Source organism: Electrophorus electricus, unplaced genomic scaffold (genome assembly GCF_041902795.1).
Source record: "Electrophorus electricus isolate QZ-2024a unplaced genomic scaffold, ASM4190279v1 Scaffold50, whole genome shotgun sequence".
NCBI classification, from domain to species: domain Eukaryota; kingdom Metazoa; phylum Chordata; class Actinopteri; order Gymnotiformes; family Gymnotidae; genus Electrophorus; species Electrophorus electricus.
The window spans coordinates 971,429-1,043,517 of NW_027658768.1; the positions used below are offsets into that span (position 1 = coordinate 971,429).

Below are 72,089 nucleotides of genomic sequence, written 5' to 3' on the forward strand. Positions count from 1 at the left end.
GAGTAGGCTTAGTTAAAATAACAGCTTTAGTGAGCAAGGCTCCGATGAAAAACGCAAGTTATGATGGCCATTCACACTCCAGACACATTTTTTCGTAACTCAACAACGACTCCTAAGTTCTTTCAAACTTCTCAGTAAGGAATTCAAATCTGAAAAAGTACGTTCAAGAATAGTTTTGAGATGTCATTCACCATCAGGTGTTGGAGCAGACCCTGGTGACCCTGCCAGACCCCGGCAGAGCAGACCTCGGTGCCGCTGCCTTTTTACCTCCCCGAGACTTAGGCATAGGTCCTCGCCCTAGGGGGAGGAATGTCCTCCTCTGTTGATGATGCCATCTCTCCACCAGTCACCCAGGGCTGCTTGCTGACTCCAGAGCGCCTAGATTCCCCTGAGGTACCTCCTCCACCTCCATCGACGGGTCCTCCTCATGATCCGACCCCAAGTCTGACTCTAGGGTGACGTTACGGCACTCCCCTCGCTCGCCATACTCCGCATATCCCTCTGTAAGGTCCATGTAGGACTCTGCGGATTCCACCTCCAAGTACCTGTCCTCATAAATAGGTAGGTCTCCGTAGTACCCAGCAGGTCCCTGCTCTGTTGTGATCCCATGGAGCGAAGACAGGATGAGTGATGGCCTCACCCTGGTACAGGAAAAGTCCGCGGTGTCCGACTCCGAGGACTGGAAATAGTTATACCAGTCATTATGGTCAGACGTAATCCCGTGTGACTCCTCCACCTCTGCCCCCAGACCACGCTCTTCTGCAGCAGGAGTCAGGAGGGTACCCAAGAGCACGGAGGGATTGCAGGCACTATTTGGGGAAGTGCGTCTTTTCCCCTTCTTCCCCTTCTTCTTGCCCTTCCCAGGCATCCTTCTTTGGTTGGTGTTTCTGTGATGATTCGAGGCTAACAGTATGTGGAGTAGGGGCACGTTCAAACACACATTTTTATTTAACACAGACGACACATCTAACACCGCACACCTCACTAAACACCGTTCAAACACCAACAACACGTACTACAACACAAGAGACATATATACACACACACGAGGATTACACATAATACAGAACAGGTGGACGACACGAAAGGGCGCGGCGACATGGACGAACACACACACGTACACACCAAGACGTTTGAGGAGGGGCGGGGCTGCAACGTGACATAACCAAATCTAATAAGGCACCCTATGCATAGTTTTTTTTTTCTTTCTTTAATCACTGTTGTCATCTTTTAAAGGTTAAACAACATTAATAATTTTTACACCATTTAATTGATTAGATACAAAACAATATACCTGCAAGTGCATCAGTGACGTCAAAGTGAACAGGAACTTCTAGACCTCCAGTGGAGCACCAGTACCAGCCAGCATCAGTCTTCTTCAGTCCAGTCATCAACACCGTGAAGGTGCCTTTCCCATCATCACTGATCTGCACTGCTGAATTCTGGGATGTGTTGGTCCTCCCCACTGTGTAGCAGGTCCAGTCTATAGATCTGCACCACTTCTTCGCCTCTTTCTTATATGCAGCGCTGTAGAGACACTGGACACTGACGCTGCTCCCCTCCTCTCCACTCACTCTGCTCTTGGTCACAGACACAGCAGGAGCTGGAAACAAAGAAAGGCACTTTTGTATGAATATGTATGGATGAAATATATGCAATATGAGAAATGTCACTAAACTGAATATTCAATATTCATAAAGAATTTGTAATACCTGATTTCACAGTGATATATAGCTGTGTTTTGACATCTGGTTGAAATATTCCTGAAATCTCCACTGCACACCAATATGCTCCAGTGTTTCTCTCCTGTAGATCCCTCACAGTGACAGTAAAGAGACTCTGAGCTGGGTTATCAGTTACTGTCACTTTCTTGTTTGTATTGTTGGCATATGCCATAATCGTGCAGTAATTGAATGCTGTTACACGCTCACAGCACCAGTATTTCTTATGTTGTTTATATTTCAGATGTTGACAGATGCTCCACTCTGAAGACTTAACTGCTTCTGTGACCAATTCCATTTCTCAGTGCCTGCATATACAACCCAGCACCACTGTTACTGGAACACAAGAATTCTTGTTTCTGCTAAGGAATTAAAAAATGCTACATATGAAAAAAAAAACAAAAAAAACTAACAATGTATATATTGTAGTATTGCATAGAAAATAACTTACATCAAATGATGAAAACGAAAATGAAATGCCAATTCATGTTGAAAAAAGTGAGAAGCTTATTTGAGAAGCCTCCTCACATATCTTTAGTCTTGTTGCCACTGTGGTTGAAGCAATCCAAACAGTTCCTGTTTGCTAAGTTTAAAGTCATGCTGTCACAGTGCGCTGGGCGCCCAGCAAGAGGGACAGGCCCACTGTAGTGGTTTGACACACTAATCAGTCCCATTAAATCATCTCAAATATTGAAATCACAATCTTTCATTTTTAACAAAGAAAGTAACATTAATGATTTGATCCCTGAAAGATTTAAATTACAGTCATTTGTTTGAGGATATTGGCAACAAGCACAATCTGAATGATATCAAGACAGACAACTTGGTGAGAATAAATGATACATTTATTAACGCAACTACTCTAAATCACAAACAATAGCATAAACAATCTGTATATTTACAGAAAAACAAGCTAAAATATAGCGAGCATGTGTTTATGTGTGTGAGTATGTAAAAGGAGAGGAGAGCGAATGCTTTCATGCAGGTCAGTACACGCTCGCGAGAGCGAGAAGGAGGCGGACATGCTATTGTGCCAGCAATAAAATGGTGCAGAATTTAAACAGCAATGTGACTGTATGTTAATGAGCTCAGCTGGCTTGTTCTCACATGATGTTAGAACAAAGGGTAATGGCAGGTTTACTAACTGAACAATAAGGTCAATGTGTCTGTGCCTATTGAAGTGACATGATGATACCTATGTTTGCTAGTAAAAAGCAAGACATAGAGAGATTGTATGCAAAGAGGAAAAAGAACTTCCAGTCTGTACAAATATTACTTAAGATTATCCAAACAAAATGGTATGTACACCAAGCCCAAATACTTTCAAGAAAGTACTAGGATCTTGATTAAACTTTACTGTTTAATTCAAGCAGTGGCAGCTGTTACTTGAGTTACTTGAGTTATAATCAGAAGGTTGTTGGATCAAGGTCCACTGTTGGGCATCGGAGCAAGGCCCTCAATTGCTCAAGTTGTACTCAGTTGCTTTGGATAAAAGCATCAGCTAAATGTAACCTATATACTTTTGCCCAGATATGCCCGACTATAAACTATGCCCAGATGTAAAAGTCTCACATGTTGATGATTTTTGGTGATTATCTCAGTTGGTCATCCTCACTCAGTTTGTCTACAATTAGGAGGGAATTTCCACCCCTGGTTTCTTGTTGATAAAATGTGACGTCGTCAAGGTATGCTGGGAATATGAGTTCCATCCGCAGTTTAACAGGAGGGAACTGACCGCATTTGCAAGCTTGCTTGAAGAAATTTGGTGAACCTGTTGCTGTGGTAATGTTGATCAGATTTCTGTCTGTAAGCGTGTGTGTATGTGTTTCCTTTCTCTAGGTGTATCTCAGAATCCAGATCCGGTGCCAGGTTTCCTCACCTTTTCTGAACTTGACTCTGCTCTGTTCCTCCCCAGGTCTACCTGCCTGCTGGCCACTCCTGGCCACTCCTATATAAAGGCCCCTCCCGAAGGCAGAAGAGGAGGGAGGCAGTGGGGCTGTTGGAGGCAGTGAGGCAGCGGCGGCAGCGGGGGTGGCGGCAGTGGCAGCTAGTTCAGCAGTCGGTTTTGGCTTGTTTGTAATTGTATCATTTGTGTGTATGACCTTCTTTTCCCTGCTTGGACCTCAATTTTCTTTCGCTGGTGTGTGTCTTATTTATTGTTTTGGCCTGGGTCACTTCAGAAGAAATTGCACCAGTGTGTTTATTTGTAACTTCTGTATTATACAACAATACACTAAAAAGAGTCTACCATTTGTGCTTATGTTTCTTTCTGTTACTCTTTAACAGTTGCATGTTCCATTCCTTTAGCCGTTTATCATTCTTTTTCCTTGGTACGGTGCCATAGCCTAGACGGGGTGGTAACAAGACGTTAGTCTAGATTCCACCATCTCTTGGATCAATTAAATGGAGAAATATGATTCTCAGCTGTTTGCTGTTAACTGTCCACATGGTGCTGAGTGAAGAAAGTATCTGAGAGAGAGATGACAAAGCCCCTCTTTTAGGTCTAACCTTGATGGAGGAAAAACCAGGGAGAGAGTAAAGGTCTGTTGATCAGGGTATTTAAGACACCTGAATTCCACCTGCTTTTAGGCACACCCTCTTTCTTCCATTTGATGCAAGTTTGCTCAATGCGGTGATGATGGTGCTGCTATCTGCTGGATTGGCATGGTACCTAAATTTCCCCCCTTGGTCTTCAGGCTGGGGCTGATGTCATAGTCCTGAAGAGCACAAACGGTTATCCATGCAGTCCAGGTTTACTGTAATATCCACTTGCAGGTGATCAATTCCACAAGTCAACTTGTCCATCCGGTTCATAGTGTAATCCTTGAGATGTCCTGACATCATGATTACATATGTGCAGCTCTTTGGTAGTAACCAAGGCTGATTAACCAAACTACCTAAAGCAATGTAAGTGTACTATTGTAAGTCTTAGATTTTCACTTGATTTTAAAATGATGATACAAAGAAAACAAACTGGGTATCACAAATCATTGACAGGATTAAACGGCCTTTTGTTAGAAAGGAGGAAGTACACCAGGCCTGAGAAAAGAGGACATTAGCAAGTGTTAGCATTAGCTTGTGTAGCTGGAGTAAACCCATCATCAGTGTTTAAGATGCTAGATTAAAGGAATGACATTATGTGAAGTAATGTCCCTCCAGAAAGTTGTCCCTTGTGAGATGTAGGAAGATGTGCAATTACAAGGGTTGGTTGAGCCCAGTAAATTTTACTAGGTATGGTGGTTTCGAATACAATTGTCAAACATGGTGTCTCAATCTAAGTCTACCCTGTGATAGACAAGCATTTAAAATTGTACCAAATTACAATTTCTAATGTGGCTATTTGAGGATCTGGATTTCTTATATGCTACTGAAGATTATAAATAGGGTTATTCAATCTATACCAAATTTGCACCATGGAGGAAGCAGAATTGCTTACCTACATTCTATACACATTTGAGATATCTTATATGGATATGGCAAAAAACAGTTTTAATAGTTTTGTAAGAGAGTGCTGGAATGCCTTGCAGGATTCCACCAATATCCTGCCCCTGCTGTGCAGCTAACAAAGATGATAAAGGGTAGAAACCGAAAGGTATGAGAAGGGATGAAAAGTAGTAATGAAGTTTGGAAAGTAATGTCGTTCCTAAATACCCAGTCAGTTAGTTTTAAAGTTAAACATTCAAACATAACATGAAGAGTCAGCCTTCAGAATTAGTTAAAGAGAATAGCTGGTCCCATCCTTTATTGCCGGTTAACCTTAACAAGCATTATTGAGGCACCCTTCGTGAAGGTCTAACTGTCAAACAGAGAACCCATATTTTTATACACTTTTCAGAAGTGGTTATGTATTCACCCCACCTTCCTTTACATATTAGTGTTTGCATTCACCACCATTACATCTGAACCACACAGTAGTCAATATATGCAAACTGCTATTCAATACCCACACCAGTTGGAAGCCATTACCACTACATTCCAAGAGAAGATTTGTATTAGCCTTGTCCTAAAGAAGATTGTTTTTCTATATGGTCCTGAGCCTGGTGGAGAGTTCATATATCTTACCCTGAGGTCCACCAAAAGCCTACGCAGGATCCTTTACTGAAGCCTGAAGCCCTGTATGCAAGTCATTCTGAAAGGACACAGAATCTCTAAACTCCCTTATGTTTTATGTTATTAATCTGTCCAATGCACTGTTAGGCCTCTTTTCCCTGTAAACACGCATGTTATTACCTCAGTAATAACAGGGACCACCTCTTGTAAAGAATTTATTGCATTTGAAAGTATGGAAATGTGGTCAAAGGTGATGCTAGAAACATCTCCCTTTAAAGGTTAGAAAAGGATATGGAAAGGTGGCTACATGCTTAAAAGCTAAAATGTTACATGTAACTAAACTGTGAGAGATGCCTTTATAAAGAACAGTGTGTGAATCTACAGGGGATGCAGTGGCTGATGTGATCGTGCGTCTGCTATGATAGCGAGGCGAGGTTATTATATTGTGGCTTGTATGTAGTTCAAATGAAATTAAGGAATGGTCTGAGATGGCATCCGACTGGGGTAGTCTGACTATGTTCTCCGTGTCCACCGTATGTCAATAGTAAGTCAAGCGCATGTCCATCAGAGTGTGTGGCTTCTCTTATACATTGGATGAAACCAATTGATTCTGATATACAGCTAAAGGCCAATCTCAAAGGGTCTTGGGCATTATCAAGGTGAATATTGAAATCACAAAAAATAATGGCTCTTTCTACAAAAGTGACTAGATTAGAAAGGAAATCTGAAAATTCCTTAATAAATTCTGAGTAGGGCCGTGGTGGCCTATAGATACCAAATAGTGAAACAGGCTGGGTGGGCTTCATATCGCTGGCTACATCATTCATTTTAGAAAAAAAAACAAAATTTCCCCTTTTTTCCTCAATTATCCTGTTATCTTCAATTCCCTGCTCTAGAGCGATTACTCACGTAATACTAGTCAGAGTTTTAGGGTGCCCCAAAAGGGTGCATTAGGTGCATTAAAGTTACTAATAAAGACATCAGAATATTCCCTGTCTTTCAAGTAGAAAATAAATCAGAATACCACAGAAATGTATTTGCTATTAAGGAACCTAGAGCCTTAAAGATTATTTTGGACTTCAGTGGACGTAAGAACAATAGCAGGTAAATAAACTTTATTTATTTATTTATTCCTTAATATGGCATTCTCTAAAATGATGTAAATACATTGAAAATATGCAGTACAAGTGCAGTAAAATAATTCAATGTTGTACTTCTTCTTCTTCAAAGCAGAGCATTGGGTACTTAATACAGTAATGTAAATAATGTGATACAAAAAGTTAATGAAGTACAAATTCATGAAACTCATGCTGCTAGTATGTTAAAAGTTATAAATGTAAATGACAATTAATTATTCATACTGTTGTTGGTGGGGAATTCAGTAGATTGACTGATTTAAACTACTCCCAAAGTATTTGCATAACCTGAAACACACATTCGAGTCATGTGGTTTGGCCTGCCACGTTCAGTGGGAGGGCTGTGTTTGCAACCACACCTGCACCTTGTTCGTCTCAATGTATATAAACCCGTGTTAAAGTGTACAGGGTGTTGGTCATTGTCGGTGTAATGTCTGAATGTAACGTGTTTATGTTAGATGTATTCTTGTGTATTATGTTTGTTTAACTTCATTTGTTTCAGGTCCATGTTTATTGTTTCTAATACGTGAGTGCCGCTGTCATTTATGTTAATAAATGTTCGTCCCAGTCGGTGGAGTCTGTGCGTCCTGCCCCTCGCCCTACGGCACTCGGGCCGCCACACGTAATCACAGTGCATTATTTCTTTATTATATTAAACTTTTGTACTGGTGTTAAAGCAGTCCAAATATTATACATTGATTCATATACTAAGTACTAAAAGTGTTATACATTGATTGATGTACTATACATCAACTTTTTTATGGCTACTAAATAAAGGTACAACACTGAGCCTGATAAGTATAAACATTTTAAACAGCTTTTTATCATTTAGGTTTTTTTTTTCCTTTTGTGCAAGTCTAAATTAGTCCACTGGGACAATGACACACAAACACTAACACCAACACATCAATGGTCCCTCAATTTAGAGTATTTTTTATTTGAAATGGAGCCCAACTGAGCATGACAACACTGGGATGGAGCAGCGGGTAGGAGAGCCTCATCTTCAGCGTTGCTTGGAGGTGCTCTCCATGGAAGTGATGGCCCAGGGGTGGAAGAATGCCATTCTGGTGGAGAAGGCGGGGTGCCAATGAGACAGGTGTGTCATGCCTGCAGAAGACACTGTCAGAGGCAGATAAGCAGAAGGACAAGGTGAAGTAACATAGCTCAAGGTCCCTACTTAACTGCACCATTTAGAAAGCATGCATAACTTAAAGATAGTTGTGAAAGCCTGAAGGTCTACAACAGGCAGTAATGAACTTTTCTAAACTGGATTTATGGGTTTTACATTGCGCAGAGGCTGAACGATTTTTAATTTCGACCTTTTGACAGTGTGTTTACAGTATTTACTTACTGTAGCCCAGTCCTTGAATGAAGTATTTCAAGGCTTCTGCCAGCTTGCCAGGCTATAAGGTAAGAACAGGACACAATAGATTACACAGTGCATCACTCAGTTTGAATGCAAGAGCATTATTTTAATGGGTAACGACAGACCTGATCAAGCTGTGGTAGACCTCCACAGTCAGCCATCTTCATGAGGGACAACATGAAGGACAATGTTATTCACCACAAGTTCATCACAACGTTCATGATTTATAAGCCCCCAGTGACATATAATGACTTCTGCATTTATAATGAGAGTCAAATAAAAAAAGCAAAACATAACATTTTAAGTATTGCTTTGCTGAGGTTTGAAGGTCACTAACTTTGAGGAGGGTTGTCTTTGAGGGATTCATTTTGGAATTGCAGTCAACCTACGACAGAAAACACAAACATTTGCACGCAGGCTCCCAGGTACATATAGAAGTTTGATTTGAATGCTGGGTTGGATTTTGAATGTTGTTTTTAAACTTCTGCATGTAAAACAAGCTGTACATACCACAGCATCCACCACAGGAGAGTCATCTCCTACCACCAGAAGAGTGTGACACCTACAGCAACAAAACCTTTCAGCCATGTGGTGGCACAGGGGCATTTTACATCAAAAAATAACATGGAATAAGGATAAAAGAGAAACAGTTTCTCACTTACTTTAGAGTCTTTCTACCCAGAGAAGTTCTCTTAATGTTCAGTTTACTTCGGCTGAAAATTGATCAGATCTAATAAGACTGGGAGCTGTTCATATGACAAACAAGTCTAGAAGCAGAGAGCTCAGAAGATTCCATAGAATGCAGATGTCAGTCATACCTGTTGTAGGACTTCATAAAATGCAGAAGGTTGGTCTGGTTAATCCTTTTGCTGATGTTGTGATGGAAGGTCTTTACAAATTCTGCCTTCTTCTTAATCTCCTCCTGCCACGGTGCCATAAAGGAGTCAGTCCAAGACGCAATCAGTCACAAAACATCAAAACTTGATGTGAATATGAATTTAAATGTCTCTTCCTCTATATGCACAGTCTGCACAGGCACTCGAGACAGAAATGTATAATAAAAAGAATATGTAAAAAAAAAAAAAAACATTGTTGACCTTTTGATGGACAATAATGTAGGCATCTGGTTCTTTAGTTACGAAAAGGACACAGTCTAAATTCAGGACAGCTCATTTGGAACACTCATCTTTAGTAATAAGGCATTTAACTTTTAAATATTCTAGTTCAGTGTTTAGTGACCCAGTCCACAGTACACATGAAATGGCCCACATGTTTATTCTAACCCAGCCCAGTACACCTGTACCAGGTGTTCATTTTCCTAATGGCTTGGTTTAGGAGCTAGGATGATGTTGTCAGGAGCTGGGATAGAGGGAAAATGTGGGATGTCAGATGTATCACAAGGACTGGGTTGACAAGTACTGCTCAATAATACATACAATATACATTTCATTTTAGGCGTTATTTCGTACCTGACCGAACAGGTGGGAGATGACAACACTGGGGGGACCAAGGGCCCAGCTGGAAATCTGTGGAAAGTGTGGGTTGATCTTTAGTGGCTGGAGTACACATAAGCTTTGATCAAATACATTACTTTATTAAAAGAGGCTTGACACTTTTCTAAGGATCCCAAAAGAATAAAAATATAGGGTCGATTGTCACCATATGATTGGCATGAAAGGTTAACTGGAAACTGCAGAAAACTAAGAGTAATATGCTGAGAACTATTTGTTATCACATTGAAAGTTATATGGATTCAGTGAACAGCCAAGACACAGGGAACAAGACGGTTTAAATACATGAATTAATAAGAGTTAAACAAGACAGGTGCAAATAATAAGGAGCAAAGAAAATGAAACTAAGCAACGGAACCACAACAAGGAAGTAAAGCAAAACAAAAGACATGAGACAGGGAAACCATAGACATGGACGCTAGGTGGGACCAGCTAAATGACATAATTGTAGAGATACAGGGATCGTGATGTTTAAGCAGGGTGTTAACAGAATGATAATTACTATTGCATTAGACTGTGATACCTTGGATGCTGCCCGGTCTGCCCAGCCCTCTGCCTGAGCATTAATGTTCATCAGGACAAGGCCCTCAACCAAGTCTGGGTACTTCAACTGCAAGACATTTATGCATGAGCAGTCAAAGGGAGATGAACCTTCAGGGCAAAATTACTTACTATATGTCAAACTGTTGTAGTTAAATGAGCAATTAAGAGTCTCCATATTTGGCATTCTTGCACTTTACATTGCACTTAGAAAAAGGTTTGTTTACATGTGCAAGCAGAGGAACAATAGTGAAGCGTCAGTATTCTGGAGAGTTGATGTCTAGCTAGCTTGACAGTGTAATGATTAGGATTATGCTGCAAGTATCAACACTTTGTTACAAAGCAAGAATTTCACCAAGGAGTAATCCTTGTTTGATCATTGTGTTAAAATCTATTGGGAAGAAAGACAGTGCTACAACTCACAGCGAACCGTGTGAGGATGTTTGCTCCTGCTCCAACACCCATTCCAATAACACTCTTAATTCTGTGGAGAGAAAAAAATGTACATAACTTTAAACCATTAAAGCGCAAGGTTTCAGATTAGAACAAGGATTGACAGTTTAATCTCAGAGTAAATGGCTAATCTGGTTCACTCACTTAAAATGCTTGAGCACAATTGGGAGGGTCTCGGAGAGCTTGTCCATTGAGGGATATGTGAATCTACAGGAAAAAATTGCCCTGAGTGAGTTATAATTCTAAGGGACGCCACTGATTCTTCAGGATTTGAACCTGCTAAACCTAGCTATGATGTACTGGGAGCCACAGCCATCAATGTAGCATATGAACGCTAAGAAAAAAGTTCATGAAAGAAACCCTGGTGCATGACAAGCCGGTGCCAGCTAGACATGCTGACAGTCAGGGCCTCCAGATGTTAGTTTAGGTGGGCACCAACACCATGGCATAGAGTCGTCCTGTCTGACTGCCAGGAAGGAGTGGTCTGAGGGCAGACGGAGGGCTATGGAGTAGGTTCTGATAAATATACATTCTGGAAAAAATTGTATGGGGTAGCTGAAGGTCACATTTTAGATTAGATTTAACCTTGGAATGTCTTTCAGCCCCTGAAAGAACATTGTGGCATATGGTGCACTCACGCTCACCCTGCAGGGAAGGTGCTGGCACCCTCATGTTGCCCAGGAGCGTTGACCTGACACACGGCAAAGTGTCGCATGATTTCCTGCATGTCCTCATCATAGAAAAGAACGTCGAAGCAAGTTTTGTCTGCAGACATGCATTCCAGGGTCATTACAACACAATAAATGACGCTTATGCTAAGTTTTAGACTTTAGAGCAATCAGCTACGTGCCACAAGCAACAGTATCAGAGTCTTACGGTTCATTCCGATGTCATGGTAGGTGAGGATGACCGGTCGGTTATCCCTGGGGATACCTGCCATGGTGCAGCATACAGTGCCAAAGGGGGTCTCCACATTGTCCTCCTATAAGACCCAGGTGGAGTATAAAGGTCTAGGTCTAGATGTATAAGAAAAACCTCTAAAAAGAGGTCTGATTCCACTGCAGTGGTTTTGTGTGTCAGGACATTACTCTGTCACACTTAGAACTACTTCTGTGGAATGAGCCTCTTATCATGAGGAATGTCAATCATTTATTTATTATTTATCATTAACCAAGTTAATTTGTTTACAAAAGATCATGTTTGACTCAGAAGACACATGACAGTGCTTGAAAACATGCTTTATGGGTAAAAGCTTTAGCCTATTGAAACATCTGTGAAAAGGTAGTGCTACTTACCACAACTTGACCCCAAAATGCCCCCTTAAAATCCTTCAGACAAAACACAGAGAAAAATAGATTTTGGAGTGGTAACATTTCATTCTGGATGTGAAAAGATCCATCCCATAGACTTTATTCTATTAACAGTACTCAATGTCTGAAAATACAGCCTTATCTTACCGGACACAATGGGTCCATACAAAAGGCATCATCAGATGTTTCTTCATCATCCTCCAATAGAGGGTTATAGAGGGCCTGGGGGTTAAGAAGCAAAAATTCTCAGTACAAAGTTAGATAAAACTTGGTTGTAAGGTAGTATTAAACAAGTATTCTCTTTTTAAAACATTTGCCCAACCTACCCTTTTTGCCATTATCCCAAAAGTTGACGAGCAAATATTCCTCGCTAAATCGATTCCCTGTCTGAATACCGTCTGCATTGCTGGTGCCACTGTAAGGGTCGTTTCCTTTTGGTCACAGAGATTCAGTACAGACTTATTTGGATATTAGGCTGTGCAGTTCCAATTTAGAATATTTGCAGCTCTCCTGTAATAGTAATATTATGACATCACTAAAATACTTTTGAGCAGTTTAATGACAGATTCCCTAAAATCTATATGACAAGAACACCATGCCACTTTTTAATGCTTGATGAAGTATGTTTTGGATGTTACAGCTGTTTTTCTGACAGACCTTCTCTGTTTGAAATGCATCAAAATGATCCCTAAGAGACTAAACATTCCACTGTACCTTGTTCTGTAAAATTCAGTAGTAATCCACCACCTATGGTTAGGTTTAATTCACCCTATTGTCTCCCAACCTTTGAACTGCTGAAGTGTGTCAAGTGAAATAACATATAGATGCTTGCGCTCACCTTTAAAATAGATGTAGTGATGTCATAGCCATTGTGACGTCATAGACATTGTGATGTTACTACAGGGTTGCGCTGACATTTTGGTCATTGGGAAAATAAGTCAAAAGTTTAAAAAATATGTGAAATCCCTATTTTTAGCGGCAGCTGAGTACGTAGCTGAAAGATGGGTACAGTTATATAGACATTTATTACAGTTTTCCAATACAACACGAAGTCCCTCCATGCAGGCACTACATGGGTTTTTGATAAAGATCAAGACATTAACTGTAATACAGAGAGAGGTCGGTAGAGTAGGCAAAACTGTCATCAAGTAAAATTACTGTTACTTTAAAATAATAACTACTGAAGTAGAAGTAAAAGTAGTCATTTAAATTATTACTTAAGTAAAAGTAAGAAAGTATCTGTTACAAGAATACTCAAGTAGCAAGTTACTTCACTGGAACTCATTTAATAGCAGTTTAATGCCATTGAACTGTGTCAAATCAATGTGCCCTATTACCATTGAATTTTTACTATTACTATTACAACAGTAATGTAAATAATGTGATACAAATAGTTAATGAAGTACAAATTCATGAAACTCACATGCTACTAGTATGTTAAAAGTTATAAATGTAAATGACAATTAATTATTCATACTGTTGTTGGTGGGGAATTCAGTAGATTGACTGATTTAAACAACTCCCAAAGTATTTGCATAACCTGAAACACACATTATGAAGACTTCCATTAAAATTAAATTTATTTCAAGATTAGACTAGGAATGGAAAGAAGTACAATGTAAGAAAGAATTAAATAGGTCCTCTGAAAAAGCTGAAATTGTCAGTCATGTAAAGCTTTTACAAGATGAAGCATAATGTCATGGAATGTTAGCCTCCCCCGAGTCATGTGGTTTGGCCTGCCACGTTCAGTGGGAGGGCTGTGTTTGTAACCACACCTGCACCTTGTTCGTCTCAATGTATATAAACCCGTGTTAAAGTGTACAGGGTGTTGGTCATTGTCGGTGTAATGTCTGAATGTAACGTGTTTATGTTAGATGTATTCTTGTGTATTATGTTTGTTTAACTTCATTTGTTTCAGGTCCATGTTTATTGTTTCTAATACATGAGTGCCGCTGTCATTTATGTTAATAAATGTTCGTCCCAGTCAGTGGAGTCTGTGCGTCCTGCCCCTCGCCCTACGGCACTCGTGCCGCCACACGTAATCACAGTGCATTATTTCTTTATTATATTAAACTTTTGTACTGGTGTTAAAGCAGTCCAAATATTATACATTGATTCATATACTAAGTACTAAAAGTGTTATACATTGATTGATGTACTATACATATATGAACTGTTTTCTGTATCCTTATGTCTATAAATTAAAAGAATTAAAACATTTAAATGATAAATAAATTACAATAAATGTATAAATGTTCACAAATAAGAAACTACATTGGTCTGCACTTTTCTCCACAGATTCAAGGAACTCATGAAAGTTGGAAGCTATAGAAACACAGAATTATAGACTGACTGATGTGTGAGCAGAAAGATCACTGTGATGTTCTCATATCTAAAGCACTCAAAGCATTGATGTTATGTAAATGAACTGTGATCTCATTGGTTTAAGGAAATAGATTCACCTACTTTGAAGTTCAAGTTTTTATCAAAAGGTTAGAACTGGTTGACTATACTTTGTCTGTTCTGAAACAGGAAATTTAAACATTTATATCCGAAGTATTACGCGATAGAAATCAGTTCAAGACTACCCGTTATTGACCGCTAGATGGGGGAAGATACGAAGAAATAAATGAGTCCAGATCCTCCTGCCCGACTTTACGGTGAGACTCTGCTTTTACGTCATTAAAACGCTAAAGAAAAAAGGCCGCCATATTTGTAGTTCCAAAACGTGAAAAGGTGTCATTTTGTATGCCAAAGAATGAATAAACACCATGCCATGCCTTGAAGACGACGAAATTGCAATCAATTTAGCTAGCCATAAGAATAAGAATAGCTGTTTGATTTACATAATCACAAATATATTGCATGTACATACATCTACATTTCAGTCGATCAAAATGTTTCACGTACTTATAACCGCAACTTTATGTTACAGCGGTCATATCAGATATTTACCAATATAAAACGCAACAGGTGTCGTGTTCTGTAATAGAACATTTTAACATTTATATCCATATTACACTGCATAAATCAATTCAAGACTGTAGAGTCGTCGTACCAAATGACGTAAACTCAATATAAACCGCTGACTTAATTTAATGAACAGTATTAAGATAATGAGTGAGTACAGCGAGTCTTGTCTTACTGATGCCTGTTCTAACTGAACATAGGCAGACTCCTGCATGCTGACTGGTCTAGTCACCAAACACCTGCAGCTATGGCAGCTCGTAGCAGGCAAACAGAACAGTCATTTATTCAAATGATCTACACTGACAACAGTTCTGGAATGTTACCCCTGCCATAGAATTAAAAAGATTCAAGTTCAGCAAATGTTAGCGCATTTGACAATGGGACAGAGACAGAGCAGGACGAAAATCCACCCTCTGCCGACTGAACAAGAGCGGCGGAGGATGAGCAATGACTGGCCCATTAGACCAATCTTGAAGCGGATAGATTTCTGGGCAGAACGTGACCAAAGCTGGAGGTTCCCTGCTCGAAGATCAGGCACTAGCAGGCAAACCGAGCATTGCACAGGCCATATTTGAAATTCCCACAATGCTTTTCTCACCGGGCGTATGTCGGGGCAATAACGTTGTCAGTTGGTCCTACCAGACAATTATCAGCATGACGAGAGCCTTTCATATCAATAAATTCTGACAACACTTTGAAAGTGATAAGCAGTGGTTAGCTCGAAAGTTATTCATAAACAAGCACGTTGAAAATTACGAAGCAAGAGACTTAGATCAGCTGTTGTCTCTATCGATGGTCTGAGTGAACCATGTGTTCTTAGCATGCAGGTATGGTCTAACGCCTTATGTGCTGAGTTGCTGTTTCCATATTTTAAAAATAGAACATTGTTAAACGGCATCTGTAATAGTTAAGGAAAGTGTGTTATAAGTATAAAGTGTTACAGTAAGTGTTTTGGCCCCTGACTGCCATTAGGACAAGCCAAGACAACCGCTCACTACGTTAGCTTATCTACTTGTTAAATCAGCCTGAAATTAAGATACAGATAAAAGTGTTGATTTTTATACTAAGATTTTAACAACTTGAGCCAAAGTATTCAGAATGTAAATGTTTGGTCTAGCAGGTATGGCCCACAACTGATGCAGAGAGTGCATGACATGGCAGAGGGGATTCATGTTGGCAAAATGCCCTCCTACGAATTAGTCCCAAATACTGAAGCAAAAAAGAGGCCGAATTCATCTGATGGAAGTAAGTCTAAAAGGGCTTCTTGATGATGTTACCCTGGTGACTTGCATTCTTTCCAGATGCTCAACAACCACTAAAAGTAGTGCATTGCTAAAAACTACTACTTGTGCTGGAGGTGTTGAAAATATGGTTTCCTTGTCATTGTCAGTTTGATTTTATAAGGTTCTACGTGGGCATCGATAGGAGCTGAAACTGTGCATGTGTTGCCCCTCTGAGGAGATGAGCCAATGAGGAAGATGCCCGTGTTGAAATTTGGCTCTAGACCACGCTTTGAGCTGGTGCACTTTGTCAGCGGTTGAAGTTGCAGCAGCATTGGCGGAGTGGGACGCAATGGGGAGAAGGAGAACGAGAAGGATCTCAGGAGTGAGAAGCTGAACAGCGGCAAGCAGCGGGAGGCTGGAGACAAAGCCTCTCCTCTCCCTTCTCTGACACAAACACAGTCACGCGTTATATACTCACATAATCCAAAATCCAGCATCTTTTATTTGCTGTTAGCTGGCAAAGAGTAATCAGTATAGTCAGATTCCTTTAATGTAAACACTTGGGAAAATTCCTGCCATGATATCACTTTGGACACAGGGAAAATCTGATAGTAAATATTCTGGCAGGGACAGGCCATGACGACTAAGGAAAGTTTATAATGAAGGTTAATTACACCATTCCATAAAATATAGATTCAGTTAAAATGATCAAACTTTTAAGTCATTCACTTTTATTTTTATGTAGTTAACCCTTTCTTACCGACTTAGTACAATGACAGGAGTTCATCAGAAACACTCTCAGTGGCATTTCTGCTTGAATTGGCTTGACTTAGAAATGGTTGGCTAGAAAATTCCTGCCATGAGATCACTTTGGACACAGGGAAGATATGATAGTAAATATTATGACAGGGTGAGGTCATGACTGCTTAGAAAAGTTTATAATGAAGGTCATGAAAGGTCAGTTTTGACTAATTGCAAAAAACGCCATGTAAACATTAGAATGGGAAAGTCAAGTGGTCTGAGCGAAGCGAACTGCGAACGAGGCATGGACCAGACTAACCAGGACCAATATTTTGAAAGGGATCAAAGGAGGATGACATCAAGAATAATTCTGATGATCAAGTGGTGCACGGTCAAGCAAATTGCAGCCAGATACAATGCTGTTGCTCCAACTAACATGTCTGAATGCACAGGTCATCACCTTAGCACATTTGGATGACCTGTTCAGATGATCTGTTCGAGTGTCATTGCTGTCTGAGGCAAACAGAACGGCAAGACTCCAGTGGGCAGAAGAGCAGAAAACTAAACAGTGGAACATCATCTTGTCAGATGTATCCAAAATTCTGTTGCACTATGATGATGGGAGGGTAAGAATTTGGCATAAGCAGCATGAATTAAAGAGTCCTTCCTGTCAGGTGTCAACAGTTCAAGCTGGTAGAGGTGGCATAAAGGTGTGAGGAATGTTTTCTTGGCACACCATGGGTCCTCTGAAATCAGTAGATGTTTGAACAGAAGGGCTTACCTATGTATTGCGACCGAGTGCATCCCTTCATGCAGCTGCTTAAACTATGGCAGAAGGACACTTTCAACAAGACAAGAAACCCTGCCGCAAGGGTTGTATAATCACGGATTTGTTCCAGTATCAAGACAGCAAATTTTCAATGTTTTCCTGGCCTTCACAGTCCCCAGATCTTAATCCTATAGAACATCCCTGGGTAAAGGTATAACAGGCAGTTTAGAACATGTCAGTCCCTCTATGTAATTTGAGAGAAAATATCCTATGAAGATTGGACCAAGATTCCTGCAGAGTATTTTCAGCATATAGTGGAAACTATGCCAGAAAGAATTGCTGCAGTTCTGGAGGCCAAAGAAGGTCCAACATGCTATTAAATGGGTGTACTTAAGCCAGATACACTGTGTCCTATAATAGGATGTTGCTGGAATGTATGTGGATGTTGTTGGAATGGCCGCAGAGTTGCAGCAGCAGTACAGGTAGTCTGTGATCCTTTCCCCGATCCGAGTGAGTTTGCCCTATTACACGGTGTCGAGTTATGATGTGAATGTTTAATTACACAGGATGGATTGTGGGCGACGGAACCGAACAGCCTTCAGGATTCAAATAGAGAAAGGTGAAACTTCTCCAGCCTTTGAGTTAATCACAGGACTATTGCATAGCAATTAGGGATAACAGAACAGCTTTCGGGGGTTTGGGTGGGGTGCCTTATCCGCCCCTTTAACAGAGTAGTCACAGTTCAAATTTCCCTTCTTCCATTGTTTACAAGGCATTATACATGTGGTTTATTTATAGTGCACAGAGTAATATGCAGCGAGTCTGGTCTGTCTGCTTTGGAAGAGAAACATTTGGCCAAAAGAGCAAGACACAGCCAGGAGGATGATTGGTAAGAGCACATCATAATATGCACCTTAAAGCTGTGCTCTACAGCTAGGTCCTGTTCCATGACTGCATATATAAATTTACTACTGACATTGCCATTTATATCTGGCCATTTACAGTGCACTCTTGCTCAATGCAGCACTTGAAGCTGATTTTCCATTGTGTAGTTATTATGTTCAAGAGATGTTTGACCCGGTCAGGTTGACACACTTTAGTGAGGGCAGAAGTATCCTAGAGGACACTACAGACAGTGACGAAGACATCTCAGAGCGCGAGGTGAGAGGTTGAGTTTTTTGTTACTCTTTCTACGACATACTTTTCATGCCAGGTACTATTGTCCAGTTCAGCCAAATTTAATTTACTGCCTTGTATTATCATATATAAATTGCTGAACATCTTATCACTCAGTTTCAAACATCCCCTCAGCTGTTTTAAGCCATTTCGGTTATTCAGAAGTACTGCTAAATGGATGTGGTGGGAAAATGAGAGCACATCAAACACAGACAGCTTTATGCATTGAGTAGTAAAGAGTAAAAGTTTATTGAGTTCTGTCCCCTGTATAACAGAGTAAGAGGACTGACCCGCAGTACGGTCCCCCTCCCCTTATACACAGAACAGAAGAAAGAGAAAAAAAGAAAAACGACTCCTACAGAGTATCTGCTAATTCATGTTTTGGTTAGCCTGAGCGCTGAAGGCTTCTTCTATCTCTATGGTTAGAACGGTATGTGAGCAGCTGGAGTCCCTGACTCACACGCTTATCTGCAGACTGTTATGCTGTGACTATAGAAACATAAAGCAAAGTAAAATAAAGCAAAGTAAATTTCCACAAAATGAAGCAAAGTAAATTTCCACAACATTTCCCCCTTTTATTCTATATCACACATTATCACACATTTATTCAGCAAATAGCACTACGATGTCTTCATGTGGATCACCGGCACCGCCCATCTTGGGGAGCGGAATGTCTTCACAGAGCTGGGGTTGGTCATTGGCATGACTGCTGAGCGCTGGCATGGTGAACACACTAGAAAGACGTCTGACACGCAATGACAAAAAAGGAGGTAAACACAGAAGAAGAAGAAGAATGGGTAGCAGAATGGGCAACGCTACAGCTGCTAGGTTCACTGCCCAACTGCCCAACCAGGCCGTCAGCCAGTCCCAGAATCCACCTGGAACTGTAGGCTGCGGAGTGAAGGCAGATAACACATGATTCATATAATCAGCAATATTAGCGCTGAGATCTGGAATGTAAAAACAGCAGGAAGTGTTAATCATTTTGCACACTCCTCCTTCCTTCATGGTTAGGAGATCTAATACCAATCTATGTTGAAGCACTGCTGCCCTTATCACTTGTTGTTCTATCTTTAAGGCACCTATTGCTGCTAAGGTGTCATTAACTACTTGCAGTAACTGATAAGCTAAGCCATTGATCTTTTGCAGGGCTGCTACTGTGCCACCGCCCAGGAAAAGGGACCAACCAATGGTTTCACCCGGAGTGGTCCATGGGTCCCTCAGAATTCTACCACAATAGTCTGTGCTGGTTATGTCTCTCCTCACCCTGTGCTGCTTGGCATGGGGAAGTGTATACACCTGTGTCCTTGGGCGCACTACAGCTGGATAACAACAACCAATCCGGTTCTGTGGCAATTCACCATAGGCCACCGAACCACAGACCCACATTACATTCCAATATCCCTGCAGGGTTGTCATGGAACAATTCCAGAGGGAACTGCTATTGGAGTCACTGCAAGTGCCGTTGCTGTGCACCTGCACATAGTCGACGCATCTGGACCAGCCTTCCGGCACCTGCTGCTTCATCTGCTATACAAATATCTCACCCTTACTAGCTGCCACATGCAGCATCATTTTCGGTGGTGCAGGGTTAGTGGGACTGGGACAGTTTGAGGTCTGGTTAATAACCTGGCACATAGAGATTGTCATATTCACTTCTCCTACGTCTGCGTTTTTCAGAGGGATTACAGTCCATGGAACACTGGTATGCTGGCACACCAGGCACTCTTGCTCGATATGTTGGGCATGCACAATGACTGACATACACGCTGTATTTTGCTGGCATTTAGCTGCTAATCGTTCTGCCTCAGTGGCATTGGGACCCTGAAATGGTAACAAGTTTTCTGATAAGTCGTGGGATTCTTCATCCATGTTAATATGCAGTCTATGTTCTGACTGTGTTAGCTGTGTCTGATTTTCTCTATGTGGCAGTGCTACATGTGTCAGTGGCACACAAATGTCAGCCCCCACCCTTTCTATACAGCACAGATAGCTACCATTGGGATTGTTCCAGTTTCCTCGTAACTTTACCTGAATGGCATTTCCATCCCCGGGCGCACTGGCAATAGTAAGATTGACTGTTTAACTTCACTATCAGTTCTGATGTCCCATACATATTTTCTGTTTGCAGAATAATCATAAGAACCAGACGGAACCCTAATGATTTGACTCTGCTTTGTGGTGTTTTCTCTTAGGTGACCTGTAATTGTCTGCTGCACTGGCTTATTGAAGGCTTGATACCATGGGATTTGTTCCTTGTTAGAGGTGCTAAAATAGCCGTTGTTTAACCTGGTCCAATAAGCGGAGGAGGAGGTATCCCAGGTTATACGTTCGGATGTACTCAAGTGGACACTATGCCAGACCCCAAGTATCACAAGCACCAACACACCCATCTTATGGGTTTCTTGACGGTTCCGAGTGTCGAAAGGGTAGGCCTTGCCTTTAACACCCTACTCAACACAGTTCCAACTCAACCAGTACTTTAATATGCTGTCCACGATTCCCCCTTTGCTCACATGGCTACGCCCATGAGCAATTCTGATTAGGCCCTGCACGTATGATTTGGGTAGGCAAGGTTTGCCCGTAGGTGTGTGTGTCCAAGCACCATTGTACACTGTGCAGTCTAGTTATCTCCACCTGGTGCGCTCGGTGGCGGTAGCCCCTGACTGAATCTCCCGTAATGTGGCCTGCGGGGTAGCAGCGGTTTCCTGTATTGCTTGCACAGCGGTTTTAGTTGCAGCTGCCTTTGCTACTCTATCTGCAAAATTATTCCCCTTGCTGATTTGGTCTTCTGTAGTCTTGTGAGCTGCACACTTAACAACTGCAATTGTCTTTGGCAGCAAAATGGCTTCTAGCAAGATGGCGATGTCTAATATATTTACCCGAGCTTGTCAGGAATTGCCTATGTTTCCATATGGCTCCAAAATCATTAACAGTTTTGTCTGCAGCTAGTTTGCATGCTTCCGTCAGTGCTATTAGTTCAGCAGCCTGTGCTGAATAGGAGGATGGTAATACTTCTGTTTTAAGTATTTCATGATCTGTTACTACCGCGTATGCTTCCCAATTGACCCCTGTGTCGTCCCTGCTTGCTGACCCATCCACATAGAGGCATAGGTCTGGGTTACTTATGGCTTCTTCAAAGAGATCAACCCGCGGTATATATACTTCAGCTAAGATTGCTGTGCAGTCTTGTGGATCTCCATCCTCCTCCGTAGGAAGGAGTGTAGCTGGGTTCAGTGTTATACACCTTTTGACAGTTATATTAGGCATATCTAAGAGGGTGGTGTGGTATCTCAGCTACCACTGGGCTGAGAAGTGTGACACTCTTTGGTCCTGCAGTATTCGGTGTACTGCGTGTGGGACTAAAAGAGTAAGATGGGAGTATGCCACTATGGTTTAGGTAGCGAAATTATGGCTTGTGGTCGGTTTTGAGACAGCTTGTGTGTATTTCCCTTAATGATATGCCCCAAGAACGTCACTTCCTCCTTAAAATTCTGTAATTTTGCTCTACTAGGTCAGTTACATGTATGTTACATCTGAAATATTTCCATGAGCTTTTACGCAACATACTAAACAAAGGTTAGGAACAGGCTAAATCAAATCAGGCTAACTCTCAGCAGGTCAAAAGTACTTCAGACTGCAAACTATGATCTTGTATTTTATCAAATTTTATCATAATTGTAACGCAGGGAGGATTGGCAGGATACAAAAGAGGAGCCATGATGCATACAACGATGTTTATTTAGAGACATGGAAGACAACGTAGCAATAAGGCTATCGTGGGATCAAACACTGACAACGTTAACGTTTACACAAAGAACTTATATACGCAAACAATAACAACATAACGAAGGGCAGGCGTGAAACACAAGGGAGCGTGGCCACACGGATGAACACACACACACACACACACAAGCAAACGCACACGGGGAGACGTTTGGGGGGAGGGGCCGTACCGTGACAAGAATATGTTCACACATGCTCTCTCTCTCTCTCTCTCTCTCTCTCTCTCTCTCTCTCTCTCTCTCTCTCTCTCTCTCTCTCTCTCTCCCCATCCTTTCAGCCTTTGGGTTTCAATAATACCCCCAGGGCAGACAGAGCCACTATTCAAGCAATGTAATATTCTGTAATATTCTGCTCTGGCTCCTCCTACCTCTGCAATGACATCCTCAGCTTTTATTTCAGTGGGTGTTGCATAGCCACTCATAAATATAAGTATGCCCCTGCCTGAGCTCCTGAAATTACTACAGCCTATTAAAAAAAAAACCTAATGAGTGAGCTTTTACGTAACATACTAAACAAAGGTTAAGAACAAGCTAAATCAAATCAGGCTAACTCTCAGCAGGTCAGAAGTACTTCAGACTGCAAACCATGACCTAGTATTTTGTCAAACATGTTTGTTATTACATTATCAGTGACTTAGCCTTGTTAAAGTAGATGAGGGCTTGTGGTCGTGAGAGAGTGACAATAAGCAGCAGCATAACCTTGTAGAGCAGCACCTGCTCCGAGTTACGCATACGCACCAACGGGTCCGTGCATCTCTGACTACAGGTGAACAAACCGGTACAGTGCGCTGGCGTAAGTGCCATTAACCACTCTAAACTGGAGTTTTCAGTGTATATACGTGGAGGAAGGACAAGTAGTTAAAGAGCATTTCGTCTCCACATGTGTTGTGGTTGCTGGCGGTACTGGTCAGCGCAGGGCACGTGTGTCAAAGCTGGACATACTCCTGTCCATTGATCTGGCAATGCAAAACAGAGAGACTGAGCTGCAACAGAGTTCCAGAGTTTTAACAAGAATTTTGACTTATTGACAACTCGCATATAAGAACAAAGTGAAAGATTTAAGATCATGCTTTTATGTTTCCAGAAGATTAACTCACCTGCCTTTCAGAGACGTGCAGAGCGGAACTTTCAAAAAGCTTATCAACGTGACGAGAATGCGAGGTTTAGGTTCATCTATAGTGTTACAGTAACAATGTGAAATATGGATATTGAGGTCAGCATCACTTAAGAGTGTATGTGTGAAACATCCTTGTCACCATAAATGTTGTGTTGTTACAAAATTAAGCAGTCCATCCAGTTTCATTTACCTGATTTATTAGCAGCCTGTGCCCACGGTCTGACTCAAGTATTTTTATTTTAATTTCCTCCATGTTGTTTATAATAGGCCTACAGTAAGAAATCCTTTTAAAGGTGATCGCCATTTCTCCCATTGTATACTGTTGAAGCATACGAGTTTTTATTCACTGAGAGATATGTCATTTATGGGGATTAGGTACAGCGCGTTTTATTCAGGACATTCACGACGATATATGGGCTAAATGGGATTGTAAAATAACTAGCTAGCTAGCCATGTATTTAGACAGAACCTGAATTGTGTTACATGGGGATTTTTATCCCATGTTTTTAAGGCTGCGTTATGTACAGCCTAGCATAAATAAATATGCAAGAATGCAGAGCACAAATAGTCCATAGTTTATTTTCCCTTCTATATAAGCCCGCAGGTTCATAGGTGACTAGCTTTTATAATTTCATTTGTAATTTGTGCATAATGGTGGAAACTTCAAAGAACAATATGGAAAAAAAGGAGGGTTGTTTACATAATTGCCCTTGAAAAAGTTTATAAGAATTAAACTCTTGTGTACCCCTCCGACATTCTCCGGAGGGTCCCTCAAAAGCATGTTTATATTTAAGTTGCAATAAAGGACGGGACCAGAAATTCTCTTCAACTAATTCTGATATCAAGTGGAAACAAGTTGTCAGGTTCTGGTCCGCACCGAACCAGGAACGCAGACACAGACACGTACACACATATCCGCACAAATCACCCACGACGACCACTGCTCGGTTCACAATCACACACTTATCAACCATCACGATCACCTGCTTCTAATTAACTCTCTCCCTATTTAAACCCCTCATGTACCATCCTCCAGTGTTTCCCATTTAACATACTGTGGACTAAAGCTGAGCCTGTCTTCATGAGCTTCCACACAGCTGTTTTTAAAACTTTTTGGCAGTGCTTTGTGTGACTAATATCCTGCCTTTTTATCCCTCACTCATGTCTTGCTCAGGTGTCAATATGTCACATAACTAAATTAGTGTTCTATTATTTTCTTAGTTTGTACAAGAAGTACAAATATGTAGCTATCTAACATTTATAATGTGTATTGTTTCTTATTTTGTTAACATTAAAATGTAAAACCAAGTGAAAACATTTAAATGTAAAAACAGGTTTGACACTGCTTTGGATCTAGTGAAAATACTAGAAGCTGTCAACACCATGACCTGAGCAGTCTGCATTTAACACAGAGAGAGCCAGAGACGATGTACGACAACAATCAAAGGTATTCAGATCTTAAGGGAATCCTTTTACTTAGTCTTCAATTATGCACTCCATAGATGTCATGAGGGACAGCCTCACAAGAAAGGAGGCCTGGTGCATGGCATGCAGTGGTGCCTATCATGCGAACACAGAGAGAGACAGAGACAAGGTAGCAGACAACAACCAATGGTGTTCAACTGCTGTCAGGTCTTTCTCAGTAAACTTCAGAGAATGAAGTACAGGGCAAGCACTTGAACATGCACATGTTCTTCCCTGGATACAGACACTTTGCTTCAAAGACAGTTGCCTCACAGGTTTGTTCCAAAATGACTTCCCTTGTCACTTATTCCCTTATGCAACAGGAATCGAAAAGAAAGGTGTGAGCAAGTACACCCTCCACTGACAAGCTCCTGTTGTTTAAGTGTAAATGGATTTGGTGACTTGAACAAGTCTGCTCCTTCTCTCATCCAATATAGAAATTGCTCACCGAACTACAATGAGTGAACAAGGTCTAATGAACTTGCTGTGAGAATGATCTCAGTAATTAACTCAAAAAGGATAGGCTCAGAAGTGATGATTTTTTTTTAAAGTAGGAAGGATTTTGATATTTCAAGCTTGCCAGCAGAACTAGCTAGCCTAACCTGGGGTGACAGCCAATGCACAGCATCACAGCTGGGGGAAACGGATGTGAAATGTCAATTTAATCGGCAAGGCTCAAGGCAACAGGGTCCTGTCCCTTGACTTAGGTTGATCTAGAGGTATTTCAAGAAACTTCTCAAGCGCACTTTAGTGGCAAAGAACAATATTTTCACTTGAACAGGGACCACAGATTAAAAGTCTGATGCTCTACTGACTGAGCTATTCAGGAGAGAAGCAATATCAGAAACATTACAAGTGCAATGTACATGTATGCAAAGAAAATTGAGTTCATGTGTATCGCATTAAGATGTCAATCTGCCTATGGAACATAACACCTCTTACGAGGCTCGATTTTTGCTCTCAAGCTGCTATGGTTTTGTCATGTTGTCTAAGAGAAGAGGCTTTGGTCGGTGGAGTGAGTCTTTGATAACTAAGATTGTAACTAAGATTGAAACTGCTCACCGCACTACATCGAGTACACAAGGTGTAATGAACTTGCTATGAGAATGATCTCAGTAAGTAACTCAAAAAGGATAGGCTCATCATGATGCATTAGCTAACAGTCGGCACTCATACACAAGTGTGAATGTTCAACATTCATTCAAGCATCTCGAGGTCACAGTCTGTAGTGTGTACAAAAGGAATCTAAAGAAAAGGTTTGAGCAAGTGCATCCTCCACTGATAAGAGATATAACTTTAGACTCCAATTGTAACATTAGAAAAAAGATGTACATACAGTCCATTTGTTTAAAATGTTCTTTGATGTGAAGCTCATATTATTTTGCCCCCACTTACGCAGAACTTGATTGTTGGAAGAATACAACAGGGGAACTTTCAGTTGTACTTCACATGACTGACACTGTGTAGACTTTAACTAATGTACAGTTGTGTAGCTTTAGAGTTGTGTACAATTAGAGCAAGTGACCTAAGCAACATGTATTGCATACACAGTTTGCCTTAACAAATCTATCACTTCATCATGGTCAGAATATTTGTTATAGATACATGTAATGCTTCAGCATTGCTACTAGTTCTAATACACTCAAACTAGTGCACCAGAGTGGGTGATGGTAATGGTACTGTTAGAAGCAAACCTATATGACTGCGGTTGGGCTTCCACACACTGTCCCTTTCTCCCAATTCACAGAGCGGAAACGACGTCATTTTTTTTTTTTTACAGAACCAATTTCCAACCTCTATATATATATATCGCTTGGAATTCAACAGGCACCTGTTGCTACTGCACCTTTAAGACGGATGTAAGATAAATGAGCTCCTTTATGATTGGCTGCCCTGTATTGTGCTTCATTCAAAAGGTACTCAGAGCTGAAATGCCTGAGAAAGGCAATTTAAGTGGGTGTGCTAAACCTCTATAGGCTGAATAGGCAGAGATAGGTAAATAAAGTGTTCTTGTGACATTAGAAATACAAATTTCAAAAGGGGCATTTTTGGCATCTTAACTGACATAGTTAAGAATTTTAACATTTAAAATATATATATTAAAAGGAGAATGTTACTTATTTCACTCTGACTGTAAAACAGTGCATATTGTGTTAAATGGGATTTCCATCCCATGTTTTTAAGGCTGCCTTATGTATAAATAAATATGCAAGAATGCAGAGCATGAATAGGTCGGTCTTCCATTCTGTATCACATACCTACCCTTGATAACACCGTGGTAACTGGAAAAAAAAACAACCCTTTTTACTCAGTTGTCACTACTTCCAATAGACTTCACGCTAATCTCATAGAAGTCCACCCCTTTCCATGTCCTCCGGAAACAGCACTTCCGTTGTGTTGTGACAGGATTTGTTCCTGAAGTTGTATGCGTTTTCTAAATTTGCACCGCATTTCTAAAGTGTGTTACCACTTTGATGAATATGCTTTGTGTATTTGCAGCACGATGGGTTTTCCAGGACACCGTAATTTATGCATGTTTAATTCCATCTTTTATTCATGTACTAAGCCCAACTCTATAGGCTAATATTTATAAAACCGAGATAACCATAGAAACGTCTTCATCTGTGCTTGATACTTTCACGGAAAAACGGAACTGCTGCTTGTCAAGCTTGTTTCATCAGGTTTTATATCATCGTCATGACGTGTTTGAATTGATCCCAGGCATATGCAGTCCTCATCAAAATCCATTCAAGTCCTAGGCTGTGAGTAAGGTAGCTAGCTATGTTCTCTCTCTGGTCACAGTTGGCAAATAAATTATGCATATAGATTGTGGGGAAAACACTTTAGCACGTGTCCTCCAAAGAAGTGTCTTAATATGAGTTATCTAGCTAGTTCCAATGTCAACTGTAATCATAACACTGGGTTTCTCTCTGTGCTCAGGTGTCTTATTCGCATGCCAGTAACATGTTAGCGATATTGCAGTAGTGTGAATTTTTATGTTGCCCGTGATGAAAGGTGACAGGAAACAAAAATCCAAACATTTTTTTTGTTCAGGTCTTTTTAACGGTCATAACCGACACATATTTATCTAACAAAAAAATCAGGTTCCTCTAAATGTGTGGAAGAACTACTGTGTATATTTTTGTTTCCAGTGGCCTGAGTACCTAAAATATGTCACCATTTTAGGAAGCAGGAAAGCAGGGCTGCTTACAAACATGACATTAGTAAATTATTTTTGGGATATTTTCATTTATGATTTTCCCCTTTTTGTTGTTTGTTTGCTTTTTTACTTTCATTTTTTGTAGGGACTGTGATATATATTTTGTTATTTGAATGCATAATATAGCTTTGGGGCTCCCACAGACACTTGTGTATATAAACATATTAGGGGAGATTTTTTCATTGATTTGTATATGTTTGTGAAGGAATGCACATAGTTCTCATGTTTGACCCACTTTAAAGATATTTTTTGACTTGTATCAGAAAGGAATACAAGCATTTATTCATATCAACATTTTCCTTGCAGCGTCATTTCAAAGATGATGCAACAGAATAGTTTTGCTTATCTATTCTGTACTTTGTTTATTGACAGGTAATTCCACCCTCAACTTTTTAGGGTGCCTCCCCATAATTGCTCAGCTCTTCTGTGAAATAAAAGCAGGATTGGTTTGTATATCACATTGGTGTAGGTCATTTTCACCTGTTATATGAAGAACATTCTAATGGCTTTGGGGGAGACAAACCAAATTAGTCCTTTATAATTGTAATTATATATTACTTTGATTCATTAGAAGTTTGTGATTATTCCTGTTATTCATCAACTTAGGTACCGTGATTTACTGGGGTAGGTCAAATTAAAAGATAATTGCCTGCTTATATTAGGTAAAGAAAGTTTTTTATGTCATAGTTTTCACTTACTATGATTGGGACAATACATCTTTTACATGAGGATGGATTTTATCAAAGCTTATATGGATCTGTATGCCATGCATAGGACGCTTATGCTTTATTTAGTTCACTAAATACAAGCAGTTCATTTTTGTTTTAAATGTTGATGTTCCACCTGCTCCATCAGACCCTCTGCTTTGACACTATGTCCACCTGATGTACATCAGTAAGCACAGCCTATAACAAGGTATGTCTTAGCCACTTGTAATCTTCTAAGCATTAACTTTCACAACATTTTTATGACAATGTTAGTCTTTATAGTTTCCATAACTAGGTGCTTAACTGAAATCAGCTCCAGTGTTTCATGTTGATGTCTTTCATTTTTCATACATAGTCATGTATATATTTGTGACATGCTACATTTGTTACTGTTTTCACTTGAACAAGGAAAATCATACTCAAAACAGATATATAAGTGGACAGTCAGGGTGAAATAAGTAACATTCTCCTTTTAATGTTATATTTAAAAAAAATATTAAAGGTCTTAAGTGTGTCAGTGTTTTAGTTAGTCTTTTGGCCAATGTTTTTTTTAAAAAGAGATAAGAAGATACCAGAACAAAATAGAAAAGCAAATAATAGAGGGAGATGGCATGGGATGGAGGGATGGAGGGATGATAAAAGACAGGGGTAGTAACGGATAATTTATTCTATTCTCTCAGCTATTCTCTTTAACTAATTCTGAAGTCTGCATCTTTATTTTCTATTTGAATGTTAACTTTACGACTAGCTGATTGGGGTTTAGGAACGACACTAGCGTTGATTTTGATTCTCGCCACAGTTCTAGTAATAAGCAGTGTTACAACTCTACATGCAAAGTCACTGAACAGTTGACTGTTAATTCTGTAGTAAGCATAATGCAAAAAATACAACAACATATTTTGTTGTGATTGAAAAAATTACGTCCTAAATACATGCGTTGTAAATACATTGACATTAGTATTTTTAATTAATTTCTAACGTTCAGAGACATTCAGAGGTGTTTCTATTAGGCCCAGAGTCAGCTAGGTCTCCACTCTCTAATTACTCAATGAACCTCAATGGTTTCCCAATCACATCTTCTCTAACAGTTAAAGATCTTGGAGTTATGGATCCCAGTCTCTCGTTCGAAGCTCACGTAAATAAATAATGTTTCTAGGACCCCCTTTCTCCACCTTAGAAACATTTCAAAGATTAGGAACATGCTCTCCACACATAATGCAGAAAAGGTAGTCCATGCATTTATTACTTCAATATTGGACTACTGTAATCCCTTACTATCTAGCTGTGCTATTAAGTGCCTAAAGTGCCTAGCGAGTTCAAAATGCAGCAGCCATAGTTCTTAATAGAGCTAGAAAATTTGATCACATCAATCATATCTTAGCTACTTTACTTTGGCTCCCAGTAAAATTTCGTATTGATTATAAACTACTTTTAATAATTCCAAATGTGCATTAGACTTTACAGTAACCTAAGACAACCCTTTTGCATGAAGGGAACTGGTAACTATGCTCACACTCCATAATGTGCAAAAGATATTTAAAGTGTAGGACAGTCGAAGCATTATGTGTGCGTGATGTTATTAACGTGACAGTAAAAGCTTACCATTTTTAAATGGGGGCTGATCGACTTTCCACTTATGCAAGACTTATGTCAAGAGTACATGTCAAAAATTAGAGACGAAATGAGGTGCTAAATGCCGCAATTAGGCATACAGCAGTCAAAGGCAATTTGGAAACACACTTAGAAAACAAAGATCATGATCTTTGATCATGATCAAACTTTCAAAAAGCTTATCAACGTGACGAGAATGTGAGGTTTAGGTTCATCTATAGTGTTACAGTATCAATGTGAAATATGGATATCGAGGTCAGCATCACGTAAGAATGTATATGTCTGAAACATCTTCGTCGCCATAAATGTTGTGTTGTTACATAATTAAGCAGTCCATCCAGTTTCATTTACTTGATTTATTAGCAACCTGTGTCCACTGTCTAACTCAAGTATTTTTATTTTTATTTCCTCCATGTTGTTTATAATAGGCCTACAGTAAGAAATCATTTTAAAGGTGATCGCCATTTCTCCCACTGTACACTGTTGAAGCATACAAGTTTTTATTCAGTGAGAGATATGTCCTTTATGGGTGACATGCTACATTTGTTACTGTTTTCACTTGAACAAGGAAAATCATACTCAAAACAGATATATAAGTGGACAGTCAGGGTGAAATAAGTAACATTCTCCTTTTAATGTTATATTTTTAAAAAATATTAAAGGTCCTAAGTATGTCAGTGTTTTAGTTAGTCTTTTGGCCAATGTTTTTTTTAAAAAGAGATAAGAAGATACCAGAAAAAAATAGAAAAGCAAATAATAGAGGGAGATGGCATGGGATGGAGGGATGGAGGGATGATAAAAGACAGGGGTAGTAACGGATAATTTATTCTATTCTCTCAGCTATTCTCTTTAACTAATTCTGAAGTCTGTATCTTTATTTTCTATTTGAATGTTAACTTTACGACTAGCTGATTGGGGATTTAGGAACGACACTAGCGTTGATTTTGATTCTAGCCACAGTTCTAGTAATAAGCAGTGTTACAACTCTGCATGCAAAGTCACTGAACAGTTGACTGTTAATTCTGTAGTAAGCATAATGCAAAAAATACCTAGCATAAATAAATACGCAAGAATGCAGAGCACGAATAGTCGTTGCTTACAATCACTAGACAATCACTAGCAACTACATTTGCTAATCATTTTCTCTTTAAGGTTGGTATAAATTGAAAACTATTGCAGAGGTGACGTGTGATGTCATAATGCAGCCGCATCAATTATGCAATTATGATGTAGTCAAAGAACAGATTTTTCAAATGAACAATTTCTGTGAACCATTTTTAGTCTACAGATCACAGATAACGGTTACACTTGGATTTTCAAAACTAAATTTATTATGGGTCAGTCCGGTAGTTACGACTGCAATCCAAGACGCAAGGAACCTGTTCTTTCTGACAAGTATGAAAAGGAAAAGCATGGGATATTTGGTAAATATAGGAAAAAGAAGAACGAAAAGACACGAGCCCAGATCCCTGCCAGAATATTCACGCAGCTTGTGCTATTGTTCACTTGCTGTTGTCGGAAGGGTGTTAAGAGAAGGAACACTACCTCAGTGGATGACTTCTTTAAGGGTAAGTTCTGACCACAGCCACCACTTGGATGAACTGTGTGTGTGTGTGTGTGTGTCTGAGAGAGAGAGATCTACGTAGAAGTGTTCTAAGTATCTATACAACGCTAATAAGACATTTTCTGTTACTTTTTAAACAGATACTAGACCAAAGTATTTACTGAAGAATGACTTGCCTACTGAGAGAACTGAATCAGCCATGGTAAGTAAAGTAGAACCAAGACAAATGATTTAAAGCCATACTGAGGCAAGGGACAAAAGCCACAAAAAATGGAAAAATAGCTATGGTGAAGAAGTGATGCTAATTTAATGCTTGTACTTAAGTACACTGAAATGTCTTTGAATATAAATTACAAATGCATTTCAACAAATGTTGGAGAAATTAATTAAAAACACTAATGTCAATTTATTTAGAATATATTTAGGACACATACATTTAGCATATGCAATCTTTGTCAATTACAGGAAAAAAAAAATTGTTGGTGGGTTTTTTGTTTGTTTGTTTTACATTCTCCTTAATATAGAATTAACAGTCGACTGTTCGGTGACTTTGCATGCTGAGTTGTAACACTGATTATTAGTATAATTGTGGCTAGAATCAAAATCAACACTAGCTAAAATGACTGAATGCATTGGAATTTATTATTCCAATAGCACAATTTGAATGGGTCTACGGTACCTTAGTGTGTCAGGTCCTGTTATTTCTGTTGAACATTTGATATTTGGGGGCACATTTTTACATCATTAGGCCTGCAGGCTATGTGATAACGGCTATGCGATAAAAATTGTATTTGTTTCCTTTCCAGTCCAATACAAACTATAAATTCCAAATGCATTAAAATGTAATTAAAGTCATATTTCAATTTAATGTATTTAAATACTGTTCAACAATATTTCTACTTATATCTACAGGTGGAACTGAAGTCTTTCAAAAAGATAGAACCTCCAGATATGAATTTCAAGATGATGCTTCCTGAAAAGACTCCTTTGAATCAGATTTATGATCACAATGACTGGGATGAATGTATTGAGGACCCGGAAGCCATGTTTGCTAGAGTGAGAAAGTCTGCAGTGGAGCAGAGCAATCCTAACACTTGTTTTCCATAAATTCTCACAATGCTATGAACTATACATTTCAAGTAGATGTAATTAAATATTGCTTAACACTGTTTCTCTTCATAGCTGGAACTGAAACTGAATTCTTTCATAAAGATGCAATATGATTTCTGTGAACATGATATGGACCAACTGATTGAGGAGATGGAATCCACAGTTGTTAGAGTGAGAAAGTTTGCAATGCAGCAGAGCAATCCTAACACTTGTTTTCCATGAATACTAACAATGCAATTAAATATGCATTTCAAGTAGATGTAATTAAATATTGCTCAACACGGTTTTTGTGTCTGCAGGTATTAGACGCCGTACTTGCTAGGGAGGATATGGCTGCATAACCTCTGACGACAGCAATAAACAGCATTAAAAATACTCTGACATTTTTCAGTCTAATCTCTGCCTATGTTGTCTGCAACACAGTCAATTAAACCATGGATAGTAATTATATCTTTTTTTTTTTGTCTCACAAACATTCTGAATGTAACATTTCCTAGAGCTTTTAAGATACAATCACCATACTTGGCACCCACACTATTTTTTCCCTTGATGTCCACTTACATCTATGTGGCTTAATAATCACAATTCATTTTTACACAACCAATTTCCAACCTCTATAGATATCGCTCGGAATTCAACAGACACCTGTTGCTACTGCACCTTTAAGACGGATGTAAGATAAATGAGCTCCTTTATGATTGGCTGCCCTGTATTGTGCTTCATTCAAAAGGTACTCAGAGCTGAAATGCCTGAGAAAGGCAATTTAAGTGGGTGTGCTAAACCTCTATAGGCTGACTAGGCAGAGATAGGTCAATAAAGTGTTCTTGTGACATTAGAAATACAAATTTCAATATGGGGGCATTTTTGCAGCTAACTAAAACACTGACCTAGTTAAGAATTTTAACATTTAAAATAAATAAATATATAATATATATTAAAAGGTGAATGTTACTTATTTCACTCTGAATGTAAAACAGTCCATATTGTGTTAAATGGGATTTCCATCCCATGTTTTTAAGGCTGCCTTATGTATAAATAAATAAGCAAGAATGCAGAGCATGAATAGGTCAGTCTTCCATTCTGTATCACATACCTACCTTTGATAACACCGTGGTAACTGGAAAAAAAACAACCCTTTTTATTCAGTTGTCACTACTTCCAATAGACTTCACGCTAATCTCATAGAAGTCCACCCCTTTCCGTGTCCTCCGGAAACAGCAATTCCGTTGTGTTGTGACAGGATTTGTTCCTGAAGTTGTATGCGTTTTCTAAATTTGCACCGCATTTCTAAAGTGTGTTACCACTTTGATGAATATGCTTTGTGTATTTGCAGCACGATGGGTTTTCCAGGACACCGTAATTTATGCATGTTTAATTCCATCTTTTATTCACGTACTAAGCCCAACTCTATAGGCTAATATTTATAAAACCGAGATAACCATAGAAACGTCTTCATCTGTGCTTGATACTTTCACGGAAAAACGGAACTGCTGCTTGTCAAGCTTGTTTCATCAGGTTTTATATCATCGTCATGACGTGTTTGAATTGATCCCAGGCATATGCAGTCCTCATCAAAATCCATTCATGTCCTAGGCTGTGAGTAAGCTATGTTCTCTCTGGTCACAGTTGGCAAATAAATTGTGCATATAGATTGTGGGGAAAACACTTTAGCACGTGTTCTCCAAAGAAGTGTCTTAATATGAGCTATCTAGCTAGTTCCAATGTCAACTGTAATCATAACACTGGGTTTCTCTCTGTGCTCAGGTGTCTTATTCGCATGCCAGTAACATGTTAGCGATATTGCAGTAGTGTGAATTTTTATGTTGCCCGTGATGAAAGGTGACAGCGAATAAAAATCCAAACATTTTTTTTGTTCAGGTCTTTTTAACGGTCATAACCCACACATATTTATCTAACAAAAAAATCAGGTTCCCTAAACTATCCCACATGTCATACTGAAGAAAAAAAAATCACATGTTGCTAAGAGATAGTAGAAGCACAGTAATCCGCTACCTGTAAAAATAACTGAACGTTACAACTCTGGCTTTGAATACATTCTTATGGATTCTATTTACAGTGTGGTTATACAATAAAATAAGTTGTACATTAAAATAATTGTAATTATTTACAGGTGCACACGTTTGCCAGAGCGCAAGACTAATTGCGTCTTAAAGTAACAATGCTTATAGATGTATGTCTAGAGAAATTAGGGCGCAAATGTAAATTTGTAGCCAGTTATCTATGATAAAACGTAACCTGTCATATTTGGAACATTTCTCCTTACCACAGGGCGAGACAGTGAGGATTTTAGGAAAAAACATTACGCTACCTGAATTTACCAAACTATACTGCGGAAGTTAAAGAATCTTAACGTTTGAAACGCACACACACACACACACGTAAATAATATTTATTTTCAAGAGGGTGACAACGTATGAGAACTGAGAACTTGCATCAGTAATGACGAAATAATACATATTCGTAACATCTAAGAGTCAAAACTCCGTTTTAAAACAAAACAATGAGGTGCGCTGTATCGCGAATATCAGTTAAAGGACCTGTAAAAACCATATTTGATATTTTACTTAATTCTCTAATCGAGTAGATCACAGATTCGAACAGGATGGGCTGTGTTTGCTCGTGTATGAATGTATGTATGTTTTTTCCTACACTTTGGGAACGATTTTAAATACGATAATCTGAAAAGGATTAAGATTTATTGTGCATGTCACGGAACGCTTCCACTGGTCACGTGGTATGGCCCGCCGCGTGCACTGGGAGTTCTTCGTTGACTGTCTCGTGTGTAACCTTGGCTATGTTGTTCAGCACACACCTGCATCGGTTTACTCGTCATGTTTGTATGTATTTAAACCCTTGTTAGTGTGTGCCTTATTGTCAGTCGTTGATCATGTTCACGGTCACAGTTTGTGTTATACGTGAGTGCCGGTGTCTGTATCGTATGTTAATAATCGTTAATAAACGTCTCCGTGGAGCGAGTCTGTACGTCCTGTTCCTTGAGCAGCGGCACTGGGGCCGTTACAGTGCGTAACTAATTAGCATTTTCCTGTTAAAAAAACTAGCGCAAATGCAGATGATTAAAAAGTTTTGTTTTGTTTTTTAAATCAAAATGAGATTCTTGTAAGAATACCGAGATATCGCTAAGTCGCGATAATACTTCATATACAAATCAATACGTTTCTACAATGCTTTTCTACAGAAAAAGAAGAAGGAGAAAACGAATAGAAGTTGGTGGAGACACATAATCTCATCCTCCAAAGTGTCTGACTCCTGCGTGGCATTAGACGGTCACGCCGCGAATGTGACCACCTCCACTTCTTGCCCCTCTTCCTCTGAGGGGTCCCTGATCTTCAGTACTGCTTCTTCCTTTTCACCTGTGGACATATCCCACAATGCCTCTTCTACCCAGTCGTGCCTTCCTGGTCAAGCCTCCTCCTCCTCCTCATATGAGTCGCTCAGGACTACAGCAGTGATTGTTCCTGGTTAGAGCTCAGCAGATTTGATCATGTTGTTCAAATGCATAGTCTGTTTTTGGTTAAGGACATTTACTCCAAGTTTCTGTTCTCTATACAGAGGCTGCAGATAAAGATGTGGACTCCGTGCGCATTGAGAGGTGGGTACATTATCAAAATTCATCTTCGTGGCAGAGAAAAGTGTGGCATGGTGGTTACCCAATGGCACTGCCATTGTAACTTCCTTGGGGCATAAAACGAGAAAAAACATCATTGTCTTTTTCATTCTTCACACCTTTATCTGTCTAAGGGTTGTTATGTGAACATTTTGTGCATAACTGGCCACTGTGTATTCATCTCTCCCTTCTTTTCTGTCTCTCAGGTTTCCGGCTGTTCTGATGCAAGCAGACACTCGTGTTCAGCCGCAGAATTTATTGCGACAGCTGCTGCACGTCCTCAGGAGTAAAAGGAGGCGTCAGATTGGTCAGGGTGAGGGCCAAGGCCACACCCCCATCCATTCCGCTGTCGAACACCTCAACATTCGGCAGCTCGGGTAAAGACGAGAATACACACCGCGTTTTACTACACAGCCTATTAAGAGTAGATGATTTTACAGTTTACACAGGTGAAGCTCAGTCTTTTTCTCCTATACAAATACAAACATATTGTAATTAAATGAGCAGTAAGTCATTTAGCAGTTCTTCTTCACATTATGAAACAGCCATTATACTGACATGTAGTGGCCTGGATGTTTCAGAGCTTGTGCACTAAATCTATTTTTAACATGGATGACCTGTTAGGTTTCCCAACATTGGGAACAGCTGCTATATGAACGCCACTCTGCAGTGCCTACTGAGTATCTCCTGCTTCTGGAGACCCATCAGAGCTCAGTCATCCTGCTTGATGGATCTTTCTAGTTGCCAGATGCTCAGGTACCCGTTCAGAACCAGAGGCTTCACATGGGTCTAAATGAACTGTTTAATCATGAGTGCTTAAGGAGGTGCTGTGATGCTCAGAGATATAAACCACTTGGTCTCCCTGTTGCTGTGTGTAGATGTTTTTCAGATCTGCAGCAGGCCCGGCTCACCACTCGCAGCACAAAGCAGAAGGTGCAGCTCCTGGGAGCCCTGCTTGAGTGTGTTTCAGCCCGCTGCCCTGCATTCGAAGAGGACTATGAACAGGTCCAGCTAAATGGCCCCCTCAGCCATTCAGAACACATCAGAACCTCACGCAGTACCCTGCAGGAACTGCACACGGCCACCTTTGTTTTCTCACCGTGCTGCTGTTGAAGTCCAGGAGCAAATCCTCCTCTGATGTTCTCCTGTGCTGTCCTCCACAGGATGCTCATGAGTTCCTGATGCTCTGCTTACTGCAGCTGAAAGAGGAGGGAGAGAGACTCAGGGCCTCTTTCTTCTCTTACATCTGCCCTGTGGCAAACTTTGAGTTTCATATCAAGTCTGTGCTCACATGCACCAGGTAATTAGGTATCACTGTTGCATATCTCCTTTGTGTTAATGGACTGGTCTTAACCAGTCTTAACATGTTTGTTTAAAGTACATTTTCTCACCGAGAGTAGGCGCTTTCTCCGGACATCTCTGTTTAAAGTATTCATGAAAGTTTCATAACATACATAACTTAAATATGAACATTTAAAATGCTCACAAGTTCAGCTTGTATTCATCACATAGCTTTCAAATCTCAGAGTGTGTGTGAGTTTGGGAAAACATAACAGACATGGACTGAGCATTCGAAATGTTTTCTGCTCTGATGCTTCACATTAGATAAGATGTTATCTACTTGTAAAACTGAGCAAATTAGCATGTGATAACTCACACACTGTATAAGGGATGCAGGAGATTATTTCTGTGCAAATGTTGTAACATTTCTGTTCTCCATTTTGTGAAAGCTGTGGAAAGCAGAGCTGCAGAGTGGATGTCTACAACCACCTCTCTGTAAATCTGAGCCCTGCTACGACCGACAGCCTACACACTTACTTTAAGGTTGGTCACCTCACACACCCTCTTTGGATAAGGCTTCATTACTGTGTTGTAAAGGAGAGAATACAGTTATGACATGCTACCATTTTGATTTTATCACTCTCAATGAAAGGGTCTCTTTCTTTTTTCAGCCAACACTACTGGAGCGTTTTTGTGAGTGTGAAGCAGGCTGCGAGGCAACTGAAGAGGTGGAGTTTTTCACACTGCCACGGTGAGTCTCGTCTGACGTAGATGACCTTAAAGAATGAGTTTTAAACCAGTCCAACACACACACCCTCCTCCACTCACACACACTTCCAGTCCTTAAGTCACTTTTCCTCTTGGAACAGTATTTTCGTCCTCCACCTTAAGCGGTTTGACATGCTGGGCCAAAAGCTCTCAGACGTGATGGACGTCCCGTCCGAGCTGGATCTCTCTGCCCTTCCTGGGGTGGCTTCTCTCAGGCAGCAGTCGAGGTGAGCTCGTACCATCAACCCGTGCCCACATACTTCTCTGTCCACCCATTCCCATTTAGCTACAAAATGCCGACTGAATGGCTTTGTGGTTTGTCCTCAGTGGAGCAGCGGGAACCCAGGACAAACCGCAAGAAATGCAAAATGATAAACTGGGGGAAAACTCCAGTCCCCAGCCAGGTAGAGTTGTGCCATTTTCTTACAGTGGAGTGATAATACGGCTGTGTATAAGTATCTGCCATAATGACTAAGTTCTTTTAACCCATCAGTAGTAAATGAGAGAGGAGAAGGACAGGGAGCTAGAGGACAGCAAGTAAGCCTACCGGTGAGGAGAGAGAGAGACCAAAAAGAAGAGAGATACAGGCTGAGAGAGACACAGAGACAGAATGAGAGAGAATGAAAGAGGCCTGTTAATACAGAGATGGCGTTCGATCCGTGATGCGTTTTCAGTTAATCGTATGAAAAAAAAGATGTATTTGTTTGTTGCAGGAATGTGCACCCACTGGCACCTACAGACTCCAGGCGGTGGTTTCTCATTTAGGTGACAGCATGGACCATGGTGAGTAATCTGACATTATTTATACACGTGCAGTAGAAACTATTAAATGACTAAGGACCACCGACTACTCCGACAGGCCACTATATCAGTGACACAGCTGAGGGAGAAGGACAGAGCTGGTTGTCATTCAGTGACTTAAAAGTATCAAGAAGCACTGAGCCAGCCATCCTAAAGAGCAGGACAAAAACAGCCTACCTGATTTTCTACGTGCACAGGTAGAATCTCACCTTTCAGACTTGGGAATGTAGGTACCTCAGTCTAGGAGCACTCTAACAGAAACAAGTTTTACAAGCTTTTATATGTAGGGAGTAAATTAGCCTTTACTGTGCCCTGGGACTGCAGGTCTCTTGTGCATGACAGGTGAGTGAGGCCTACTCCCAGCACCGGTGGGCAGGTGCTAACCTTCTTTCTCAGTCCTTTCACCCTTCCCTCTCTGCAAAAGAATGTAAAAAATTTTAACACATTAAAATGAGCCATTTTTTATTCTCCACAAAATAGTAAATGCCCCCTCTGGCGTTCTTGTTAAAACACTTTTTCCATATTTTTAACCCATAGATGTATAACATGAATAATACTGTACTTGTCAAGTCAACATATTTAGATGAGGTGTCCTAGTGTCAGTTATTGTCTTCTAATCGCTATTGGAGATGTACAAGTCCCCATTCTTTATCCCCAACATTGTTCATACTAAAAGATTAATTTCTTTTCCAAGTAGCACATGGCAGTGATTAAACACCTATTTACATGGACGTCACTTCCATCGCCACATATGAGAACACTACCAGGGTGCTTCACTGACGGAGGAAGAGCTTCAGTCCTTTTTGAGAAATAACCAACTTGTATTTTAATTTGCAGATGTTAGGAGTGAACCAGCATCTGTCTATAGTTCTTTTAATTGTGAGCACACATATTTAAACCCTTATTTTGTTGTTGTTTGTCAGTGTTTGACCCCATGTATGCTGCTTTGTTGTGTTTTAAGACTGCCTGTTATGTTCTAAGTAGTGTTAATGCTTAATGTTCTTCGTGTTTGGTTTTGTCTTGTTCTGTATGATAATAAACGTCTGTGGCATCTGAACCGCAGCTCATCTTTGCATCCGGCTTCACGTCACAGGAACACCGACCGTTGAAGGTTGCCTCGAGCCAAGGGAAAGAAGAAAAAGGGGAAACCCAACCCATGCAGGAGAATCCTCCATACTTGTGGGAACACTCCCTGTCTTCACATCGGGGGAGAGTATCTCTGGAGGATTTTGGGGGGGCCCTGGTGGTGGTCCAGGATCAGATGCTGCAGAGTCCTGCCTACCTTCACTGGATTACCGGGACCCGTACGATTACGACTACCAATATCCAGGGTCAGACTCTGCAGGGTCCTACTATCCCCCCACGGACTACCAGGAGGACTATGAGGATTACAGCAGGAGTGAGGAGTATGTTGACGTCGGCCTCAGGTCAGACACCGAATCCGACTGCTCTGAGGATCCATCAGTGGAGGTGGAGGAGGCCCGCCATGAGGATCCTTCCTGTGGTTTATAGACCGGGTCAGAGGACTCTGAAAGCGACGAGCCTCCGATGTTAGTGCTTAATGTTCTTCGTGTTTGGTTTCATTTTGTTTTGTGTGTTAATAAACATGTGTCTCATGTGAACCACGGCTCGTCTTTGCATCCTGCCTTGTCTCCCACGTCACAGAACAGCAATTCATCTACACTTCTCACAGATAAAGCTATCGCTAACGGCAAAGAATAAACATGTTGCAAAAAAGCAGTAAGAGCTAGTATGCAGAAACAGTGGTGTTAGCGCGAAACAGATTCAAAAACAGGAGTCTCCTTATGAAGGAAGGAGGTTCTTATGAACCTCTGTATTTTGACAGCAAGTATTGACCATGTGCCATTAAAACCATGCCAGGTATGGTATTAATCCACAAAATAGCACATCAAATCTAATTATTTGGCTAGTACAGGGTTATGCAATATTCCCTCAACTCAGCAAAATGCAACAGCTTGAATTACTTAACTGATTAATAATAATAAAAAATCTTTCCTGACTATAAAAATATAGCTGACCCATTCGAAAGATTAAACATCCAGTGAGTGTATCCTGGCATGTTAAGGTAAAAGGCATCTCCGACTGGAATACATTTAAGCGGTTTCGGGCGCCATCTGGTGGCGACTTGGAGTCCTTATCACGCTCTCATTTCTTTTGTATGGCGGGACAAGTGTTTTGTTATCCTACCTATCGAACAGTTCTACCTAGATTTAATGCACTTATGTACATTAGCATTAGTCCAGGCTTCTGGTGTTTATTTTGGATGCATATATTATAATTAGGCTACTGTGGACATTTGTATTTTGTATAGCTACAGCACCTGTACTTCACACACGTGTAGTAATCGGATCTAGAAAGTTGCCAGCCCTATTAAAATATTAGGTTTATAGTATAACAGTTTAATTAAACAGACAAAGTGTTAATCACAATCATTTGCATGATGATTAATCTTGAACCAAAAATCTCACCGGGTGCTGTAGTTCTCTTTCCAGACACACACCCAATAAAACTGTGCTTGATCATTTCTTATTGATAGCCACTGACTATAGGATCAATAGAATAGTACAACCAAATAACCTTTAATGTTTTGCTTTACTGTAATACAATTTAGAATTGCGATGTTACCCTTTTAAGAAGAACTGAACACATTGTGACAAGAGCAACTGGATGAAGCTTTATTGACATGCTGGTCAAGGACTCACATCCAATATGTTTAAAATACATTAATTGAGGCCAAGTGCAGCATAAAAAAATATTTTAACTTCACACAGAACCAAAACAATCAACATTAAAATATATAAAATATATAATGTATAAAAATATGGGTATTGTTTAAAAAAAAAACAAAAAAAACTAACCCTAACCCTAACCAAACCCTAATCCTAACCCTAAACTAGTAGCACAGACGTGTGTCCCAATTTGTCTGGGACAGCAAGAGAGAGGGAGAATGATAGATAGATAGATAGATAGATAGATAGATAGATAGATAGATAGATAGATAGATAGATAGATAGATAGATAGATAGATAGATAGATAGATAGATAGATAGATAGATAGATAGATAGATAGAGAGCTACTTGAAAAGAAATGTGAGCTATGTCCTATTTTCCTTTCTTTACTGCAACACTGTCATGGGACCCAACGTTAAGTCCTTTCTTTGGTTCCACTTTCTCACTGTTCACTTTACTATGTTATGAGATGCTATGAAGCGAAAAATAAAACATGCCACGACTACTGTACGCATAATGAAGCACAAATAGAACATGAAAGTCCAAGCTAATGTGATCTTTGGCGTCATCTGCTGCTGCCTCTTGCCGTAGTTGTGACAAGTCACCACAAGAGGTCTCTGTTAAAGCGAACACAAAAACACAAGACAGGTCTTCTGTGCCCTACGCCCTTAATTCTACTTACTCTAGACACAAAAGCAAATGTTAGAAACCGGTTCAAAGTGACCAGTCCTTCAGGTTCAATCTTCTCCAAGTAACCCACTGCCATCCATCCTCTGTAGTCGGATCCGGGGAAGTCAAGAGACACTGACACCAAGGTAGTGAATCAAGAGCGCTCCACTTTATCGAGGAAAGCACAGAGTATATATGTGTCCTAAATCTACTATCTAAATATACAGGATGACGGGGAAAAGTGAGGCATGTTCTAAGGGTCTATGTAGAAAGGAAAGAAACAAGGTTAGTAAAGATTAGATGTTCTCTGCATGAACGAGCCACTAGCTGTTCCCGTGCCCGTCATGAGCCACTGCTGTCCTTAAAGAGAGACAGGGAGAGAGAGAAAGAGAAAGGGAGCGGTAAAGAAGACAAGAAGAGGGAGCGGATGACCTCGGGCGACCAGCTCGCGGTCAAACCGCCATGTCATGGCTGATAGGCAGAGACCTTGCGTTGAGTGCCTGAAGACAGAAAGGCTCCAGTATCTAACACGCCCCTCTTTGATTCCAAAGGAATCACATATCAGTATATAGACCTTTCTCATACGCAGGCACCAAGGCAACATTAGCATGATTAATCACGGAGGTAGAAATGAGAGTTATGAAAGAAGACAGGAGTGACAATAAACAGGGTCCACAAACAAGAATCAACACAATAATCAGGAGTATGGGAAAACATATGTTTATGAGCCAAGATCCCCAAGGGCCGACAAGCTCAGTTAACCAACTGAACCAAGAATCATCGGCGGGTGGAGGCTCAGCAATAGCGGTCTTCATGTGCAAAATGATGTCAGTAATGCTGTTATAGTAACTAGGGATGTCAAAGCAACACGTTTCATTAATGACCTTGCAGATGCCTCCCTCCTTTGCCAAGAGGAGATCTAGGGCTAGGCGGTTCTGCATGACAGCGGTACGGATCTTATTTACCTTATCATTGAGTAATGCCATGGCGTTTTCACTCCTATTGGCTAAATTAAGTACCTGCCATGCCAAACCGTTAATTTTATTAAGGGCTGCAGTAGTTCCTCCTCCCAGGAACAAACTCCCACCCGCGTTCATTCCAGGATTAGTCCATGAGTTGGCCAGTACATACCCACCATACCTATTAGGGGTGCCATTAATTACAGACCTTTTAGCTCTGTCAGATGTCAACTGCGAACATGTATATATGACCAGAGATGGGATAGTTAATGCTGGGGTACAACATCCTTTCCAGGGAAATTGATGACGGGTATGACTAACAATCAAAGTGGGTAGGCTGGAGTATTCCATCCTACCGCATACCCACATGATAGCTGCAGATATGCCAGTGCCCAGGATCGCAGGGCAAAGAGACGGTGTGCCTGTTATATTATTTATTGTGCATCTGCCCAGTCCCCGTGCCTAATGTCCATACCTCATTTATACACAGCGTGTGACCAAAAAATGGACAATCAGGCAAGCCTGCAGAACATAGACAGGTGCTACCGTTCACAGGTAATACTGCTAGGGTCATATTTCTGAAATGGGGGTAATACCATTTACTAATGCCAATGTCACAGTCTGTCCTGTGGTTTGGCCATGAACGACCAAACAAGGCCCATGCGGGGAGATTACCACTGGCAGCTGCTGCCTTAGATACATTTCGTATAAACCGTACTCCCATATTGATCTGACAGTCGGATGAATTATGATTAAGTGCTGCTGCCATAACATCATCTACCAGGACTGGTACCCAGGGTGTATGGAATGCTTGACAAACCAAACAGTCCTTCCCTGGCTCCACCTCTCCTACCGCTACCAGGGAGACCACACAAGCTAATTTACACTGTTGTTGATGACTCTGAAAGCCCACTATCCCCCATTTTGTACTTTTTGAGACTGAAAATAATGCCAATATTATCAAATGAATGGGGCCCATTATTCCTATAGTAAGGTTTTGCAAGAACCTTTCAGGAAAGGACCAAAGAGTCAGCAAAAGGATGTTAATAGGCAGAAAGGATATCTATCAAGTTATAATACCAATGCTAAAGTGTATTGACATACAGGGACAAGGAGTACTTCCTTGGTGTGTGGTGCAGCCAAGGGCCAGTCCCTCAGCATGAAATCATATAACAAATTTTGTACTATATGTGAATGTGTTTAGGTGCATTTTGCTTGTCGGACGCGTCAGCTACTGGTGATTTCTTCAGCCGGCTGGTGTGTATCCACTGTGCTGATCCCGATGTAAGCACAGCGGTTCGGGTCACTGCGATCACGGTTGTTGGGGGTCCATAACCAGCTTTACCAGCTTTCCAAGGGTTCAGTGATTTGACCAAAACAGTGTCACCTGGAATAAATGCATGAGTAGGCTTGTCTGCAGGAAGAGGGAGAGAGCAAGCGACATTACCATGCACACTGTTCAATTTCTCAATCAACATTTGGGTGTAGTCCACCAAGATCACGTCCATGTCACCTGAATGAGAAACACCTGGGTTACATCTGACCCATGGGATGGTAAATGGTCTACCAAAAGTTACATCAAACGGTGACAATTTATTGGTGGCACTGGGCGTCATTCTGATCTCACATAACACCGCTGGCAGTAGATGTATCCACTTCTTTCCTGTTTCTATCATAGCCTTTGTTAACCTTTCTTTCAAGGTATGTTTCATTCTCTCACCAATGCCAGATGACTGAGGATGATAAGGGATGTGAAATTTCCAGTCAATAGTTAGGTAGGTGCATAGTTTCTGAGTTACCTTGGAAATGAAACAGGGTCCCTAACCTGAATCTATTACCCAAGGCACACAGTACCTCCGTATTATCTCCTTGGCTAGGATTTTAACCTAAGAACAAGGAAATGCCTCAGTCCACTTGGAAAACCTGTCTACAATCACCAGCAGGTACTTCAACTGACTACAAGGTGGCATGTGCGTAGTCTATCTGTAGATACTGAAAGGGATATTCAGGAGCCGGCAAGGCATCATGTTTGGTTTGTGTTTTACCCTGGAGGCTTCTAGCACAGGTTAAAACACAAGCCAAACATGATCTAATGGCAAATGTACAATTTTGCAAAAGGTGCGGTATCAGAATTCTGTCTTGTATGTGAGATTTGTTTATAGATCTGGGAAATGTCAAAGTATATATATCCATACCATGCCTGTTCAAACACAGAAAATATGTGTAAATATAATAGATAAATGCATTTATTATAAGAATTTTAACAGAGTTCAGTACTTAGATTTTGCATTTCTGATGAGAGAATCATTATCAAATAAAACCAAGACGAACAGCTGGGAAAGAATCGTGAGGATCCCTGTTTTCTGTACACACTGTTTGCACAGAGCAGTGCGAGCCACTGCAATCGAGACTGGTTCTCCTTCTCCAGAAAGTTGATTATTTCAATGATCAGCAGCATATCATTTTCTAATTTAAGGCATATGTTTTGAACAGTTTGCATACTTTTAAGGCATGCACACTGGATTTGAAAATTAAGTGAACTGTCTTTGATGTAGTGTGAATGAGAAATAAAATGGATCATTAAGAATACATTGGTCAAGGAATGTGCACTGATGGAACCCACAGTCCCTCGCTCACCCTTGGCCAAAACGAGTCGAGGAAGAGCAAACCCATTCCTGGTTCGGTACGTCCACTTAACAGATAATTTAGTGGTTTTACTTTTTGGCTACTCTACCCACCTCTGTCTGTATTGCAGTTTGGGTTGTTTGTCTGTCTAAATGTCCGCTTAGCTACTATAGCTAGAGCTTTTCTAATTTTATGATGAACGGTCTGTCTGCTGTAGTTTTATATAGTTATGGAATGCATTGACGTTCCACCTGTTTTCTCACACAAGGCTTTATGTCAAGCATAAGCGACTGCTTTTCATGCTATTTAGATTTTGCTATTTTAAAGGTACAAGAAAAGTAATATAAGTGATTAAACCAAATTTCATCACCATACCCGCCCTTTCTTGTCTGCCCACACTTGGTGACGTATTTCGATGTCGTATGTACACGCTGCAGGTGCGTATAACGTTCCTAAGTGCGGGCAGTTTGAGACGAACAGCTCTACTTAGCAGAGAAGAGTCGGTCCACAGTAGCGCCCCTCTCTCTGCGTCTACCTCTGTTCACTCACTAGAGAGAATCTGCTTTTGATTTTGATTTTGAACAATTGAATTTGATAATTTTGACCATTAACACTTTGTGCGCTGTGTGAGTGAAAACAATGTATTCTGTGCTTTCTAACTTTCACAGCAGTTGTCGGTTATGTGTTGATTTTGTCAGATGCCGTCACGGTTATAAAATCATTTTAGCGGTGCCGAGCCGCAGGTTGAATATTTGGAAATGACTGTTGGATAACACGTAAGCTACGTAACACGTAACACGTAAGCTGTTAATGGGTGCGTTTCAGTCCCTGTCATTTTCGTCCTGTTGTGGAAACCAATATATGTAAAGGAATTACCAAAAAAAAGGACTTATTGCTTGAAGCAGTGAAGCGGAAATGGGTTTTATGTTATGAGCAAATTTTTTGGCCCTTAACTCAAAAGAGAGTTCCATTTTTTGATGATAATTTATTGTAACACCATGAAAGGTAGCAGCGACCCTTTTGGTCAGCTGCAACATATAAAATCAAGACATAACCTGTGCATACATATGGGTGTGCTTTCTGAGCCTTCTTGTTATGAGTAAAGTAACCTAAATAGTAAAGAAAACAGGGCTCTCAGCAGACATTAGTGTTTTCTGGAAATTTGCTTGCTACCTTACAGCTTGTTTTCTTAGAAAGAAACATTTGACGGTGGAGTATCAGTTTTTGAAATATGGGTTACCTCTTGAAAAGTAGAGTTTTAAAGTACCTTGTTAATGGCTATAAATGAACAGTTTAAATGCATAAAAAGAGCAGCTGACGTGTTGCTTGCCATATGGGCTAGTTATCTCACCTTCATACGTACTGCTAACCTGACTGGTTACTTATCTTAGTTTGCCTTCTGCAACAGTCACCATTTTGTGGGGTCAGATATTTGTTAGCTAATAAGTTACTTCCATATACCCACCAACACATTCTACAGGTCAACACATTCCTGCTGCCCCTTTTGTGTATGTGTCATGACTGTTTATTTAATGATGTTTAAGTTGTTTGTGACCTAATTATTAACCACTAATAAAATCAGTTTAAACCATTCATAAACTTTTTGTATTCAATGCAGTAAGATTTAGCCTTTGGAACTAATGGTTTAGGGATATGCATACCCAGCTGCTTGCCTGTTGAAATTTACCTGTAAAGGTGTGCTGCCATTCTGATTGCTTTCTTGCCTGTTTTCTGTCCTTCATGAGTGTTGGTCTGCATACTGACAGTCTTTCTGAACTGACTGCCATTCACATGTATAACTGTCTGCCTTCTGATCCTCAAGCCTGCCTGCTTACATGTTAGATTGCTGTCTGTCCACCAAACTGTAAAAATGATTTATGCTTTTGACTTCATATCGCCTTTTCAGAACAAAGTATTCCAGGAGAGTCCTAAGAAAACTTGGACCAGGACAAATGGAGAAACAGAAGCGTCTTTTTGGCAGGAAGATGTAAGGCCTTTGCACTACAATGTTAAAAAATCTTAGAATAACAATATGAATTTTAAATGATTCTTATTTATACAGCATATTCCTTATAGAACCCAAAATCTCAAGGTGCTTTACACTGAAATGAACGAACAGTATTCAGCAATAAAACATTGATCAAATAAAAGTTAAAAGTCACAAAATATAAATGTAGAAAATGAAATTAATTTAAACAGAATTTAAATTAACCCGGCTAAACAAGCTGAACAATTAGACTAAGCTAAACAAGCCACTCTTTAATCTGTATTAAACACCAATAGATACTATAAATACTTTCTGGACTATTCCAAAGTATCGGAACGATGAAACATGAAACAGATTAAACATGTTTCATCAGCCTTGTTATTTTAAAAGATTAGGAAGTAATGTTAAAGGAATTAGTCTTATTTTCCTTATAATGTGCTAAAGTAGAATAAAATCATTTTGATTGTATTGTGCAATTAACAAAATACAACATGGACCAGAGCTCTATCAGAGATTCATCCATTAAATAGAGAATAAGAATAACAATCTATAAACTTAGACACAAGCTCTCTCAAAATAATTTAACCATGGATTTTAGTTCAGGCTGTTGATGTTTGAAGAATGACAAACGAACATTTCCTTATATATTTTTGTTGTTTCCATAGTAAAATTCCTTCACCTCCAAAAGTCGCACGGGCTTCTTCAGTATTTAAAAAGGTGAGTTTACAATGGCCAAATTTGTTATTCATCAGAAAATCGAATTGTTGCTAAAAAGTGAGATGTCAGCACAGTTGTTATGTTATCCTGATATTTAATGTATTTTTATTCAACCTCCTCTATGGTTCTCAAAACAAGAGCAAGTTAAAAAGCACGAGACAAGACGACAAGAATAAACCTGTGAGGAATGACAGCAAAATGCTCCTTGATAGAGCCAAACAAATCATCCCAGACTTGGAGAAGCTGGATATTGCACCAATCTTGACCCATTTTGTGATGGATCTGACTCATGAGTATGCCATTTTTAAACCTTGTCTTCTTCTTCTTCTTCTTCTTCTTCTTCTTCTTCTTCTTCTTCTTCTTCTTCTTCTTCTTCTTCTTCTTCTGCTTTTTCAATTTATCATTTTTATTTTTGGTATACTTTTGAATGTATGAGATTTTTAGAATAAATATTAATTATAGTTCTAAAGAATGCTTTTATTCACATTCTTTTAGGCAGTGGACATCTATCCGGAAAGCAATCCCTAGTCCAGTAAGTCATACTACATTGCTTACACATCAACATATTTTAAATGGGATTCATATTAATTCTAAACCAAACAACCAAAACCATTTTGGAGCCATTTTCAATGTTCGCCTTTCTATGTTATCTCTCCTTTCTTTCACAGGAGACAAAGGTCATGATCTCTCATATGGGTTCATTCATTGCCGACATTGTCAATGAAGTAACTGTGATGGGTCTTCTTTCATCTCTGGAAGAAATGTTAGATGTTGATCTAAGATCAGTGTTGCTTTCAAATTCCAAGAAGGAAACTGCAGATTTGCTGAATGCTTTCCGTACCAGATCTTGTGAGATAAATCATTCAGCTTCAGTCCACGTGAAGGAGGGGACAGCTCATATAGACTCTCTAAGCAGAGATGTTAGGACTGCAGTTATTGATACGCATCGCAGTTGCCTGGATGACCATGAGAGAGACCAAATTGTGATGAAATTCCACTCGACCATGGAAGATACAAATTCAGAAGCAATGAGTGAGCTTCTGATAGGAGATACTGAGAGTTTGACATCGTTATCCTCAGATGTCCATGACGATGGTACATCTAGACCTATAAGTACCATTCCTATAGCTGGCTCTCCGGTTTTGGATATGCTTCAGCGCTTTGATGATGAGATGGAGGAATTTGCTGAACTGTCGCAAGACATCAATCCCCACATAAAAGGAAGGACACATTTTTTGTCCCGTCATTTAATAAATCCTGACCTTGAAGGGGTCTCATCTTGTGAGCTCTGTGGTATGGTCATGCCAATCTACCTAGAGCAGGATGACTTGAAATCATCACAGGCATCATCAGAGCTATGCACAGATAGTATGAACACCTCCTCCGACGTCATGGCAAGCCAAGTTATGGAGTTGGTTGTCCCACCCTCTGTGAAGAAGGCTCAAGAGTCCCCCAGTGTACACAATGACTGGTCTTCCCTGTTCAGCATCGATATACATAGCTCTCCATCACTACAGTCTGAGATGTCTGCTAGGTCACCATGTACTGAGCCTGCTCTGGACAATCAGAGCAAAACCATGAAAGCCCAGAAGGGGAGATTGCATTTCCTATTCCCCTTCAGTAAGGTCTCAAAGGACTTAAAGGTAAAACATTTGACTTATTTCTTATTTAGATTTTGTTACATTATTAATTTTTAAAGTAGTGCATATTTGAATTTCATTTCACACTGAATGTGTATATATCACTTTGCATAAATGACATAATTTGTTCTAAATTATATTCTGTTGCATTATTACTGGTTTGTATCTGTACTTTTAGTTATAAATTTACTTATGCTCTGATATTTTTCTACTAAATCATTGTTTTGTTTTTGTTAGAAACTCAAAAAGAAAAGCAAGGAGCACCCTAACACTGTAGCTGCTGCTGCAACTACAGGTAAGAACATATTGCTAGAAACACATATGACAATTTAGTTGTTAGACAGAATATCACAGTTATATCCATTTTTTAAAAATCAATAACTTTTTTGTCTTATGATAGGTAGTGAAGATGTTTCCCCCATCTCGTCACGTTTCACGAGGATGTTATCGTTCTTTACAAGGCAACGCTCAAATCATCAATAAAGCCTGAAACATCAATTTGCTGAAAATGTGCAAAAATGGCTGGTTTTTGATTACATTTACATTTACATTTACAGCATTTAGCAGATGCTCTTATCCAGAGCGTCTTACAAAAGTGCTTTGTCCTTTACTCATAGAATATATCCTAGTACAGTACAGTAGGTTAGAGTCCAACATACCAGTGAACTAGAATACTGTAGAATACAGGGATCAATGCTGATACCTAGAAGTACAAAACACATAAGGTCTATCTTAAACAATGATAAGTGCAATAAACAATAAGTGATAGAGATGTAATGTGGCCATAATTATCATATTTTTACATTTGATATTGTTTTGCAATACAGCAGAAGTTCAAATTTGGTTATGCTGCTGTGTTGGTTACAGATCATCACAGACTGGTCCCAAACAACAAACAACAAATTAGGGCATAGTTCACAACATAATCTACAAATAGTTTTAATGAAAATAAAGCATCTGCAAGTCCTAAAATGTGTTTTATATTTCTGTTGAAACATGAATCATATTAATTGCCAGCCCTTTTAAAGTTTCAGATATTTTTTTTTACTACAATAATCAACTTCAATAATCCATCTGATGTTCAATGCAGGAATCCCTCCTGTCTGTCGCTGTTCCTCTTCCTCTCACAGGTAAGGGTACCAGTTGACTTTCCTCCGGCCGAGCGAGTAGGCTGCGGGCCGGTGGTGAAGAACGGAGCCGCTTCCTGACCTATCGTAGGATGACATCACAGACTGCTGGAACTGTGGCAGGAGCCAAGGCAAAAAAAAAATGGCAACAAGATATCGATAGGCATGTCAATATTCCCAGCACCCAGGTGAACTACTGCCTACCATGGGACTGTTGGAAACCTATTAAGATAGTATTGAGATTTTTATTTTTATTTTTTTACAAATCTATAAACTAAAAACAACATTATCTACTGACATACAACAATGTACAAAACAAGACACAACATATAAGAATTTGAATTTTAAAACATGTAATACATATCGATCTTCTTTCAGCCCTACAAAAGACTTTTTGATGAATCAGAAAAGAAGATCGACGGCCGTGGCCCGACGACGGAGGTGGTCGTAGCAGTGGTGTTGGTTCGGGCGGGCTGAGGACTCACACAGTGGCATGCCCTTGAGGTAATAAGGAGTGTTTACAGGCAAAAGAGACCGAACAATGCATTAGACATATTAATAACATAAAACATAAGGGAGTATAAAGATTCTGTGTCCTTTCAGATTGATTTGCGTACAGGGCAGAGGCATCTGCAGGCTTAAGCAAAGGATCCTAGGTAGGCTTTGGTGGACCTCAGGGTAAGATATATGACCTCTCCACCAGGCTCAAGACCATATAGAAAAACAATCTTCTTTAGGATAAGGTCAAGAGAAGCCTTCTCTTGGAATGTGTTGGAACATATTGATTAATGTATGGTTTGTATATAATAGTGCCGAATGCAAATAACAATATGTAAAAGTAGATTTGGTGAATACATTGTAACATTGGTAGTGGGATGGACAATTCTTTGTGCAAGAATGATGTTATTGGTTCATTTTTGTGCGGTTGCATTTAATATCACTATCCTTATGTATTTATATATCGCTTTTTACTGCAGATGTTGTCACAAAGCAGTTTTACAAATGTCCAAGTCCAAGCCCCCAGTGAGCAAGCCAAGGGCGACAGTGGCGAGGAAGAACTCCCTAGAGCATGAGGAAGAAACCTTGAGAGCAACCAAGACCCAAAGGGGAAGCCCATCCTCCTTTGCCTGGCAACGCTCACCACAATAATATAAATTTTAAGAGAGAAATAAATAAAAAATGAAAAAATAAGCGGTTAATGTCCAGTCCAATTTGCTAGAGGCCCTAGTCTTGACGCGATGGTGTGCATGTGTCCAAAGCCCATCCCACAAGAGAGCATCCATTAAGGGCAAGGGAGAAGCAGTTGGCTAGGGTGGAGCTGTGGTGGCCTACAGCAGGGCACATCAGGGGGTGGTGGGAAGAGCCATGGCAGCTGAGACGGGTTGAGGCTCAGTAACATCATGACATCAGGAGTAGGTGTACCTCGGCAGAAAGAGAGACTAGATTATTAGGCATGTCCAGGTACAAGGGTGTGTAAATTAGGGAACTATAATGTGCAAAGATGGGCTCCGGCAGATCTAGCTATGGCAGCACAGCTAAAAGGAAAGAGCCAGAAGGAAACACAGGCACGAGGGCACCCTGGAACATCAGCACTCCGCCGCTCTCAGTCAACACACTCGAGTGACAAAAGAGAGGTGAAGTGACAGCATCATAACATCCCAGTTTATCATAACTCTCAAAACCCATGGACCCCCAAGATGGGAAGTAGTTAATAAAATACCTGACTGTACAGATACTAAAAAGAAATCTAGGATTATTTTTGTTATTTTCTATTGGGCTCAAGAGATAAGCTGTTCGAGCAGTAATAAGTGTTTTTCTATAGGTGAGTAGGCTCTCCTTCCATGCAAGCTGGAAGACTACGAGCTTAGTGCGGTGCCATTTATGTTCTATTCTTTGAGTGTTTTGTTTTAAATTGCGAATGAGATCATTATACCAAGGTACTACATTTTTGTAGCTAATTTTTTTATTCTTAAATGGAGCAACATCATTAGGTGCACAGCAGAATACTGATTCTAAGCATTCAGTAATTTGATCAAGTTCCTTTGGGTTTGAGGGAATCCTAGGCACAAATTTTTAGTCTGGGAGATTCCCAATAAATCCAGGTGCAGTGGACGATGTGATCGTGTGTCTGGTATGATAGCGAGGCGAGGTTACGATAGTATGGCTCATGCATAGTTTAAATGAAATTAGGGAATGGCCTGCGATGGCACCTGACTGGGGTAGTATAACTACCTTCTCCATGTCTACACCGTATGGCAGTACTAAGTCAAGCGTATGTTTACATTTACATTTACAGCATTTAGCAGTACGCTGTTATCCAGAGCGACTTACAAAAGTGCTTTGTCATTTACTCATAGAATATATCCTAGTACAGTACAGTAGGTTAGAGTCCAACATACCAGTGAACTAGAATACTGTAGAATACTGGGATCAATGCTGATACCTAGAAGTACAAAACACATAAGGTCTATCTTAAACAATGATAAGTGCAATAAACAATAAGTGATAGAGTTTGTTAATCAACATCATTGTAATAAACAATACCCTACAATAAGTACTAATTTAGTCAGTCAATATGAGAGCAGGGTAAGTATGTCCACCAGAGTGTGTGGGTTCTCTTTGTACATTGAAACCAATTGATTCTAATATAGAACTAAAGGCCAAGTTCAGAGGGTGTTGGGCACTATCAAAGTGAATATTGAAATCACCAACAATAATGGCACTTTCTACTAGAGCAGATCCCTCTCAGTATCTACAGCTAGACAAAACGCACCTGCCACCTTGTGGTCAGTTGAAGTATTTGCTAGTGATTCTAGACAGGTTTTCCAAGTGGACTAAGGCGTTTCCTTGTTCTAAGGAAGATGCCCGCGCTGTGGTTAAAATCCTAGCCAAGGAGATAATACCGAGGTACGGTGCGCCTCGGGTAATAGATTCAGATCAGGGACCCTGTTTCATTTCTATGGTAACTCAGAAACTATGCACCTACCTAACTATTGACTGGAAGTTTCACATCCCTTACCATCCTCAGTCATCTGGCATTGTTGACAAAATGAATTATACATTGAAACAAAGGCCATGATGGAAAACAGGAAAGAAATGGATAGATCTTGTCCTTCCTAGGTCTTCCTAAGTTCAAGACTGTTAACTCAATACACACTTTAAAACACTCAATACACAATAAAAATTTTTAATAATACTTGTTCAGGTTCCACTATTGTTCTCCAAACCATACATTATTCAATGTATGCATATTAATATTCAATACTTACACCAACCGGTTCTTGGTACCATTATGTTCAACCTGAGCTACTTGCATTTTATTTAAAAGGCGATCCTCTTCCATATCACCGGATGCCCATACTGCTTTTATTACCTCAATCTACTGCCAGCAGTGTTGTGTGAGATCAGAATGATGCCCAGTGCCACCACCAAATTGTCACTATTTGAGGTCATTTTTGGTAGACCATTTACCACCCCATGGGTCAGAGGTAACCCAGGTGTTTCTCAGTCAGGTGACACAGCCATAGCTGATGACTGACAGACAAATCCTCTAAGACTTGGCTTGCGTTGCTTTGGTGTTACAGGAAAGGTTTGAAGCCCTTGTTTTTGTCTGTCTGGCATTCAGATTTCCTGAGCAGCCATGTTGTGGTTCCTAATTAGGAACATGTTCCAGCCTACTCCATGCAAGCTGGAGCACTGGATCCACTCTTTAAATGTGCCTTTTTAAGGTGACGGCTTATAAAAGTCATCTCTGATTATTTTTTTTGTTGTTAGCTTTTTAATCTGTCAAGTCTGTAATTTTCCAGATTTATATCCATTAAAAAAACAGATGCTCTAAAGGGAGGGGGTGGACTCCTTCAGTGGTACAGCAGAAGTTGATAACTTCAAAATCATTTACAGCAGCTTCAACCTTGTACTAACAGAACAAATACGGACACAGCATTAACTAAACTATGGCCTGAGTGATTTAAGTAATTAGTGAAACTGGCACAGCACCACCAACCGTTTATTAAAGAAAACGTGTATGACACATGATTATCTTAATTCTTTTAATTAAAATAGTCCCTTGCAAGGCATATTATTCAATTATGTTCAAAGAGGTACATAGAGCATGCTGGCAAAACCGAACCGTTGAAGATACTACAGGAAATAAGAAATTTCCATAATGTGAATGAAACATTTATTTAAATGTATTGAATATTGCACATCTCAGAGCCTCCAGAGGTGGAAAAGACCAGGCCAGGTGAGCCATAGGTTGAATTGGACCCCGAATCCGAGGGCCAGGGTGTCCCCACCCGAATCCGAGGGCCAGGGCTCCCGCCAGACGCATGACGCTCGAATTTGATCTTCTTGAAGCAATTAACTAGAGTTAATTGAAAGCGGAAGAGGATGCCTGGAGCTGCGATGCCATACCTTTAGGGAAAGATGAAAAAAGGAACACGAATCAAATAAATGAGACTGTTTGTTCTTCGAGGCTGAATGGGATGTGCCATAATAACCTTCAATTACTATATTGGTGTCCAAGCTGAAATTCAACTTGATTACAACAGCCCCAAGCCATGCAGATCTAGTTATGGCCTTTATTCAAAATTAAAACTAAAACAGAAGTAGATTTTAAAAAACACAACCACAATTCTGTGATTTATCTAATGCCAGCTAGTTAAATTCATCACTTACTCTCTGTTGATTTTCCCACCCTTAATCTTGCAGAAAGAAGGCTCAAGAAAATCAAGCGGATGTAAATCACAATCTTCCATGTTGTTTTGCCTCCACATCACCCTGAAAGCGCTTTATTTAAATAATTTAGCTCTGCTCAATTTCAGCTTGATTACAATAGCCGCAAGCCATGCAGATCTAGTTATGGGCTTTATTCAAAATTAAAGCTAAAATAGAAGTAGATTTTAAAAAACACAACCACTATAGTAATTAACCTGCAAAATGTGTTCTTAATCTGTTGATTGCAACTGTCAAACATTTTTAAAAATGTGTTGAATATTACCCAAGTCACAGCCTACAGAGGTGGAAAAGACCAGGCCAGGTGAACCATAGAACAAGTTGAACCCTGAATCCGAGGGCCAGGGCGACCCCGCCCGAACCCGAGGGCCAGGGCTCCCGCCAGACGCGGGATTCTCAAATTTGACCTTCTTGGAGAGGGAGATCCCACTGGAAGAAACTGAAGGGGAAGAGAATATAACTTTAGCGAAAGATGAAAACTGACCACTAACCAAACGAATGAGAGAGATTGTTCTTTGAGGCTGAATATGATGTGTCATAATAACCATTAATTACTATAAAGGTGTCCAAGCTGAAATTCAACTTAATTACAATAGCTAGCCAGCAGCCAAGATAAAAGGTCACATGTCACACAATTTAAGCTTCCCTTTATACGAAAGAACTGCAGTATTTTAAATTTGCCACATCGTTGGCGGACAGGTACCTAGCCATAGTAGCTAATTATCCTAGCTAGTTCACACTTCATTCTCCCCCAAATGATCCCATTATCGACAGGTATCCGTGCTTAGACATGAAGACAGTTCAGCGACCGAGGACTGACATGCAGCTGTCACAGCTCTTTTAGAGCAATCCGATCGTTAGCGAGCCAATGCTAGATAATAACGTTAATTGCAGCTACAGCAAATAGTTGGCAGTTAATCTGCAAGTTAACTAACGTGCTCCATCGCCATGAAAATTAGAATCTGTTGCCGCAAGAGATGTGCATAAGTAATGTGTGAACTAGCTAAGTTAACCATCTCAAATAGACAGCTTGTCTGTTAGCTAACCTAGCTAGAGAGCCCAATGTTACCTGAGTCGTTGAATTCAAGTCCGACTTGACACGTTAGCCTTTCCCGTTAGGCCTCATCGTCTTTTTAAACAAAATTCGCATACTATTCATAAAATCCATATAGAGCAACTTTTATGGATGATCTGCACAGTGAAGCTGCATTATTTCTGTTATAATACGGACACGGCAGCATTTTCACGGCATGTTTTCTTAATCTGTTTATTGCAACTGTCAACACATACGAATGATTAATAATTAATGTAAACTGTTATGCAGCGAATTAAAGATACTATATTTTCCTGTTTCCCTAGAAATAATCCAAACTGCAGTGTCTGCTTGTTTATGCTGAAACACGCTTAAGTGCGTATAATTTTTGTGGATTCCACATATACATTAAAAGGAAAATGTTGCCCAATCATGTCAGAAATAGCAAAACAAAAAAACACAGGCTCCGAGTTACTGAAAGAGAAGTACGCGATGAGGTCCTGGTAGAGCAGAGGCACAGGTTGGTCATACGTGTTTATAAGGGGTTTAATTTAAGCAAAATCCTCATCACACACCCAAGAAGTCAAAGCCTGCAAAATCCCCAAGCAGCAAGACCATCAAGTTAGCACTGGCTGAAGCAAAAATAGTGCTGTGTCCTGCTCTGTGGCTCATCCACTCTACCAGTCTCTTAGTATTGGGCTTAGTGTGCTTAATTCATCTTGATGTCCTAACTGACATTCAAAAAGAAATGGACATGAGAAGACAGTGTAGGAGTTCAAATTTGAATTGGCTTGAAATGTAGGCTGAAGTGCTCTTCTGCAGCTGAGCAGCTCATTTTCTGCTGAGCATCTTCACAGCCCTTACAAGGAGCGCATGAAAATGATGGAGGGGACAAGAAAAATCAGAATAATGCTTTAAGGACTGGACACATTTACAGCTTCTCACACCAAACAAAGTACTCCAAGGTAAAAAGTTCATCAAAGTAAAACATGTTTCATCCATCTTTCTGTGAACTGATATTTTAATGACTGACAGACAAATCCTCCAAGACTTGGCTTGGGATGCTTTGGTGTACAGGAGAGGTTTGAACCCCTTTCATTAAAGAAAACGTGTATGACTCAGGTGCTAGGGTATTATCAGAATGTAATTTATTCCAAATGTAAACACATGATTCTATTAATTAGAGATTCCCTTATAAGGAATATTATTCAATAATGTTCATAGAGGTACAAAAAAAAAAAAACAAACAAACAAACAACAAAACCCTACTGGGTCTGGAAAAGAACATCTTTATCAATAAAAAGTATCAAATGACCTGAACACAGTTGTACCACCATTACAAACTCCTTGCTTGAGTCTGCATGTATACATGTATGATAGTAACATATCAGCCAATGAATGATGGACTCGAGTTTGTACTCGAGGAAAGAAAGAAAAAACCTCACTCTTGACAGAACAGAATTTGTCGTATCAAAAGTCTTTGCAATATGCAACTCTTTGTACATGTAATTCATGCATTGGCTTAGCCACTCACGCATACATAGCATTTGTGCATACATAGCATTCTGCATGTTAATGAGATTTTCACATGCATTTCCACTACAGAGTGTCCAAGACATCCTCAATCAAGAGCTTTGTCCATATTTCTACACGCCAAGTAAACCAGGTAAAGACAGCAGGATTACACAACTACCTGTTAATTTGTCCATTCTGTTTTGTAACAGTTTGACTATGCTATGTACCAAAACATAACCAAACCACCAGGAAAGTACTTATACCTGCAGTGATAAGTCAGCAGGTTTAATTGTTAGTCATATTATTTTCTGTCTCTCCCTCCACCCAGAACTAGGGAGATGTCTGCCTAGCTTTGACTGGCAGGACGTTCCTCCAGACTTCTCTCTCCCTGGATTCGCTTCCGTTTATGAAACAGTCGAGCACATAAAGGGATATATGGAGTAATCCTTCACACACACTCACACACACATTTCACTCTCAAGCTACTACACATATGCCAATCATCAGGACTATATTGTTTTTATTTCCACTGTGATGTTTCTGTCTCCTCTAGTGGAGGGTCTGGAGCGTAATGACGGCACCGTGCAGAGACCATACCACATGCCCAGGTCTCTGTGGCAAATCCTCCACAAGAGAGACAGCTTTCTCCCTTAATGAATAAACCATCCAGCATATATTTGAGTCTTTTTTCTGTTGTTGTAACTGTAAAACTGTTCTCAACAGCATTTCGACCACTGTTTTGTTCAAAAGAGATCTGACGGGGCGGCCTCTGGACTGATCCAGTTTTGACCGAACGGCAGACACACACTGGATGTTCTGGCAAACATTTACATATCTGGCTGGACCTTAACCATGTTGCTCTGTTTATTTGATACGCCTACTCTTTTCATATACCGCACTGCTTATTGTGTAGGAGTAGGCTTGCTCCTAAATGTGGAGTATATGAGAGGCTTAAGGGGAAGTTGATATATTTAATTGAGTTTTAGTTCTTTGCCAACCTCTCTCATTATGTGTGAAAGATCACATTTCATGGGATGCTACAATATATTTATTTTAATTCCTGAGTGTAATAATGTCAAGATTGGCCACCCTCCTGGACTCCCTGTTTCCGTGGTTTCACGTCTTGCGCTGCAGGCCGCTCCCCCCTGCAGCGTTGGTCAAGACGGGTAGACGCTTACCTGGGATCTCGTCGTTATCAAAATAAACGTGAGCCTACTTCTTCCAGGAACGACGAGATGCCCGTGTACAGGCAGCCACGACCAAGGCACACAGCAGGGTTTAAATACATGAACTAGAAACGAGGGACAGGTGTACGCAATCAGTGTGAGGACAAAATGAAACCGTGGAACGGAACAAAACACAAGACATGGAAAACACGGAACATGGAAGGGACTGATCGTGACAATCAGCATAGATTATTTAACACAAAGATTCAGAACTGCTGGTGCTGTGTATTTAATCATCTAATATAGACACCAGTACCTCCACTAAAGCCTGCCATAATGATATCAACATCAAATGCAAAAAAAGTAATTTTGTTTCCAATAGTGAATCTAACACCAAAAAAAATGCCAAACAAATAAAACGTGATGATGGACATGCGCCTCTTTAAAGGATTTTCTCAATAAATATATGTAGAATTTATGACTATAACAGAAAACAGCAAAGAGAAAAATGCAAGAATGCATATGGCGAAGGACGTATGGCAAGTATGGCAAATTCCTCCTAAATGTCTATTTGGTTCCATCAATGCAATATTTGAAGCTCTATGAAATAAACAAACCAAATTGTTATCAGAACACTCCACTATATTCATGAAAAACACTCTCATGTACTCATGTTTTCTGTATGGATTTAGCCACTCCTGCTGCATGTTGGGTGTCTTTTTTCCATGTTGTCTAGCTGTGTGCTCACATGCATGAGTACTTGTCTCTCTCCCCCTTTCTTAGCTCACACTCTGATTCCAGTTTTCGAGTGCAAAATACAATCCTTGCTGTCACGTAGGAACCCAAACCAGGCGAAACTCTCTCTCCTGGGGGCTACGTGTTGACATACAAGCCGACAGCAGGGCCCAAACTTCGGGAATTAAACTTTAACAAGCTTGCCTCTCTAGGTAACTCAACCAGCGAGTAGGCTTAGTTAAAATAACAGCTTTAGTGAGCAAGGCTCCGATGAATAACGCAAGTTATGATGGCCATTCACACTCCAGACACATTTTTTCGTAACTCAACAACGACTACTAAGTTCTTTCAAACTTCTCAGTAAGGAATTCAAATCTGAAAAAGGACGTTCAAGAATAGTTTTGAGATGTCATTCACCTGGTTCTGAAAACTTGACTTGTAGAGTAACATACCATGCTGATGAGGTTACAGTGTCAAGTGTGAATGTGTGGAAGCTTGACTTGGAAAAAAGACAATGAATTGGCCATCAAGTCTACAACAAAAGCATGCCAGCTAACATTGGTACTCACCCCAACCTGCCTTTGCACTGTGCAATTCCAGCAGTCTTAAACATTGTTTTGCATTTCAAACTGTACAAGACGATGCATCTGAAACCTTGACCAAACTCCATGGCACAGTGCTCCATCGATAGTTGTTCTCAATATTGGACTACATGATACAGATTTTCTGGAAACTATCATGCTAGATCATTAAGATATTGTGCTTTTGTCACAACAAATGTGAAATCAAAAAGGCATTCTATCTGCTGCCACAACTGCACAAAATATTTTTGTGTCCCACATACTTCATGCTCATTTCGCTATACCGCTGTTATTTGTAGTTGGCATGTGAGCTATGGCAGGCTGTTCCCTATTGGTTGTTTTTATACGCGTGTTGCGTATATGTGTACTGCGAGATTTTAGAGCAAAATTTCTGACACTGCATGAGGAGACATGAGATGCCCAGTCCAACATTTCAGTAAAAAAAAAAAAAAAAAAAAAGTCAATCATTCATATTTTGAAGCACTATAGACTTTTTATGGTCTGAAGCTATAGTGGAATGGTTTTCCAGGCTGGAGGAGGTATGAAGTAAAAACACGGACTCGATCATCTCCACGTGTGGACTCTGTGTCCAGCAGGGCCTCTCCAGGAGCCTGGATAGTGACCGATTTGTCCCCTCTGCTGTCCCTGCTCTTAGAGCGGTGCCTGTCTCTCCGATCCCTGAAACACCACCACACACGCATGCGCACACAGATGTATATAAACATTTATATACACAGTATACTCCAAGTTGGTACATAAAGCAACATAAAATGGATAATCGTTAAATAACGATACGGTGGTACCCTCAGTGTTTGCAGTAGTGTACATTCATATTTGTATGTTCTAGACAAAACATCAATGCCCACCCACATTTAGGCAAAAGGGAAGAATGTTGGGAAATGGCATACGCACCTGTGCTTGCGAGAGCTACGGGAATGGGAGGACTTGTAGGAGTAGCCTGAGTACTGTGACTCGTTGTCCATGTCTGGGGCCAGTGCCTGGGGTTTGTGGACCCCAGCTCCGCCTCCTGGAAGGTTTTGTTGCTACGCCCAGTTGAGTTTTGCGCTCTGAGATAGATTTAGAGGATAGAGCCAGCGGCAGCTTCAGCAGTTCAACCTTACTCCTGAGAGAATCTATTTTGAAGGCTGAAGAGGAGGAGGACTAACCTGAGGGAGGAAGAGTAATAAGTATACCTTTAAAGCAAATACCATAATCCAGAGCAACGCATCTCAAAGTGAACACGCTCCCTGTTAATCAAACCAAAGACTGGTGGTGTCAGCACAAAGCTCTATCTGCTCTTAAAGGTGAGCTACAAGAGCCCACAATTTCACTACAATCTATTCTCGTTCAGAATGAACAAGTACATATAAAATCAGAGCAACACCATAATATTTAGAGATCTATAAAGATGTTTTTATATATTTCACTGAATCCATTAATGTCCCAGAACAGTGATAGTATAAAATTGTCACATTTTGAAAATGAACATCTTGAATACACACTGAAAATTGAAACAAAGGTTGTAGTCTTCATCTATTAATTGAACTGTGCAAGAATAATGAACAAACCAGAAAATAGCATTACACACCACTTCACCTTCAAGGTATTAAATGTTTTTCACCCTAAGGAAGCAATTTACAAAAACAGGCTCATCGTTCAACAACTTTGTGAGTCGCTGCTTTCACAATTCTCACACTCACCACAAGGTCTCATCACACACACACACACACACACACACACACACACACACACACACACACACACACACACGCACGCACACATTCCCCAGCCATCTCCCATCATCTCCAAGGTTACCAAGCTTGGCTCTTACCAAGGGAATGAATAAGGGGGTACAGGAGCAGTGAACAGTGTGGGGGCTACGTTTCTATGGTTACATGACCTTTAGCCACATAGCCCTATTTCTGGGGAGAGCAAAAATATGTCAGTGAGCTGTTTGTATGTTTACCTGGGTCTGTGTGTGTGTGGTCAGCTCTAAAATAACAGCAGCAACTGTCATTGAAGAAGCTGTTGTGTGTGCCTGAGTAGGTACTAAACACATTCTTAAGAATAGTGACTCTTAATCCAATTCCTTTAATGAAGAACCACAACTTTCCTCACTTTCTATTTCTAAATGTCTGTCCCCTTCTCTCTGATTGGCTGTATATGAAGGGAACGCAAACTTTCCTGATTAGGAAGCCAAAAACACAGACCTCCTGTTTCTGCTGTGTCTGTGTGCATGCACTTCTTACTCACGCACTTGTCAGGGATTGTTTACAAAACTGATAATACAGTCAAGGATACCATTTGTCGAGGGCAGACTCCCAACACATGCCACTCATCAATCTCAAATAGGGGCTCTTGGATTCTCTCTCACACACACACACACACACACACACGCTTCTCACAGGAATTGTAAAAACAGTAGGCCTACATTTGAACAGAATAGAATGGGACCATAACCCCATATATTTTATAATAAAGTTTAGAAAAAAAACTCATATATAAAAACATAACTCTCGATGAAAATTAAGAGATCAGTCCCAATCAGTATCTCTACGTTTGACAATGATTTCAATTCCACAGTCTGTTGAATTCCACCATATGTACAGCTCATTGTATTTAATGAGATTCTGATTAGGTGATCAAATCTTATTTAACAAGCAGTGTGAAAAACTGGTGGAGAACACCTCAAGATGCATGAACAAGCTACAATCATAATCTGAGATATTCCACCAAATATTGATTTTTTAACTAATCCCAAATTAAAACATTAGTACCATGAATGTGTTTTCTTTGCATTATTCTGGGGTATGGAAACAATGCATCTCTTTTTTTGACCCATTGTCATTTTGTAGGTGGTTGTAAGCCATCAACAGTGGTCTCAAATTACTTGTCGCCAAGCGACGTAACCAGCTCAGCGGATCATTGTCTGCACAGGGTAAGGCCTAAATGCCTCAGAGTAACAGTGGACAAGAATTGCGGGGGTGGTACTCAGGGCGCCCCCAACACCCACGCAAAGACAGGCCGAGGCTTAGAGGCCTTCATTGAAAAGCTCGAATGCTGGCACTGGACCAAGTTTGGTACAGTAATCTAAATATCCATGATTCTAAGGCAGTTTACGCCGCACCTACATTTAAGAAAAGTTTAAGTTGGTGTTCGATTGTAAATACATAACCAGGACTATCTACATCCCAGCTTTTGCAACAACTTAAGTCGCTGCTTGACACACAGTATCGGTTCTCATTCGCGTTTACTGGAGTTAGGCGAGCTAAGGATTAAATCGTAGCCAAACCTATTTTCCAATGAAGACTGCAATAAGGTATGGTGGAAACAGTTTGCTTCTACTGATACAAGGATTACTGCTGTAAGCATACATTAAAACATGCACTTCAAGCCACCAAAACAATAAACAAGTGAAATGAGTGGAAACATTAAGAATTATTTTACTGAAAAGTATTTGGGTTTAAGAAACAATTTGCTGAGACTCCACACAAAGGAAACGAAAGAAAACCCAGCAGGGTTCATCAATTCATCCATTTTGTTTGCATGTCTGCACTGAGTTCACCGTATTTCAATAACCCTATCCACCAATGTGTCAAGAACTATTAAACTACTGCAGGCTCAGAAAACAGCGATGCGGACAAGACAATGCAACGCTTAAAATGAGTTTTACTTGGATCCAAAAGTTAAAAGGTGAAAAACACAAAGCGAAGACAGGCGGCATTCCCTCAATTCGCTGTGAGGGGAAAAAAGACTGCAACAATTAGGCGACTTGCCTTTCTTTGCGAGGGGCTATGTCCGAATGCTAAGGACCTTGCGGCACAAAGAAAATCCAAGCTCAGGGGTTTTCCAGACTGGAATAAAATGTGCTTTTAAACATCCACGTCGCGAAATTTTGCAAAACACTGCTCAGTTCTATGGAAATAAAGAAAGTAATCCTTAAAAGCAATACGTTACATCTTAAGATAAGTGCAATGTAAAATCCATGATCCGTTCCCAACTCTTCCACTATGCATTCGTTCAATGCCTTGAGCCCCACTGCGTTTATGAATACTATCATTCATCACCGGAACGCTTGCAAATCAGGGCTGTTTGGCTGGAAAACCATCCAAATGAAGAGCGTTAGAGATCATGGAGAGAGCATAAAACACATGCTTTACTTTCCATTATGCCATGCGTAATATTGTTTCACCTAAGGATATAATTTATCCTCACTCTTATACGCTTGAGCAGTTTTAACGCCGCGTTTCTTTACACTCACTATTAGACAACAGGTGTACTCGTCGCACTTTCTTGTCTGTTCCTTTGGCCGTGCACCGACCCTAAACGAAACAATTCCACTCCGTTTTCCCCTGTTTTGCCTGCGGGAACAGCTACTCATCTGTTATTCACAGAAACACATATTTCCGTCTCCTTCATTCAAACTGTGGCTACTACGCCGACTATGCCCCAAGCCAACACTTCTCCTCCCCCATGTTCCTTGTGTCGCTCCGCCGTCCCAAACTCCCGATCCCTTTCCTCAATATTCTACAGGTTATCACTCACCGAATATACAGCTTTCAATCGTTGTTCACCCTATTCTACCATACTACTTCAGACCATAGTTTAGATCATTATTTAACCGCCCGCTTCAGCTTCATTTTTTTTTTTTGTAGAATTGATTCTTTATTGATCGTTGACCGACTGTTATCTGGGTTGCGGGCCAGCTTCAATACAGCAGCGTTGTATTTAGAAAGCGATCCTAGAGAATTAGGACAGCTAACGTAAACTGCATGGCGCAAAAGATGGCCTGTAGTCCTTTGGGTTTTTCTCTGGGATCATTCTCTGATTTGGTATGGTAGGCTATGAGTTTAGTTATTTTTGCCTTAGATTCTGTCAATTCAAGGCTTCTTGTCTGAACCTTGTCTGATCCTCTTCTTTGAGGAGACGGTTGCAGCAATTTGCCGGTTCTTTTCCTTTGTTCCCATTCTTCCAGCCAGTGTTCATTCCTGTACATCCAACTCTCTGGCTTCTTTTTCCCCTCTCTGCTCAGACAAAACTCTTCAACTCCTGACCTCCATCAATCCGACATGTCCGCTGGATCCCATTGCTTCCACTCTGTTCTAGACGATCTCAAGAGATCTGCATTCTGCATTCAGAACCACCAGGATGGTACCAATCCTCATGAATGCCACACTCAACAGCACCAACATAACCAGTTACAGACCAGTATCACTTCTCTTTTTCCTCTCAAAAGCCCTTGAACGAGAAGTTTACAATTAATTATCTGTTTTCCTCACACAGAAGCAGCTGCATGATCCCCATCAGTCTGGCTACAATCCAGCACATTCAACAGAAACAGCCCTCATAGCAGTGACTGCGAATCTTTATGCTGCTAAAGCTGCCAAACTGTCATCTGTCCTGATTCTTCTGGACCTTTCAGCAGCCTTTGACACAATAAACCACAACATTCTCCTCTATGTTCTCTCCTGTCTTGGTGTGACTGGCTCTGCATGGAAATGTTTTCAGTCCTATCAGGTAACATGGAAAGAATCCACATCCAATCCATGTAGACTCTCCTCTGGTGTCCCCCACGGCTCAGTATTAGGCCCTGTCCTCTTTGTATACCTGTTCTCTTGGTGATGTAATATCTTCTCATGGCTTTTCCTACCACTGCTATGCTGATGACACCCAATTATTTCTTTCTTTCCCACCCTCTGATACGCAGGTCTCCAGACTTATCTCAGCATGCTTGACTGACATTGTGTCATGGATGACAGCCACCACTTGAGGCTCAACCCCAGTAAAGCCGAGCTTATGTACATCGAGAACTCCCTGGTATCACTATCTGAAGCTGCTCGTAGCCTGGGCATAACTTTGGACAACCAGTTGTCATTCTCTACTCATATTTCAAATCTGACCTGGTCTTGCAGATTTCTCCTTTGTAGCATACGAAGGATTCGGCCCTTTCTTTCACAGGAAGCTGCCCAGGTAATTGTGCAGTCTTTTGTAATCTCAAAGCTAAACTACTGCAACTCGCTACTTGCTGGTCTTCCTCTAAGAGCCATCAGCCCTCTACAACTTGTCCATAATGCAGCTGCATCACTGGTCTTCAATCTTCCTAAATTCATATGTCACTCCACTGCTGCGCTCACTTCATTGGCAGTATGAAGTAACTGACCACATCATATTTAAAATCTTGATGCTTGCATACAAAGCCAAAAATGGACCAGCCGCTCTATACATTTTGTCAATTGTCAAAGCCCGGTCCAAATTCACCCCAAAATCCAGTTACACCAACGACCCTCGAAACAGTCCCAACACATGGAAGTGGGAAAACCACACAGCATAGAGGGCCATTCTTCCTTCTCCCTTTCACAGGTTAGTTTATAAAAGGGAAATGTGATGGCATAATCTAGCCTTAGGATATTAGCATCCAGATGCAGCTAGATTAAGGTAGAACCTGGTCCTTAACACTGATCTTGGACAATTTCCTTCTTTTTTGAACCATAACATTAGCCATTATACAACAAAGGCCAAACTGGAGTCAGTGTAAAGAAGCCACTTCTACCAACATCTTAACAGATCAAAGTACAAATCCTTTCATATGTGTCAAAAACCAACCCTGGCATCACTGAGCCATTTCAAGAGGTGAGGGATGAGCTTCACAGTATTTACACTACACAGAATGTGCCTCTTTATAGGTAATGACATGATATCAGACAACAAATATGTTCCTTTTTGTCCCCTGCAATGTTGACAGGAGTCAGTCCAGAACAGGGCTGCACAAATAAGTATACAGTAATGAGCAGTGAAGATGATGTCTTGCCACAACACAATGGCAATCCCAGTATGCCCTGCCTTATCCATTGTGCGTAAAGAGAGGCCAAACCTTTATTTTCTATTCTGTAGAACGCTTAAAGAAATAAAATAAACTCCTTCCACACTCTTTATTCTTTGCTCTCGCATAGTGTTACTTTATAAAATAAAGGATACAACATAGACATATGATGATATTAATGCAACATACTCTCTTGGAGCCCATGTGTCTTGCAGGGGTCCCAGTGCAAAAGAACCTGAATTTGTTTAAGTCACCCATCCACACATTCCATAAGGCGAAGAGAGATGAAGACCACCATCTTGCCTCAAGTTGACATGGGCACATTATGGGTTCTCGAGCAAAATGGTACCTGTTGGATTGCCAGTTTGTCACTGATGGCGTGAGTGAGTATTAACATACATGTATTGGGCAAAGTGCTTGGGGGGGGGGGGGTCCCTTTAGTGGGCAGATTCATTTCCTCAGCCATACATTTTCAGTCTCATTTTAGTTCCATTTCTTCATCTTCACTGACTATTTTTTTTTTTTTAACTGTCACCTCAGTTCCCTTTCTCCAGCTTTAGCTTTACCTGATAAAAAAAAAACACCTCACATATCTGGACTTTCATTTGAATGCTTTTTATTCCAACTCGGTGCATGTGCTGAAGGTTCGTCTGTCCTGTCTCTCTCTTCTCAGTTGCAGACAATACAATATTTGCAGGTTTCTCCCAGGAGAAAGGCATGCTGGGATTCTAGTAAAGAGCTACACCGGATGTATGAAATGGCAGGAATGCCACACCCTTATTGTGTGTGTTCATGTTTCAAATGTGTAAGTAAATCTCTTTACAATGTCTCGTGTAATAAATCAGAATCCTGTAGAATGGATCTCAGGCTGAGCTGGTTCTGTTGGCCCTTCTTCGTTACCTAAACAGGTTGGAAAGATGACCATACAATTGCCACAGTCTGCAGGGGTAGTACACCATAAGCAACATAATTACACCAACTCCAAAATCAATACTAAACATTATTCAAATACATACATAAAATTCTTAAAGTTGAAATTAGGAATTGCTACAGGTTTGAAGGCCAGTTTTCAGTCTGGCAATAGCAAGACCCAAGATCTGCGGTGATGTTTTAATATTCAACTGTGTGCTCCATTTAAACTCAACCCCAAATTGTCCCATTGATTCCAGATTAGTTCTTTTTGTTTGGTACAATCAAAAAGAATTGTGCTACAGCATTAAACAGGTTTAGCCCCAGTATTTATAAATTGCTTCTTTGACACACTTACCATCGCTCGACCCAAGATAAATAGATGGTGTCCTGATAATGGAGGAAGACCCATGGATGGTGTCATCTGAACTGACTGACAGGTGACTTTTTTCTCACCATTGTGAGCAGTCTACACTGGTCTGCTTCAATCTCCTATGAAAATGAAAACAAGGAGTTAACCAGGATCTCACAAGTGCACAAAGCCATTCTTTTAAAACATAACATGAAAGTGCTAGCTAGCTGCAATGATAGTGTGTGTGTGTGTGTGTGTGTGTGTGTGTGTGTTGAGAGAGAGTGAGTAATATATCCACTTTACCCTAAGCTGATGCAGGTTTTTCATCAGTCCCTCCATTCTTTGAAAGATTCCATCCACATTTTTTATCATGCGCTGCCGTATGCTTGCTCGTGATTGGCAGGGCCTCGTTTCATGCCTCAGCATCTCCAGGTGTGAACGGCCTTTTGGTGACTGGCAAGGTATCTCCTGCCCTTCTTGCTGTGAGGACAATGATGTCACTTTCTGCTTCTGACTGGCAGCCTCTAAAGGATCCAAGGATCCAAGGATCAACAGTCTTAGTGTCCTGACTGGCAGAACACAAAGGGTGCAAAAAAGTTGGTAAATATCTGAGCCTGCTAAAATTCTATTTATAAAAACACCACCACCACCACCAGAAATATACTGTTTAACTATCATAGTGCAACAATGACTGTGTAACGGAGTGTAACAAATTCTTACCATCTTGAAGAGCAGCATCAGCCACTTTAGCTTGTCCTCCCACATAACCCTGCCCACCAGTATGCATGTAGGCTTCTGATTGGTCAGTTGGGATAGTAGGTGTGAGAACATTTTCATCATCACTCTGTGAATCTCTCTCTATCGAACCAGACTCTTCTGATAGGGAGCCATCTAGGGACCAAAGGCATCAGCCATAAGTACCACAGAGAGCAAATCCTATGACATTGTATACAAACAAAAACAAACATGGGCTTACCTAGACGACCGACTTGATTACCATGCAACCGTAGAACCGCAGACCTAGAGGAGATGTCAGGAGTCCAATCATTGTAAGTGCATCTTTGAAATTCTGCCTTCTCTTAACAGCATTACAGCAGCATTAGAAAACTTTCAAAATCCTGAGTACTTACGGAGCTGTTGATCCTTGCTCGGTGGCTTCAATGCCTCCAGAGGCCGAGGAGATGGTCTTTTCTAACAGGTTCTTCCATCTGTGGAAACATCGCTAAAGCCATCAGGTCCCAATTTCTACAACAGCACAATGTTGTTAAAATCATCTGAACATATGGGCATAGTATTCAAAGAAATACTTGCCATATTTCTGAGCTGATTTTGCGGAAAATTCAAATGGTTATCCATTCATGCACAATATCTACTTCACTTAAGGCTTGGTTTCTATACTTCTGGGTGCCTGGTTTGTCATTTAAACCATAAATGGCCCGACACCATAAATGTTATCACAATACAGACACAGCAGTGCTGACTGGTTGACCTTGATGACAAGATGGTGGGTCAGAGAGAGGAAAAAAAACAAACTCACGTGTTTTTCTCAGAGGAAGTCCCAGCCACCAGCTCGTATATCTGTCTCTCTGATGTACTGATCACATACAAGGCCTTGTTATCTGATAGAGAAGAGCAGGTTGTCAAACAATGTATTCAAAGTAACCCACATGCAATTTCTAACTGGCTTCTTAATTTTTTAAAAATAAAATAAAGACATAGTTATTCCAGA

The 72,089-nt window shown here is 40.3% G+C and overlaps 2 protein-coding genes across 2 annotated transcripts; both read right to left on the minus strand.

Annotated features, from left to right (window-relative positions):
- Positions 1–346: 346 nt before the first annotated feature.
- Positions 347–2,019, minus strand: LOC145656148 (polymeric immunoglobulin receptor-like). Its single transcript, XM_081709525.1, has 3 exons — positions 1,713–2,019; positions 1,295–1,603; positions 347–759 (listed from the first exon to the last, which is right to left on the minus strand). The coding sequence occupies exons 1-3, from the start codon at positions 2,017–2,019 to the stop codon at positions 347–349; spliced, it is 1,029 nt and encodes a 342-aa protein (XP_081565651.1).
- A 5,408-nt stretch (positions 2,020–7,427) lies between these two features.
- LOC145656149 (protein NDRG1-like) lies at positions 7,428–11,906 on the minus strand. Its single transcript, XM_081709526.1, has 13 exons — positions 11,654–11,906; positions 11,422–11,542; positions 10,922–10,984; positions 10,748–10,808; positions 10,308–10,394; positions 9,743–9,829; positions 9,092–9,195; positions 8,936–8,986; positions 8,784–8,835; positions 8,611–8,658; positions 8,399–8,434; positions 8,259–8,310; positions 7,428–8,026 (listed from the first exon to the last, which is right to left on the minus strand). The coding sequence occupies exons 1-13, from the start codon at positions 11,715–11,717 to the stop codon at positions 7,911–7,913; spliced, it is 942 nt and encodes a 313-aa protein (XP_081565652.1). The 5' UTR covers positions 11,718–11,906; the 3' UTR covers positions 7,428–7,910.
- Between the last annotated feature and the right edge of the window lie 60,183 nt (positions 11,907–72,089).

Excerpts from the sequence above, each read along its gene's own strand:
- LOC145656149 (XM_081709526.1), bottom strand. The coding sequence starts at position 11,717 with ATGGCAGGTATCCCCAGGGATAACCGACCGGTCATCCTCACCTACCAT. Across the intron at positions 9,196-9,742 it reads TCTCCCACCTGTTCGGTCAG|GAGGAGATTAAGAAGAAGGC; the intron begins GTACGAAATAAC and ends GCACCGTGGCAG. Across the intron at positions 8,987-9,091 it reads TTTATGAAGTCCTACAACAG|CCGAAGTAAACTGAACATTA; the intron begins GTATGACTGACA and ends ATCAATTTTCAG.
- LOC145656148 (XM_081709525.1), bottom strand. The coding sequence starts at position 2,019 with ATGGAATTGGTCACAGAAGCAGTTAAGTCTTCAGAGTGGAGCATCTGT. Across the intron at positions 1,604-1,712 it reads ATATATCACTGTGAAATCAG|CTCCTGCTGTGTCTGTGACC; the intron begins GTATTACAAATT and ends CTTTGTTTCCAG. Across the intron at positions 760-1,294 it reads CGTCACTGATGCACTTGCAG|AAGAGCGTGGTCTGGGGGCA; the intron begins GTATATTGTTTT and ends CTCCTGCTGCAG.